The 61,867-nt window shown below is 41.6% G+C and overlaps 4 protein-coding genes across 4 annotated transcripts in view; all 4 read left to right on the top strand.

Annotated features, from left to right (window-relative positions):
- pnp6 (purine nucleoside phosphorylase 6) overlaps nucleotides 1-8,588 on the top strand; it is a gene marked incomplete at both ends in the record, with an annotated part of 9,173 nt that extends 585 nt beyond the window's left edge. The window contains 5 exons of the mRNA XM_079283875.1: nucleotides 1,806-1,975; nucleotides 2,079-2,182; nucleotides 6,743-6,918; nucleotides 7,028-7,218; nucleotides 8,353-8,588. Coding sequence (XP_079140001.1) covers nucleotides 1,806-1,975; nucleotides 2,079-2,182; nucleotides 6,743-6,918; nucleotides 7,028-7,218; nucleotides 8,353-8,588 — 877 coding nt within the window. The remainder of the gene's footprint in view (nucleotides 1-1,805; nucleotides 1,976-2,078; nucleotides 2,183-6,742; nucleotides 6,919-7,027; nucleotides 7,219-8,352) is intronic.
- Nucleotides 8,589-14,915: 6,327 nt separating this feature from the next.
- Nucleotides 14,916-33,539, top strand: calb2a (calbindin 2a). The gene is made up of 11 exons (XM_079277610.1): nucleotides 14,916-15,089; nucleotides 19,169-19,245; nucleotides 19,329-19,418; nucleotides 20,182-20,262; nucleotides 23,740-23,796; nucleotides 26,216-26,293; nucleotides 28,173-28,228; nucleotides 28,368-28,407; nucleotides 28,542-28,595; nucleotides 31,777-31,848; nucleotides 32,825-33,539. Exons 1-11 carry the CDS (start codon nucleotides 14,996-14,998, stop codon nucleotides 32,939-32,941), a joined length of 816 nt encoding a protein of 271 aa, XP_079133736.1. The 5' UTR covers nucleotides 14,916-14,995; the 3' UTR covers nucleotides 32,942-33,539.
- Nucleotides 33,540-41,012: 7,473 nt separating this feature from the next.
- LOC306776442 (C-signal) lies at nucleotides 41,013-47,575 on the top strand (the record flags this gene model as incomplete). Its single annotated transcript, XM_079267138.1, is given in 7 exon segments — nucleotides 41,013-41,142; nucleotides 42,850-42,878; nucleotides 42,881-42,908; nucleotides 43,323-43,510; nucleotides 44,482-44,655; nucleotides 45,938-46,048; nucleotides 46,807-47,575. Coding segments are annotated over 7 exon segments (747 nt in total). The 3' UTR covers nucleotides 46,894-47,575.
- A 669-nt stretch (nucleotides 47,576-48,244) lies between these two features.
- Nucleotides 48,245-59,207, top strand: syt19 (synaptotagmin XIX). Its single transcript, XM_079276137.1, has 9 exons — nucleotides 48,245-48,383; nucleotides 53,950-54,184; nucleotides 54,297-54,370; nucleotides 56,005-56,124; nucleotides 56,946-57,131; nucleotides 57,277-57,426; nucleotides 57,583-57,702; nucleotides 58,383-58,494; nucleotides 58,589-59,207. Exons 2-9 carry the CDS (start codon nucleotides 53,995-53,997, stop codon nucleotides 58,894-58,896), a joined length of 1,260 nt encoding a protein of 419 aa, XP_079132263.1. The 5' UTR covers nucleotides 48,245-48,383; nucleotides 53,950-53,994; the 3' UTR covers nucleotides 58,897-59,207.
- The last annotated feature ends 2,660 nt before the right edge of the window (nucleotides 59,208-61,867 follow it).

The following is a 61,867-nucleotide window of genomic DNA, read 5'->3' on the forward strand; positions in this document are numbered from 1 at the left end:
GATATACAAGAGTAACAAGCATTAAAATAGCTTTTGGCAAATAATAAAAATGATGTATATATTCCGCAAAAATCGTAATTAATTAAATAGAGTAAAACTAACCCGTTACTCTTTCCATATTCTTGTTATTTAATTATTGTAAAATTGTCCCGATACCTATTTATTGGAAAGTATGACTATTTCGGTGAAATGTGTCATTTAAGTGATCATTTATTTATTTTTAGGGTAAAGTTAGGGCAAGGTTTTTAAATAAATGAAATTCACACAGCTTTGCCATAGGTGTAGTAAAATGTATTTAGCTTCAGTAAGCTAAAACACAGTTGTGGAGATAATAGAAGCAATAAAAAGTTAGCATCAGTTTTGTGTAAACTGTTTTAAACAGCAGGAGATTCCCGCCACTAACTGTCATTAGGACGCAAATAACAAGATGCTGCTGCAGACTGAATCTTTAAAGATGTGAGAGGTTTGTTCTTTAATGAAAGGGGTTTACGATTATGTTGGAGGTTCAGTCATTGTCAGAATGTTTGTTGTGTGAAGTCGTTAGCTGTTAGTTTAGTCAGTTTAGTTTGCTATTTGTAAATTCAGCAGCTGGACACATTTACAACATCATTTGGTTTTCCTCTTCTTCAACCTCCTTGTTTATAGGAACATGTCAGTGACCCTCATATAAAACATCACCGCAGAATGACAGACACATGACATGTCATCATGTTTTTGTAGGATACGAGATTTCTATGGCAGGTTTACACACTGGACACTGGTTTCAGTTTCTCGGGCTTATGATAAGAAAATATTACGTTCAGTTGTTGCGTTACACAAACATGAATTGCTCTCATCCCTTCCCCGCCTTATGTTGGCACCCACAGTGATTCTGTGTCTGAATCACAACAGAACGGCAGAAGTTACAGTAGCTGGAAGTATGTCTGATTGTGAGTGTGGTTGTGTGTTTGTGTGTAAAGCTGCCATTACCATCTGAAGAAGTATGTGAAAGGCGACCTCTGCAACTGACAAGCCGGTAATGGCAGCCATGCAACAATTGTGTCACAGTATATAAATCGATCATGTGTTATGATAATTCTTCCACAGATTTGAATACAGGAATACACATCCGCTTTATTTTTGTCTTGACAAAGTTTTAATGCCAGTCACAACTCAGATATTTAGTTGCAGCATTATTCACATTCATCACTTTGACTTCACCCTGTCTCTCTGGTGCCAACATACCTACCGATATAAAAGATTTCCCAGTTCCGGTTGGAGCTGAGGAAAAAAAAGAAAAAGGGCAACAAGGGGAAAATGTGGCAAGATTGAACATCCGTCTCCACTGCAGATTGGTTCGGTGAAGGCTGAAGCCTAAAGTGTCATTGTGTTTTAATGACAAAGCTTGAGGCACAGAGGGCTCATTGGCAATGTTATAGCTTCACAACCAGATTTAGAACCAGAATTACAGACTGTTTCAGACTTTGTATAATGTTCTACCTCGAGGCCTTTCCAATGTAATCAGCATCCCTGATAAATAATTTGGCCGGTACATGGCAAAGTAAAAACCAATAAGTGCTTTGCCCAATGTTGTATTTATTCTTATTTTTTCCACAATGTTCCTTTCCATGCACTTTCACTCCTGCATTTCCAAGTGTCTTCCCCTCCTATTATCAGAACAAAAATCGCCAGTATGCTAAATGAAACTGACTTGTTTTGCTTTTTGCCTGGAAGTTAGAAAAAAAGCAATTACGTTGAATAGTATTTCTATGATTTATGGTTTGGTAATATTTACCATGAATCAATATTCCTCCGATTGTCTCCAGTTATGAAGAGTATAAGGAGACAGCAGACTGGCTGCTGGCCCACACAGAGCAGCGTCCTAAAGTAGCCATCATCTGTGGTTCAGGCCTGGGCGGACTGGCTGACCTGCTGGATGACAAGACCACGTTCCCGTATGGGGATATCCCAGGTTTTCCCACCAGAGCCAGCACCGGTAAGTTGTCTCTCACAAATTGCATATTATCTTAAACGCGTGTGTTTTGGAAACTGTACATAAGCATGCTAGCAGCCGCTCATACTGAATGTGTGCCGTGCAGTGCCGGGCCATGCCGGGCAGCTGGTGTTCGGGAGGCTGCAGGGCCGTGACTGTGTCTGCATGCAGGGGAGATTCCACTTCTACGAGGGTTATAACATGCACAAGGTACGCTACAGTACATACTGCTTTGGGTACTTTTTTTATTGGTAAGACCAGCACAGCGTTATCGCTAATTTGAGCTGTAAACAACCAGAATTAACTGGTTTTATCAAAATTGTATAAAAAAAAAAAATACAAGATGAAAGGTCCACAGCCATACTATTGGCTGTGTGATGTTGTAATTGACAGTTAAATGCTGAGGTAAGCATGCTCACAGTAAACATACTAAGATGACGAGGAGTCAGGTTCGCCCGTTTTAGTTTAGTTTAGCATGTTAGCATGCTACCATTTGCTAATCAGCCCTACTACAGCTGAGGCTGATGGGAATGTCATTAGTTTTGCATGCATTTTGTCCAACGTATTGTAAAACATTGAAATGATGACCTGATGATGATGCCTGAGGGAATAAAAGGGGTCAGCAATTATTGTTAATAATATTACTACAGTTCAATCCTGAGGGTGAAGGAGGTGAATGTGTGCATCAGATTTCAAGGCAACCCATGTCATATATGTTGTTACATCACACTCAAAGTCACAAATGTGAAACTTCCGGTTGTGTTTGAGGAATATTCAGATATCATCAAATCTCAATGCAATCCATGTAAAGTTATCGAGATATGCAGTCTGGACTAAAGTGGTGGACCCACTATTGCCATCCATGTCGGCTAGCATGGCTAAAACATGATGTGTTGTATCTTAGAATGATATTGTTTGTATACTGGATTTATCTATGTTAGTATTCATTAAGCTGGAAGTAAATTCATTTATTGACTTAAAATTAAATTGGAATGAACACCGTTTTGTTTGCAGTAATGCAGACATATCCATTTGTTACTCTAAGTTTCCTTATGAGCAACTTTCTGTGTCACTTTATGTCACAAGCCATTTTGGAAACTTGCTGATGTGAATGATATACGACACAGGATAACCGAGTCAAAGCCGACAGTTTCAACTCTGACTTTATCAATCACTTTGAGATAAACATTCACAGCTTTTGTTCGGCGTAGGCCAAATCTTTAAATCATGGACATGAGCAAACACTAACTTTGTCATTTGTGTTACAGAGGGAGGCTCTTTACAAGACACGCCATTCATCTTGCACCACATGATCTCTTCATTTTAAGTTCCAATTAGAACATTGACCTAGTGATAATTGTATACAGTATTTGTAACTAGTACTAATATCAAATTGTCTGTAAAACCTATTATTTTGGTTCTGAAAATTTTATTCAACAGCTCAAACCGTCTTTACAAACCCTTTCTAAGAAAACGACTCTCAGAGACGCTTAAGCTTTTATCTCATCCTCAATCATGATTTTGTCATTTGACAATATAAAGTTGTGTAAATTGATATGTGACCATATTATGGCTCACAACTGGCTAACAATTTACTGTGTGTGTTGAATGATCAGCTGCAGAATCATGATGGCAGTAAGGAAACCACCCAGTGTGTCATAGTGTGGATACGGGACTGGCCTTTGGCCTCTGGAGACACTGTATCCTGGTTTTATTTCTTATTACCAGCTGTGATGTGCCATCATATAAAATGATCCATATAACTCCACTGAATCATAAAATCCAATTTCATATATACAGCAATAGAAAGCCAGATGCATTATGACCCTCCTGTGTCCGGTTGGGACTTTAGACAGAGATATAATGGATGAAATTCCTCCAGTTCAATCATCACATGAGTTGAACTTTAGAAGATGTGTTTCTGTCCAAGCCAACTACGGTGAATCTTCCCAAGACAATATTACCGAGATACTTTCTCGGCCAACTGAACAAAATCCTAAACTGAACAGAAGATCAGGCGAGAATCAGTTTTTATAAGCAACACTAGCAAACCTTTTTTTTTTTCTTTTTACAAAGTGAACTTAAACACTGACAATGAGGAAGATCTTGGCTAGATAATGATAATACATATTAGACAAAATACAAATCATACCCTCTAAACTAAAAAGAAATCAGGTTTTAATTGCAATCAAACACCATGACCAAGCTTGTTTACAAGATATTAAGTCAATGCTGATCTACAGACGAAACCATAAAGTGCACCTCTGGATGGATGGGAAAAACAACAGTGAATGGGAGATATTGACTCTTCTAGGCCATAAATAATTCATGAACAGTTACTGATTGGTTTCGGTTAAACTCCAAAAACAAACTGCTCGCAAATTGAAACTGTCGACTGGACTGAAAACAAATACAACATGAAGCAAAATCAAATCATATAACTAAAAAGATATCAAATAATAATAAAAGCATTCAAGACAAACTTCCACTCAAGGCACATTTCAACACACATGGCAGTTGGAGCTTATCGCGCTTTTTTCAAGTAAAAAAAAACACACATTATTTACCTCCAATGATGATGATCTCGTTTTAAATTAATGAAAAACTTTGCTTTACGGTCAAATTGTCACGGTTAGGCTTTGCCTCATGTGTCTGTGTGTGTGTGTGTGTGTCTCCTGATTGTTCTCATTCACTTCACCTGTGTTCAATCACCTGCCCCTGGCTTTTCCCGCTGACAACCCCACACACATATACTCTCCTGCTTTCCCTCTTCTGGTTGTCAGATTGTATTTGTCCTTCCCCGAGTGTGCTTCATGTTCTGGTATTTTTTCCTCGTGTTTGTTTCCATGATTAGTGACTTTGCCTTTCTACAGTTTTTGGATTTTTGGTTCGCTCCCTGTTGGAGTCGTTTTGAGTTCTTGCTTATTACTTTTTGGTAAAAGAACCTTGCCTTCCAGCTCGTCTCCAGTGCCTTGTCTCTGCACTGACATAAATACCCTGAAAAAATAATGGCAAACCCATCAGCCTCAGCTCCACTTTGTGGTTAGTGCTAGTTAGCGTGTGTTAGCATGCTGACAAACATGTTTAATATCGTAAACATTACACCGAAATGTCAATGCTACAAATGAGCATTAAAATGCTAAACATGAAAACAGCATTGTCATAGTAGGCATGTGGGCATGCTGCTGTTAACATTAAGCTCAAAGCATCAAACCACAGGAGCGTATCTAATTTCCCAGGGTCCCCAGTTCAATCTCCTCTTAATTTTACTCCTTCAGGAGACCTTTCAAAGGGTTTTATGTTGTCAGCAATGTTTTTCCCTGTAGCCACAATGTTTCATGTACGTTTCTCTGGGTCAGTTATGTCGTTAATCGCCCATGCTAATAGCCTGCTAATGTTTAACTACACTGCAAGAAAAGTACACCCTCAGATTTTCTTGATTGATATATCCACAGTGTCTGATGATTGTTTTCGATTCAAACTACATTTCCCTTTGTTTATTTGCAATTTGAACTACGATGACAGCCCTCACCCATCTTACACAAGGACCTCAATCGATCGCTAGCATGGCTGTGCCCTCTTAATCTTGTTCTCTTTAAAGTCCTTTTTGTTTCTGTGTTGCTCTTTGTCTTCTTCCTAGTCCGGTGACATTAGAAATCATCGACTGAAAACTTACATGAGTGAATATATATTGCCACCCAGGAGCCTTTTGGCAAACAATTGAATGAAGTCAACTATTTTATTAACGGCTCCCTGCTACAGTGTAACTACAGACAGTCCTGCTGTCACGGGGTGTGGTGGAGGACTCAAGTGCAGACCAAACCAGAAGTAGAGTGAAGCAGGTATTCAATGAAACAGAACACAACAGGGAATCCACGGACGAGACACGAAGCAGGGCAGGCAGCCGGGGCAACCCGGGAACAGGACCAGCCTAACGGGCGGGTAGACAAGGAAATGATCTGGCAAAGAGTGACTGAGAGGCAAGGTGTTTTATAGTGGCTTGAACAGGTGAGGGGAGTTGTGCTGATGAGGAGGGAGCGCTTGATTAGTGATCAGATGCAGGTGAAGGGAGTTAGGCCGATGCTGAGGGAGTGGCTGACAGGTAGAGTGAGGAGGGTGTGGAGCTACACAAAGACACACACAGAACACAGAAGGCAAACACAGGCCTGCCATTACATATGCAGCTAACTGTGCTTGCATTTCATCCCTGACAAGGCCGAAAGTACACTGACAGCACATCAGTCCACTGCTACAATATGCAAAACGCATATCCAAACAGGCCAATCATCCAAAATGACAGCGCTGACCTTATGGAGAAACCGGGGTACCTGGAAACATTTCTGCACAAACTAGTAAATCACTTTTGGAGGCAATTCAAGCGACAGACAAATGTGAAATAGAAACAGCAATTTCAAAATGTGACTGCAGTGAAAAGGAGCATTAGTAGTCATTGCCGGGCCATCAGCTGCCCTATGAAGTTTAGTGCAGAAGCACGATTGTTTCAGTCATGCACAGTTCAACAAGGACCTGCAGTAATCACAATGATCTACTGTCTACTGATCAGTCTATGCGGAAGTTGTCCCTTTTAAAATATTGGCTTTCTGATGTGATGTATTTTCTCCACTGTTGTTCCCAGGTGACCCCCATCTTGTAACTCCCATTTGTAAAAAAAATAGAATAAATAAATGATCAAATAAAAACGGACATGCGTCAGAGCAATAGAAGAACAACCGTATCTGTCTCTGAAGCATAGCGCGTTTGTCATTCCAGGTGACGTACCCGGTGCGAGTCTTCTACCTCCTGGGCGTGAAAACTGTGATCGTGACAAACGCAGCGGGGGGAATCAATGGCAGCTACGAAGTGGGAGACATCATGCTCATCAAGGATCACATCAACATGCCGGGCTTCGCGAGCCAGAACCCGCTCTATGGGCACAATGACGTCAGGTACAGTACAAAAACGCCAATGCAGGACTCTGAAAGTGAAACACTTTGAGCATCGGCCACATCTTTGTCTTATTGCCATGTCCCATTCCTTTATTTGACATGTCTCCAGGTTTGGAGAGCGTTTCCCTTGCATGTCGGACGCGTACGACCGTGAGCTGAGGGCTTTGGTCAAGCAAACAGCAGAGGAGCAGGGCTGCGGCAGCTTCCTGCAGGAAGGGGTTTACTGCATGGTGGCTGGACCGACATACGAGACCATTGGAGAGAGCAAACTCCTGCAGATGCTGGGGGCTGATTGTGTGGGTTAGTACGGCTCTCTCGTGCTCACTTAAAGGGATACTGATGTGTCTCGAAAGTGCATCTACAACCGCTTGGGGATATTTAAATGAATAGGAATTCATAGTTTGGATAAGGAGAGATATAACGCTCTGAACAAATACAAACAGCATTTTAATTTTGCAGCGGTAGCCCCTTCTGGAATTGGAAACAAAATATAAACAAATAGGCCAAGGTCTAGATAATATTGGCTTCGGTATTGAGATAGCGAGATTCGTCATGAATAACATTCGTGGTTTTCAGCGTATTTGTTGGGCAGTGCAGGATAGAGCTTGACTGATGTTGCACAGATGTTATTTTTACACTATGATCTGATATTGTACCCTGGCGCCTTGCACAAAAAGAGCTATCTGAAATGTGTCAATAGCTTTCTCATTTTTATTTCACAGACAATCCAGAACAGCTTCAATCCCCTCTAGACCTCCCATTTCATTCACAACTTTTTAATTTCATTTTGCAATATGACCCGATAGCTATTATGGCGGATATTCGTACCCCTCATTTAATAGAAGAATCATGCAGTATGGCCCAATGCAAGTCTGACTTGTGTTTGTCCACTGTTAAAACCTCCTGTTCTATTTCTATTACTTTTCTATTTTATTGAAGGTGGGGTTCAAATACAAATCATGTTTTATTATTTGACCAATTTAGGTAAGTTTGAAATATTTTCACGGTGCAGGGAGCAGGACAGACAGACAGGAAGGATGCAGAATGCAGAGACTGGCAGATTCAGTGCTGATCATTTAATAACACAAAAAGCTTACTGATTCCAGTGGGCGGGACGAAAACAAGGGAAGGGGGAGCAGGGGAGCAGGCCTAATGAGGGACAGGTGAAACTAATCAAGGTGGGAAAACTCACAAAAATAGAGAATATTACACATGAGGAGTGAACTTCAAAATAAAACAGGAAACAGACGAAACAAAAAGAACATGAAAATGATTTGTATTGTATATGAATACATTTATATATCTAAAAACTTTTTAAATGAAGTATAACACTCTTACAATTCTAAATCACATAATTGATTATTGTTATTATTGTCATTATTATGCTCATGATTAAGTCAGTGCACCTGAGACGGACTTCTCCCCTCTGTCTAGGTATGAGCACAGTGCCAGAGGTGGTGGTGGCTCGTCACTGTGGCCTGAGTGTCTTGGGTCTGTCCCTCGTCACCAACAAGGTCGTGATGGATTACGACAGCGTTGAGAAGGCCAACCACGAGCAGGTGCTGAGGACCACCCAGCGCAGAACCCAGGACTTCCAGAGGCTCGTCAGCCACCTCATCCCCAAGATCGAGCACCTTCATCTGAAATCTGCAGACAAAATACATTTCTAGCCTCAGAACAAAGTTGTTGGTGACTGACTTTGAACAAAGGGTAAAAATGAGGTGCAGGTATGTGTGGATATAAGTTGTTATTTGGGTATAACTGGGGGAGTGAGTGAGAGGTTTTTGAGGTCGGGAGCAGAGTAAAGATAAAAATGTTGAGAATGTCAATAGCTAGAAATGTCCACGCCATTTGATGGATGTTGGCATTTTTGTATGCGTCTAGTTTGCGATTCAGTGCTATCACAACAGGACTTTACAACCCTGGATCCAGTCCCCATGAATCAATTTCACGGAGACACCATAGCATATATTACTCACAGCTAGCTCAAGTTGTTATTCAGCGGTGTAATATCTATAAATTGAAAGAGAAACTACAAAAAGCAGTTCCTGCTGAAAATGCGTTGGAATGCTGAAAACTGAAATGAATCGCAAAACATTGCTGAAAATAGATATCCAATTCAAAAACAAATTGAAAAAAGTTTAAAGATTACAAATATGAAAAGTCATATCACCCCTCTCCTGAAAGAGCTGAACATTTTGATATTTGAACAGTTTCTGTGGCTTAAAAAAATTCATCAGTAGTGATATTTGTAGTAGCAGTATAAGTTGTAGTAGAAGTATTATTAGTTGTAGAAGTATTAGTAATTAGAAGAAGTAGTAGAAGACGTAGTATCGTCATAGTAATAGCTGTAGTATTGGTCGTAGTATTTCATATCACATTGGTCGTAGTATTTAATATCACATTGGTCGTAGTATTTCATATCACATTGGTCGTAGTATTTAATATCACATTGGTCGTAGTATTTCACATCACATTGGTCGTAGTATTTCATATCACATTGGTCGTAGTATTTAATATCACATTGGTCGTAGTATTTCATATCACATTGGTCGTAGTATTTAATATCACATTGGTCGTAGTATTTAATATCACATTGGTCGTAGTATTTCATATCACATTGGTCGTAGTATTTAATATCACATTGGTCGTAGTATTTCATATCACATTGGTCGTAGTATTTAATATCACATTGGTCGTAGTATTTCATATCACATTGGTCGTAGTATTTAATATCACATTGGTCGTAGTATTTCATATCACATTGGTCGTAGTATTTAATATCACATTGGTCGTAGTATTTCATATCACATTGGTCGTAGTATTTAATATCACATTGGTCGTAGTATTTCATATCACATTGGTCGTAGTATTTAATATCACATTGGTCGTAGTATTTAATATCACATTGGTCGTAGTATTTAATATCACATTGGTCGTAGTATTTCATATCACATTGGTCGTAGTATTTCATATCACATTGGTCGTAGTATTTAATATCACATTGGTCGTAGTATTTCATATCACATTGGTCGTAGTATTTAATATCACATTGGTCGTAGTATTTCATATCACATTGGTCGTAGTATTTAATATCACATTGGTCGTAGTATTTCATATCACATTGGTCGTAGTATTTCATATCACAGTCGTAGTATTTAATATCACATTGGTCGTAGTATTTCATATCACAGTCGTAGTATTTCATATCACATTGGTCGTAGTATTTCATATCACAGTCGTAGTTGGATTAACAGCATTCCAACAATAATTAAGTTGGCTATTAATCGTAAAAGTTTTAATAGAAGACAAGGATTGGCTTTCATTTTCATTTTTGACTGTTTTTGGTTTAGCACTGTCCAATCCTTTTGGGGCAAATCATTAAAAGAACTAGGGGATTACCAGAACCCTCGAAACACATAAAGAGTGACTTATCACCCAGTTGAGAAGCAGTGTTTCACCTTCCCTCGCTGGTTGGAAGATTCAAGTATATTTCCCTGACAGACTACTGTTGCCTGTGGTTGGTGTGGTTAGAAGCGTACACCTGTAACCACACCCCGCAGTGATGTCACCGTGTATACCGACACACCCCGGAGTACACTTTGCATCATTGCAGCAAGTTGCTCTCTCACAAAAAGTGATGCAAGTGTATCATGAGAGCTGGAAACCAGGTTTGGGAAATGGTGAGGAAGTAGAATTAGATTTGAAAATGACAAACTGACTTTTGTTTTTGCGTTTGAGTCCAAATCCAGAGTACTGTGGTGGCTACTTGTGATAATAGTACGCCATTCCCTTGGTCATGTTCTCATATATCCCAGATCATGTATCAGTAAATGTGATAGGAATAGGAGCAGCGGTGGCTGTTGTACAACCCCCACCGGTATGTATTTCTATCCAGCGTTTGTACTGCCGGGTCCATTGGGTTTCCTCTCTACTACGTGTTAAAAAGACTGGGAGCTCTCTGACAGCTGAACCTGTATCTTTAATTGCGTATAAACTATTTAATGAATGTGAGATAATTCTGTGATCAGCTCACTACTTATGACGAATAATAGACACACAACACTTTTAACCTACTGGGACGATGAGCACTGGCTAGCATCCTGCTCTTGTAGATGGAGAATCAGCAACATGTTTTTTGTTTTATTCTTTAAAATTACATTTGTTATACGGGTACATGCTGTATGTCTTATTTACCTTTAGCAAAGTATGCAACCAGCACCTATGAAAGCATCGTTCGTAGTTTAAGTTGTATTCACCGTGCACTTATGCGTTGGCCTTGAGATGTTGGTGCTTGGATGGAGAAAAAACAGCCTGTTACTTCTCCAGCAGGGTATAAGACGTGAATCCACATAATAACAGTTGCTAATTATAGAGAAAAATAGAATTATTCTTGTGATCAAACAGGATTGTTGGGACCAACTGGCACCTGCTTTCCTTCATTCGGTGATTGCTTGTTATTAACAATGTATAATAAATACTTATTTTAGCTATGAATCATAGTGACTATATTTTGCAGATCAAATCAGAGTTGCTTATTTTTGAAGTAGACAAATTAGTTATTTTAAATATTCAATGTATTTGATAATGAAGTGTTGTCAATGCCAATCCTGGAAGGATCTCCATTTTCAAAAGGCAATGGAGTTTTAGCTGAAAAAGCCTGTCCACAATCAAATCTGATCTGAAAGAAATGCCTAAAGTCAGAGGCTAATCTGGTCAAGCATGTGATGTATGAAGGTTTTTCTGGGGGGGGGGGGATTGCCTTTAGATCCCTTTTATTTGTACACCACGAGACCACAGCACTGTAATGTCAGGGAGGGCTGTAATATCTGGGTCTGCAGTGTTCAATCTTCTACAGGACGATGTGGAACCTCCTGCCAGGTCCCCTCGACCGTCTCATTCATTACAGCTGAAAGGACCAGAGAAATCCTAAATCAGCAGTCCAACATCTTCGACCACTTGTATCAGGCTCAACATCAGGAGGCTTAAAGAGGAAGCCTGCCATCATCGAAGTGTAAAATCTGAATTTCAACTGCTCCATAATAAACATGAATCTTGTTATTTACATGCAAGTTATTAATTTGAAGATGCACTTTCCATGCGCAGTATTTTCCTGCTATGGGCACAAGTCCATGTTGCATTTTATTTCCTTGTTAGTTGTTTGTGGCTGCAATCTGCGGTCCCTCCAGGACTTTGCATTGTTGATTGTTGTTGATTGTTGTTAAATGTTACGCACCTCCCGTCATGTCAAATTCCTTGTATGTTCAACATACAATGGCAATAAACGGTTTCTGATTCTGATTCTGATTGTGAAGTCTTCCACACGATTACATTTACTAGACTGAACAACTGAAGGATGTTATGTGTTAATATGTACTGTGTCCAGGTCTCAGGTTAGAATCGAATTCACGAACAAACAATAAACCCCGCTATGGATCTATTGGCGTACAAATACTTTATTTTATGTCAAATAAAATCTTGCAGATGACATGTGGATGCTGGTATTTTCTGTCATGGGTGACAGCACGCGTTTATGTGTGTGTGTTTGTGTGCGTGTGTGTCTGTGTGTGCGCGCGAGTGACTGAGTGTGTACTGAAGGGTTATGTCACCTGAATGAATCAACATGGCTGCTTTCAAGGAGAACCCGAGTTTCTTCCAACGATAATGATGATCAGTGAACGAGCCGATATCCGCGAAGAGCAGGGAGATAAAGGAGAAGCGCACACTCACACACACACACACACACACACACACACACACACACACACACACACACACACACACACACACACACACACACACACGCACACACACACCAACGCATCCACTCGCTCTGTCCTCAGCTTCCCTCTTATCCTTCACTTGAAACACACCTCAAATAGACGCCGTGAGATTGAGATGAAGTGGAAACGGCTGTTCCGCGCCCGCGCCCGCGCTCCTTTCCGTTCCATAATTCACCCACATAACGGCGCGCAGAGGTGCAGCCCACTGCGGAGCTGAAATATTCATACAAGTGAACGAGGGAGGCGCAAACACAACACCTCCAACTTGGGCTGAAATTGCACGTGCGCACGTTCACGCGACTCGGCTTCGTGGCGACAAAAGTGAGACGCACTACGAAATACGTGCGTGTATAGGATGCAAAAATAGCGGGCTCCCCCTGCTACGAATGGAGGGACGCGGTAGACAGGCACACTGATAAAGACGAGACGATAGGTGAGACTACAGAGCATTAGAGAGGGGAATGAAGTGGGTTTTTTACGTGGCAGTCCCCGCAGGATGGCGACAGGCCCCGTCTGTCATGTTGATCGATCTATTGTCGCCGTGCCAAGCGAGCCCAAAGCCAGCTATTGATTATTACAGGGTGAAAAGAGCAGCTGATGAAATGCAGCGGGACAGCTCTGCTGAGTCCACGCTCTTAAACACTGGTGTCACAAACACACGCGTACACACACACGTGCTGCGCTCGTGCACTGTCATGAACCTGAGCTCGCGCTGAGTCTATGAGTACAGCACCGCTGACGTGACTTCTGACAAGCGTAAGAAACCAGCGTCAGTTAGGGGGGGGGGAGCTCTCCGGTGACTTTCACGCGCGCGCGCTGCCTGCAAGAGGAGTCGGCTGCCAGCGAGTGTGTCATTACTGCATACTGTACCGGCATGCAGAGCGGGGGAAGTGACTGCTCCTCGACCTCGGGAGGAGACGTGCCGAGGTCGAGTTCGACAACGCATCTTTATGCATAAATAATTCAGACAAACCAAGCCGGGTTTGTCTGAATCATCTTTATTCTGTGGCCCATGGTCAGACCACCTCACGTGAAGCCTGGAGCCGGAGTTGTCGCTGTAGCTTCCGGGCCAACCTCGTTGACTCTAACCAGCAGGTGGCTTTATATCTAAAACAAGGACTTGGCCTGGGGTGTTGAGGAGCTGCAGTATTTATTTCACAACTAATTCTGCTAATTGTCACCAGCTAGTGTGCATTAAACTGCTGACGAGACATATATTTCCCTCTGGAGTTGTTGAAATAAAAAAAAGGCTGATTCACCTTAGTGGGAGAAAAAAACGTGACTTTTTGTTGCAATGAAGTTGATCGATGACACAATTTTAATGACACAGTTGATTGTGTCGAATGTTGCACTTTCAAAACAGGCATTTCGACATCTAGTAGAAAAAACACAGGAGTTAGTACAAAAATTAACCACTAAAAACACCCAGTTCTTTTAAGACCTGCGAGTCAGTTGAAAAAAGCATTGATTCTCTTTTTCTTCTCTGTTTAACCAGATGTATTTTTGCAGATTCCATCCAACAGCAGGAATATGCTTCTAGGGATCATTACAGTCTTATTACTTCATCCTGAATAGTATCACCTCTTGGAGTAAATGAGTTGAAGAAATACATATGAGCACTTCTTTTTTTTTTAATCCTCATTCTCCTAATAGGATCCTGTGGCTTTTTTCTTCTAGAATTTACATTTATTATGTGGGCTAATCACTGCTGGCTGGAGGCAGTGTGGGAAATGTGATTAGTGTGTGAGTTCTAATTAAGTCTCACACACCGGCAGACCGGCTCGGGGAGCTGCACGCTTATACACACACAGATGTAAGGGAGGAACACACTCAGTCAGCTCACACACACACACACACTCTCTCTCACACACACAGATACACGCTCACATTCTGTCCACTGCAGTACCCAACACGTCCTATCACACACAGCCACATCAAGCTTGAACGCACAGAGAGAGAGAGAGAGAGAGAGAGAGAGAGAGAGAGAGAGAGAGAGAGAGAGAGAGAGAGAGAGAGAGAGAGAGAGAGAGAGAGAGAGAGAGAGAGAGAGAGAGAGAGAGAGAGAGAGAGGATGGGAGGAGGCTGACTCAGATGGATGTCCTGTCGGTCGGTGTGCGCCCCCAGCGGCAGTGCAGCGCCGCTGCCGCTTCTTCGCGGGGTTAAAAAGCGGCGGGCGGCGCACTGGGGCCACAGTGTGGGGGTGTGTTTGAACGGGGGTGTTGAGAGACAGAAAAGTTAGCGGAGGATTTTTTTCTGGCTTCTGACCCACAAGCAGCATCCGTTCGAGAAGCATCATGGCCAACAAAGCACAACAGCCTCCTCACCTGCACCTGGCCGAGGTCACCGCGTCCCAGTTCCTCGACATTTGGAAACATTTCGACGCTGACGGTAGGACACTTTTTTTTCTTCTTCTTCCTCCTCCTTTCCTAAAAGTTATTCCAAACTGCGAACTCACGAGAGAAGCTGGATTGTAGACCGTATCACTGCTGCCAAATGCAGCCTATTGAAGGTAGGTTATTGATAATCATATGGAGATGCATGGAAAAGGATTGAAACGCTTGTTAGATAGATAGATCGTTATAAAGCCTAGAATAAACAGACTATAATAAAACAACAAATGTTTGTCGTTTTGGATTATTAAAGCGACTATTTAGGAAGAGAAAAAACATCCATAATGTAAAATAGCATTCTGAATATTACAGCGTATATTTTGTCTTTTAATTAATGAGAATATTCTTTGTCGTCTTAAGCTTCCTGGGTGGTAGAAGAATGCCAATCGCGGCATTTTCATGTTTAACAGTTGTGTTTGTGAGCTGATATCAGACTTGATATTCTGGATATATCGAAGCACTGCATCCCTCAAAAAAGTTCGACGTCTTCCAAATTATTCTCTGATGCGGACCACTCCCGACACCACGTGGTATGAGTTAATTTTATTACATTTTTTAAATTGAACTGCACATGCGGATGCATGATTTCTCATGACAAGCCTTCAAATTCAATTTTTAATTTAGTTATTTAAAGACCATACTTAAAATATTCAATGAGCCTTACAAGGCTGTTAATTCATCTTTATTTGGCAATCATTTCGTCATTTAATTCGGGTCTCTCTGAGGGTTAACCTATACTCCCTGACAGTTTGGAATCTTACTTTTACATGTAAGTAATTGTCTCTGTCGGATGCTCCTGTTGGAATCCGTTTACAATCAAAAACTGGCTTATTTAAGCTTCAACAATAAGGTCAGTCTGTCAGGTGGTGATGCTCTTTATGCAGTGGAAGTAGCCCGGTATGAATATGGATTTATGTGATGCAGATACGATACCTGTCACCGTGAAATTGTCCCATGTCCTACTAATTTATTCAGCGTCTCCCTCCCCACCACACACACGCACACACACACACACAGACACACACACACGCACGCACTGTTTCTTCCCTCTGTCTCAGTCATGATCTTTTCTTCAATCCTCTGTTTGTCTCTGTACAGATTTGACAGTTCAGTCTTTCTTTCTGGCTCTGCGAATATCTCTGTGTGCATGTGTCTGTGTTGCAGAGTGACACTTTTGTTTTTTTCCTAAACAAAGTCATCATTCGTCTTTGCTGAATGCCTCATAAGTCTGATTATAGAAATCCTTTTCTGTGGATCAAGGGCATTTTGTGAACTGGTGAAATTGGCTGAAGAAAGGAGATCTCTTTTGTGGTTTCCTTTAAAAAGTCAGACTGGGACAGTCTGAACCCCGGCTGCTACCGGTCTTATTAAACAGAAAGTCCTCTCTTGGAACATCTCAAGAACGTTGATCGAGTCGTCAAGGCGAGTGTGTCGCACCTATGTGTTTTACACACACGCTCCCGGGATTTCATTGTGAATGCGATCTGTTTTGACGCCTGCACACATGCTGAAATGCACTCCGCGGGGAAATCAGGGCGGAATGAGGAGTCTGTCTGGGGCTCAGCAGCTGGGCTCCTCCACATGAGCCAATGTGCAGACAAAGTTGACATACGCTTTGTTGTTTTTGCTCTTTCGTCCTGCTTCGAGCCCCAGGATGTCAGTCCTATACCACCCGGTGCCTCAGTCCCGAGGTGCTTTACATATTGTGCTTTGCAACGAGCCGCTTTGCAAATCAAATTTCAGATTTGGCTACAGCGTTTGATTCCTGCTCTCATTACTGGGAGTGTCATCTGGCTCGGCAGAAAGAGATGAGAGCTAATTTGCTTGCTCAGATTGAGTAAACATCTCCTGAGTTGCAGATAAAAATACACAGGAGGCGATGCCCCAGAGATGATGAAACCACATATTCCCCTGCTGGCCCATGGATCAAGTCTCATCTGGATTGCGTCTCTCGCAGCTCCTCCGCTCTGCGTCCCTCTCATCTCTCTCTGCTGTCTCAGTCAGGCCTCCTCAATTCAATCACTTCAAAGCTGAAAGAGGAAACAACTGCAGTTCCTTTCTGCTAATTATAGAGCATTTGCTGTCAGTGGTTTTTTTCATTAACCTGCATATGGAAATTTGGCAGCATCGATCAAAATCCACTTCCTGCAGTGACCCAGCCGTGGTCTCAACACAAAATATTTGAATAGACAGGGCTGCCCACTCCTTTGAAAGGCAAATGCACTTTATATTGGCTTTACATATGCACTTAGTTGGCACAGCTGCCCACTTTGAGAGTTTCCCTGTGTTGGGGTTGAATTTTAGAATCAGAACCGGAGGACTGAAGCGCCTTCACCGGCGTCTCCTAATGACGCAGCATCCAAAAGAGTGTGTATTTGGGCCAGAAAGTGGTTTTGTGAACCTTTAATCTTGCTCGTTGGTGCGAGCTTTAAGGGCTTGTACAGAGGGACCAAAGTGTATGAGAGCAAGTCGGTGGGAGCACCCTCATTACGACATATAAAACAAGTTATTCATCATTTAAGTTGAGTGATGGGGAAGTGCGTTGAAGTCAGCCATGAAATGTATCTGCTGGAAGTGATGCTTTTTTTGTGCTTGGGACAGTTTACTGCAACATTTCATAGAAAAAAATACCAAAGGGTACCTCAAGCACATTGGTGTGTCTTAGAGACCGAGTGAGAAAGTAAGCACTTATCCTACTGATATGAAAAAGCACAGTACAAACAGATGCTGCCTTTACGCACAAAACACATTGGGATGTATGGCTCTGTGGCTGCATTTGTTGAAGGTGTGACGGCGCTCTGGCACAATCTGTTCATAAATCTATTTTTATTGTCATTTTATGCCGTTTGCCTTGTAGTTAATCACATCTTACTCTGTTTAATTATCAAGCATGCCATTCCTCTCCAGAGCGCTAAATGTCAATAAGACCCACAGGAGGGAGGCTCGATAGCAGCGAGGCATTTTACCGTCCCACTTATTGAAACAGCAGAGCCTGTATTCATGAGTTTTGATAACATCGCTGAGGAACGCCTCCCCCCCCCCCCCCACACACACACACACACACACACGCACACACACACACACACACACACACACACACACACACACACATTTCCATGGATAAAACTAAGAGGCTAAGATGCTGGTTGGATGGGGAGAGGGCGCTAGAAAGAAGATGACAGAGAGTTAGAGGGAGAGGAGAGGGAGTGGATGGCATAATAATCTTTGTTAGCGTTTAATGAGGCAGCTCTGCCTTCCAGGGTTTTATTGAAGAAGCTAGTCACATCGTTTGGAGCCATCTGTCCAGCCATTCGTGCTTGTTGATGGGATGTTGGCACGGGCTCACAGACTACCTGGGTGAAGCGGGCACACTCATTTGTCCTCTGAATAGGTTCTGTCAGGGCAGCAGAGCACCGGGAGTAAGCATGAAATGAGATAATCAACTTTGTTTGCCCCTAGCTAAATCTGTCATGACGGAATCCAAGAAAATGTGATGGACGTCTCCGTAGGGTGAACCCCAATTCGACAAAAGTGACACTTTGTGTGTCGAATTGATTGACAGCATTCAGTGAAACAGGTTTGAAACATTTTAAAACTTCAGTTCCTTGTGGCAAAATATCATCGCTTTCACAAGTCTAGATGAAAAAAAAAAAAGAACCGGGTAGAAAGTACACGGTTATCTATATTGATTCGTCCCATTTGCCGAACTCCCCGCTGACAGCGGTATTGATCTCCGTGGAATAAAAGAAGCTGCCCGTGGATCATCACCTTCAAAAACCAAGAAAAGCAGCTTTCCATATGTAGCCTCTTCTCGCGTACAACACAGTCTCTGAGGAGTGATCACTTTGCACCGTGTCAGTCAATAGTCTAATCTATTGAGCCAGAGGGGGAAGGAAGAGAGTCACTGGTGAAGGCTCATGTTTGGATCAATACCGAGCCATGCTGGGATCTGTTTGACACTGTGACCCCATCTGTGCAGATGTTTTTTGGGTTTCTTTTGCATGTCAGCGATACTGAAATGCTGCCCTTTGTGGTATGTTGCGATGACATAGGTGTATGGCTCTGTATGTCTCCCAGGTAATGGCTACATAGAGGGGAAGGAGCTGGAGAGCTTCTTCAGGGAGTTGGAGATGGCCCGGAAAGGAGCAGGGGTGGTGAGTTCAAGGAGTAGAGATTAATTAAACACACACATGCACGCATACAGGTTTCACTTGTACTGAATGCAAATGTTTTCCAGGACCCTTCAAACCCCACATTCAGAGAAAAGATGAAGGAGTTCATGCAGAAGTTCGACAAGAACAAAGACGGACGAATTGAGATGTCAGAGGTAAGGCCTGGAAGGTGCTTTCTTTTTTATGCTTTGAAATCTGTAGGTTTCATTGAAGGAGTAGGTTGACATTTTGGGAAAAATGTCCTTTTTGCAGAGAATTTTATTTTTTTGTCAGTGTGTCATAGTACATTATTAGAACAGACGAAAGTACTTATTATTGATGTCAATTAGATTTGATGCCACTTCCATTTGTGTGGCCAGCAGCAGGCTAGCTTAGCTTAGCATAAGGACTGAAAACAGGGGAAACCTGCTTTCTGTCTGCTTTCTATGGAGGGAGAGGAAAAGTTGGAAAAAGCTCAGATAATTCACAGAGCCGGAGCAATACAGTGCAAGGCTTGATCAATACCCCGATCGATTGCATAAATACAGTCTTTATGATGGTCTCAACGGAACGTCAGTTTGGCATATTGCTTTCCTTCGATTTTACCATTTTCGGATGGTGATTCGAAAGAGATGCAAGAAGAAGGCCCTTCTACAATATCAATAATTCACCGGCAGCATGGAAAATATGAGAATGAGTTTAAGGTTCAGTTGTTGGGGTAAAAATCAGAGGCAAAGGCTTTGTCTGAACCCACAACTTGATTCCTAAATCAATTCTTACTTTGGCACAGCCTGGCTTCTGTATTATTTATGTCCAAGTTGGCCATTTGAGGCTTTGCAGACAAAAAGCTCCCCGGTCTCCGTCTCTTCTCTCCCAGCACATCAACCCCACCATCTTGTGTTCTCACCACTCCCATTTTCCTGTCATTTCTCTCTCTAGCTGGCCCAGATTCTCCCAACAGAAGAGAACTTCCTGCTCTGCTTCAGAGAGTTTGTCAGCTCCAGTGCTGAGTTTATGGTGGTAAGTGAGTGTCTCTGAGTGTGTGTGTGAACGGGCTGGTATATATTTTTTTGTTCCCTCTCGCCGAACTCTGTCATTTGAACGGTTCTTTGCAATGCTTTTTTTTACAAAGGCTTTTTGTTCACTTAGAAATGCCATTAGTCAGAACACGCTTACTTTAACCAACTATACATTATAGACCAGAGTCAGTCAGCCACGGAGGGGAGACAGCCTGTTCTCACTCCTGCCTACCAGCTAATTTCACGGATTAATTCCCCGTGTATGGTTGAAGGTGTACTAATTAGTGAAATATACCGGTGTAGTCTGGAAAGAAAACCGCAGACTTTCTGCCGTTGCACATGGTTGCCCGTTTCTGCTGTTGAGATTTAGCAGTTGAATCACAAATTGAGAAACTGCACATGACGGTCCATCATCTTGAACATTGGCTTTAAAGGAAAGAGCTAATTTAATGTGAACCGTTGGCTTTGGTGTTTTATGCACGGCAACTGAACAGTGTTAATTACTTTGGTTGTATTTGTTTCACCAAAGATTGATGTGAATGTCCCTGCTGGTGTATGCAGAGGAGCTTTGGGTTGTTATGGGTAGCCGTAGAGGTTTTGCAGAGGAGCTGATGTTCACAACTCCCACATCTCAACGTGCAGTGAGAACAGCAATCATGATTGATTTAATCCATGTCAGGAGAAACAGAAAGGAACCAAAAACATGTCAACTTCATTCCTTAAATCTGTAAATGTAGACGATAAACAGCTACGGGAATGTTTCTGAATGACCGCGAGGCATATTTGCCTGGAGATCAAGGCCTAAAATCAACACTGGTGATCACCAATCGCTTTCGGTGCCCATTCAGGGCACGGCCGTTCAGATTGCTTGGCACCCAGAAGGGCTGCTTTCCACATTCTCCACATTCTCAAGAACCGCTCATTGCTTGTTGACTCCACAGAACTGAAGAAGAGTTATATTGTAACATTTGTATATCCAGCATCCGGTAGCAACTGTGAACTGTAGTCAATGAGTTGCGGACGACATGCCTGACTCAGTCCGTAGAGCCCTGAAGCCCCGCCCCTGCTGCTGCAAATAGCACTGTTTATTTGTTTATTCAAAATATAATAGCTCATATTGAATGTTTCCCGTGTCCAAATTGCACCAAATTTGGCACCAGCCACCGGTCACGTGTGCAGCGGATCAGATGAGTGGTTCTTAAGATATTCGAAGGACACACACATACATAAACACATATGGACAGAAATTCCTTGCTTTTATAGTTGAGATGTGATACTAGATACGTTGTATACTTTGTAACATAGGAAACACTAGATACCAGATACTTATTAACATAGAAAATACTAGATACTTAATAACATAGAAAACACTAGATACTTAATAACATAGGAAACACTAGCTAGATACTTAATAACATAGAAAACACGAGATACTAGATACTCAATAACTTAGAAAACACTAGATAGTAGATAGTTAGTAACATAGAAAACACTAGATAACATAGGAAACACTAGCTAGATACTTAATAACATAGAAAACACGAGATACTAGATACTCAATAACTTAGAAAACACTAGATAGTAGATAGTTAGTAACATAGAAAACACTAGATACCAGATACTTATTAACATAGAAAATACTAGATACTAGATACTTAATAACATAGAAAACACTAGATACTAGATACCTAATAACATAGAAAAGACTAGATACGAGATACTTAGTAACATAGAAAACACGAGATACGAGATACTTAGTAACATAGAAAACGCTAGATACTTAATAACATAGAAAACGCTAGATACTTAATAACATAGAAAACACTAGATACTAGATACCTAATAACATAGAAAAGACTAGATACGAGATACTTAGTAACATAGAAAACGCTAGATACTTAATAACATAGAAAAGACTAGATAGATACTTAGTAACATAGAGAACAATGGATACTTAATAACATAGAAAACGCTAGATACTTACTTTATAACATAGAAAATACTAGATACTTAGTAACATAGAAAACACTAGATAGATACTTAGTAACATAGAGAACAATATATACTAGATACTTAGCAACATAGAGAACAATGGATACTAGATACTTAATAACATAGAAGACACGAGATACTTAATAACAAGAAAACAATAAAGACCACTGGGAACTAGCCCAGTAGAACGTTTTCAAGTGGTTTATACAGACACATTTTAACATTTGTTGATAACAAGTGGTCGTATGACGTCTTCGTCAACTTGAAATGTGTCACCAACAAAACATTGAGAGTAAGAAAAGTCAGCTAACGAGCATTCAGACATTAGCTTCACATAAAGCTAATCGTATGTGACGAGTTACCAGCAAAACATCACAGAAAACAAGACTTTTCAGTGCTGTTAGTATATTACAGCCAAGTTGTGTGTTTAAGAAACCATTTATATATGAAGAGTTCAAAGTACAGTTCAAACAAGTTTGGTGCAGCTGAATTATGAATAATGAATGATTGCTGGAGTAACAAAAAGCCCTCAGCAGAGCAAGGCGTGTGTTAAAATGTACTGAAATAAGGAAATCGTTTATTTGACAAAAATACCTATAGAAGATAAGAAAATGGCAGATTTCATGTACGATATGCCGCAATGAAAGAACAGAGCCAATTAGAAACCAATTACATGTCAGGAAGAGGCTGTCCCTGTCTCCTGGGTCATACTGAAAAGGAATAATGAAAGGAGAGAAGGAGGATGAATGAAGGGGAAGGTGTGGAGAGAGAAGGATACAAAGGGCGAACAAGAGAACGCAGGAACAGAGAGGATGTAAATGAAATGTCGATTGGGAAGTTGAGAGCCAGAGTTTGAGAGCATAAAACAAGAGATGGGGATTAATCAGTCTTTGCTGAAGGGTGCAGGGAGGAGGAAGTGGGCAGAGAGGTTTTTAAAGGGTTAGAATGAGGAAGCAGAGACTTCTATTTTCAGAGTCATATATAATGGATCACACCACTGTAACTCCTCTTTGCCGAGCCCAGAGGAGGAGCAGAGGGGCGGGAGGAGGAGAAGGAGAAGGGAGGGAGGCCATCCATCTTTGATAAGGAGCCCTTCTTTGGACAGGGACAGCTGCTAGATTAAAACATTCATTAAAATGACTTTCTCTCCCTCCCTCATTTCTCCCTCTGTCTCTGGCCGCCCTCTGCTCTGTATGCGGGCGAATTGGGATTGTATCGCAGACCGTGTGATTACAGTGATGGCCCGGGCTTCTGCGGTCGTCCCCCATGGAACCGTTTCTGCTCTGCACCAGAGAACAATCAAACTCTTAGCGCAGTTAAAGAGCAAGCCAGGGGTCCGACCAGAGGGAGGATTTATGTGTGTGTGCGTGTGTGTGTGTGTGGGGGGGGGGGGGGGAAGACTTGTAAATGTCTTTGCGCTTTGAACATCAGTGCTGAAAAAGTGCTTTCAATTCAATATGTATTTTGCTTTGGTGGTTTCTTGCAGGCATGGCGGCGATATGATACAGATCGCAGCGGCTACATTGAAGCAAATGAATTGAAGGTTTGTTATGACTCAGTGTGACATAATGACCTGATTATACATATATATACATATATATATCTTCATCTGCATCCCAAGCCACTATACCTGTTATCTATTCATCTTTTTACTTTGTCATACTCATTTCTCATTTTATTGTTCTTTTTTTTACCCCCCTCCCCGTTCCACACACACATTCAAATGCTTACTAGCAGAGCACCCAGCCTAAACTGTAGCTACTTAAAGCATATTCCCTGCATTTTCTTGTGTCTTTTACTTATTTTATTTACATATCTACATATATTAATACCACTGTAATAGTCATGTAATAGTCATATTTTCTGTTTTTGTGTTTACCTGGATGTATTGCCCACAATTAAATTCATTTTGAGTGTCAAAGTGTAGATGCAATGTTTTCTATTTATCCCCTCCTAGATGCTATATTGTTGTGCAGCAATAAAAGAAAGAAAAGAAAGAGACAAAGATAATCCTGTTATGATTAGTAAATGCCCGATTATAAAAATGATTCTGAACCTGCTTGCTGAAAGGAATAGTTGCGTAAAGAACAGCAGGAAATGTGCTTATCCGCTCTCTTCTAAAACGTCCACAGTTAATCAACATTTTAAAATATTCGTTGCTGATTTTCAGTGTTGAATTCACATTTCTCTTTTAAAAATCATATGAGCACACGGGTCAGTAAAGCCAGACAGCAGATTTGATCCAGGAGAGTTAAGTGGCTGCTCAACAGGAAATCCCCCAATGACCATGAGTGTTTATTCCAGGTGAGGATTCACATTCAAAAAAAGCTTTTCAGGTAGCAAAAAAATCCCCAACATGTTATTCACTTCAACAGCTCTACTGAAACGTGTCAAATTATATAACGAGAGAGAGAACGTTAATGGGGTCAGCGATTACTCGTCAAGTACAGATGAGGCTGCTCGGGTTGTTAGGGGATCACATTTCTTCCAGCTGGCCAGGTGCAAGGCAAGGCAAGGCAAGTTTATTTGTACAGCACATTTCAACAACAAGGTAATTCAAAGTGCTTCACATAAAACCATTAAAAGCATCAAAACATAAGGCAAAAGAAAAGGAGATTTAAAAACAATTAAGAACATTCATTAAAACATTAAAAAACAGTGTAAGAAATAAAATGCAGTAGTAAAATGCAGAAATGCAGGAAATTGATTAATATATGAATTGAATGTGGTTCAATTAAAGGCAGCAGCAAACAGAAAAGTCTTCAATCTTGATTTAAATGAGCTGAGGGTCTCAGCAGACCTGCAGCTTTCTGGGACTTTGTTCCAGATATGTGGAGCAGAAAAACTGAACGCTGCTTCTCCATGTTTAGTTCTGACTCTGGGAACAGAAAGTAGATGTGATCCACCCTCCTGGTCTTAGTGAGGACTCGAGCTGCAGCTTTCTGACGGACTTTTTACAGAGACCTGTAAACACACCGTTACAGTAGTCCAGTCTGCTGAAGATAAATGCGTGGACAAATTTTTCCAAATCCTGTTGAGACATAAATCCTCTAATCCTTGATATATTCTTCAGGTGATAGTAGGCTGATTTTGTAATTGTCTTGATATGGCTGTTCAGGTTGAGGTCTGAATCCATAACTACACCTAGATTTCTGGCTTGGTTTGTGGGTTTTAACATCAGTGACTGAAGCTGAGCGGTGATTTTCAATTGTTCGTCCTTGGTACCGAAAACAATTACTTCTGTTTTATCTTTGTTTAATTGAAGAAAATTCTGGCACATCCAGTTGTTGATTTGTTCAATGCAGTTACCCAGCCCTTGTATGGGATTATAGTCCCCTGGTGACATAGTTATGTAGATTTGTGTGTCGTCTGCATAATTATAACACACTTTGTTGTTTTCCATAATCTGAGCTAGTGGAAGCATGTAGATGTTGAACAGAAGAGGCCCCAGTGTTGAACATGTGCAGATGAGTTACTCAGGTGTGGCCTTTTGAAAGCTTTGGAAATGTTGCAGATGAGATCGCAGGCAGGAGACATTGGTCTCAACTCATGACTGAGCGGACCAGGAAAATATCCAACTCAAATACTGAACAAGTGATGTGAGACAATGGCTGCTACATGTACTGTACCTAAAGGCTGTAGTTACTATTTCCTTTGTAGATTAGGATGTTTAATAGAAAACACAAGATCGGTTCATAAAAATGATATCTTTTTTTTCTGTCTCCATCCTTTTCTTCTTCTTTCCGTTTCCATGTTCTCTCCTACCCTCCTCCTGTCCTCGTTACTTTTTATCTTTCCTCTACGCTGTCTTTCGTTGTCTTTGTATTTTCCTCCTTCGTTCGTTCCTTTTCGTCCTTCAACTAATTCTTCTTTTTCAACGGGGACCCTGTAATGCCATACTTCTGCATGTTCTTCCACATTTCTCTTTTTATTCTTTAATCTACGTGTGTCTCTGTCCTCAGGGCTTTCTGTCAGACCTGCTGGAGAAGGCTAACAGACACTACGATGACAAGAAGCTCCAGGAGTACACACAGACCATCGTAAGACTCACACTCTCACGCACACACAGTCACACACACACGAGGAATCTCAGATGCAGAAGTGTAATTGTCCAGTTATCCCCATTCTGTTGGGCTAAACTTAATGCTCAGTCAACTGTTCAACTTTAAACCTAAAAAGTTGCACTGATTTCTCCGCTGAGGAAGCTTTGAAAGGATTCTAGAGGGATAAAGAATAAGAAAGAGGACAAAATGAATCTAAAAGTTGTCTTACCAGCAGGGTTATTGTCCAGCTCACATCGGTCCCCCATCGGCAGCTGCTCCTCCTTGACCAACTGAGGGCCATTTTCAGGCTCCTCGGTTTCCAACAATAGCTGAGTTATGCTTATTTGTTTTCCAACAAGTTGTCAAGTAGATTTTCTCCAGAGGTTAAAACCTCACACAGTTCACTTTCCACAGTTTGGCTTTACAAGGTTTCCAACTCGTGTCCAAGTCCAATTGCATAGTCTGTTTCCATGGCATTTACTTTACTTTACTGATTGAGTGAGATACAAAATTAGATTTTTTTCCAAATTTGTCATATATATTTGCTTTTATTTAGACTTTTTATTTTTCTGTGATTACATTTTTTGTAGCTGCAATCATGCAACCCAATAGTTGTCTTGTTTTCTGAGCTGTTAACCTCAGTAAACATAACGTACTCGAATACAATAAATGTGAAAATGCAGGAGAGATTAAGTAGACAGACGATGTCGACTGTCCAACTTTTTCGTCTCCATGTCGATTCAAAATTGTACTTTGCAGTTATTTATGAGGTGTGTCATACAGTACCATGTAATAACAAAACAGATATCCAGTAGAATGAATTCCTTTGACGTTCCCACATTGTTACCCTCCTATTCACTAATGTTACGTCTTATTCCCTTGCACCTACATGGATGTATCAGTTTGCACTATAGTGGTTCATATATTGTATATAAGAGGTGGACATATCACCGGGACGTCACTTATTGGTTTATGGTCATTTTGAAGCCTCGAGTTGGCCATTTTTGGCCGTTGCCATCTTAAATTTCGGACCACTCCAGCTTGACTTTTTTTGCAACCAGAAATGACATGAGAGGGTGGAGCCAAGTACAACTAGAATGCTGAATAACAATTACTAAAACACAAAATCTAGTGAGAAGTAGAGTCATTTTCTCAAAGAGTTCTGTAAAACTGGACTTCTTCAAGTCGCCCCTGATGGCCATTAGAAAGAATGCATGTTTACGGCACTTTCACAATCGCTTCACTTTCCAGAACCGGAGGTTGGCGCCTGGCAAAAATCACAAGTGAGGTACTGATTTTGCATCAGTGCCTCTCAAAGTAGTAAAGAATAACTATAAATGGCTAAACTTAAATAAAAAGTAAACATCTGGGAAACAGCAATAAACACTGTGAGCCATAAGCAGTCTTTATGAAATGTATATCTCAATTGTCCATCTGTCCGGAGGACCTATCAGGCCTGTCGTGTTGGTGGCGGCGGCGCTGTGCGGCTGAGCGGCCGTGACCATCATGTCCTGCAGGTTATGGGTTTACAGCACAGATGTGCGAACATCTGCTTCTTCCTGGAAGCCCCAGAGCTGACCTGACCTGATTTTCCGAAGCGGTTTCCACAGCACACTCCTAGATACACTTGGTCATTGTTGTTTTCTATTTGCCTCTATTATAGCCGCAGATGGAGAAAGATACCATCAAGGGAAAACAGCAAGTTGATAGATTTTTGCCAAATGATATTAGATACTAAATAATAAACGGTAGATTCACACCAATTTCATTCAGGTCCTGCGGTAGTGAAATCATGGTAGGGATATCCTCTGCTAAATAGAAATCCTGACGTGAAAACCTGCAGCAAATCTATCTCTGTCCTGCTTCCATTTTGTAGCTCAGGATGTTTGATCTGAATGGCGATGGGAAGTTGGGCCTGTCAGAGATGGCAAGGTAATGTACGATTTGACCTGCCTCTGTTCGCTATATAAATGTTAAGACACATTGCCCGCTAATGTGCATTCACCGTCGATGGATTTGAATAATTTAACAAACTATCGTGTCCGCTAATGCAGTTCTTCTCTCCCCACAGGCTTCTCCCCGTTCAGGAGAATTTCTTACTCAAATTCCAGGTATGGAACAAACATGGGGCAGAAAGAAATGTTCATGCAAAACGAAATGGCCATACCCAATGAACATCCCTGGATAACTTGCTTTAGTGTAGCAGTGATTGAGTTTTTGTCTTGTCTTGTTTTTTTGTTTGCAGGGTGTCAAGTTGACCACTGAGCAGTTCAATGCTATCTTCACATTCTATGACAAGGTAGGTGACATCTTTTGTCAAGGGAGCAATAAATACACACCCACCAAACACCAGAGGTGCGATTGGCTCTGAAAGGCTAAATTACAGCCACATAAGGCGGCTGTTTCAAAATCAAAGAATACATTTATTAATCGGAGCACTTTTTAAACATCTGTGGATCGATACAACGGGGGAGAGAGGAAATTAGGGCCAGAGGTTGATTTAACAACCACGAAAACCAAGCAGGCTAAATCATAAAGCTCTCTTTTCTCTCTTTTTCTCCTTAATAATTTGAGGCACAGAAGCCTCTCCTCATCATTCAACCCTGTATCCTAAAAATTACGTTCTCCCGAAACTAAAATGCATTCTCAATTACGTTTGAACATAAACGTATTTGTAATACGTCAAACACAAACGTAATCAGGGAGAAAGTATGTTTATGGTCAAACGTAATTGAGAATGCATTTTAGTTTCGGGGAACGTAATTTTTAGGCGATAGGGCTCCATCATTCAACACTTCCGTAATTGTTTTTTTCCAGCCATGGAGTTAATTAAGTTGGGCCAAACTGATATGGAACTAACTAAATTCGGGTCCAAATCACAAAGAAATGACATGCCTGCACCATTCAGCACAGCACGTATAGATGCACAGCCGCAGAAGTATAAATCAGGCGTAAGAAACCGTGTTCTGTCTGCAGTACTACCTTCAACAGAGGGGGCAAGAAATACAACTGAGCAGAACAGAGCCCACTTAAAAGCCCTTGTGATGCCGGACCCGAGCAGAGGTTCTCTGGTTGAAAATGGTTTGTTGATGGCAGAGGTCAGAGAAGACTGGTGCATTGTTTAAACGTCCAACCTGATTCTTGTTGCTGACCTTTGCCATCCCTTTATGACCACAGTGCACCCATCTTCTCGTGGCTTATTTCCTCACACTCTTCTCATACACACAGCTGAATTCTGGTCCCACTTCTGTGTTAGTTTGTCTTTCACGAGCATTTTGGCATAGATGGTTTTAATCATCTGTCGTCATTAAAACTGGGAAATTCTGTCGCTGTATTCTGAGCGAAATGAGTTTGAATCGACAGGGATAAGAGCTAGCTTGAAGAAGGGTGGTAGGTTTGTGTCTGCATAATAATGTGCTGTATCAGAAAGCTAATATGCTAACATGGTGAGAGGATGTTGGGAGTCTACCGTATATTTACACTGTAAAAGCAGAGCTAGAAATAAAATAGCCAGGACTCCTGAGTCAAGCTGTCTGGATGACTCAGCACTGTTTGTTTTGGAGTTTCCTCTTTTGGTATAGTCATGAATAGGCAAATTCATTGTTTCGTACCTAGGGCGCTCCCGAATCACCCAGGGAATGGTAAACAGCTCCGGGTGGTGGAGCAGTGGTTCATTTAAATGTCTCATTTTCCACATTAGCAGTGGATCGGTGGGGAGGGACCGCAGGGAGCAACATGAGACAAGAAAGACGGGAACAGAGCAGAACTACAGGGGCGAGTTGATCATCTGCTCAGTCATTTGTTCTTGTTTAGGATATCTTGTGAGTTTTTGTCAGCGTGCGCGACCTGCCATAATCTAGGTAGCTGTGAGAAGACTGACTACATGTTTGAGGAAATAAACAACTCAGCTTGGTGTGGCACAGTACTAGCGGCCCAGTTTACTTTGCTGTTAGCTCAGTTTTTACGTTCTAAAAGCTAGTTAGGGATATACAACATCAAATTATTTTTTACATAAATCTACTCATGCAGCCACTTCAGGACATATTTATTGTCTTAAACATTCATTGTGTTCGGCAAATATGCATAATACAACCATCTGAGTATGTTCACAGTCAAGTAAAAGTGAGAGGTTTGTGAGTGGGAACATGTCAAAATTGTTTTGAATAAAAAACTATTAGAGGAGAAAAATTTACTGTAACAATCCTAATAATTGGCACTTGTATATTTTACTTTTGGCTCTAACAATAAAACAATCTGACACTATAGTTCCATGGCGTCACATTACTGGCACAAGGTGCTAATTTTCCAGAGCCACACTCTATTTTCTCCTGCCAATAAAGTCCATGCGATATGGCTGAAAGCTCCAGAAAGTCAGATGCGCAAATGTTTTTTCTTCTTTTTATCAAAGTAGTATTTCCAAGGTCAACAACGAACCTTTTATTTCTTGCAACTGTGTAGGCCTCAGTTAAGAGGCCCGGCCAAATCATAGCAGTGGGTGGGTGGTTGCGTGCATGTCCGTGTCTCGGGTTGGACTGAAGGCGAGCACTCTCTCTAGCTAGCTCACTTCCAGAGGTTAAATGTTCAATTATAGACGAGCAACCCCGATTCATTCATGTAGACTATCTGTGGGAATGGAGCACTACCATTTGTTAGCGTAATTAGTTTCATCATTTTCTTATGAGCTCAGCCCCTGCAGCTGAAACACAGGCGGCCGCTGTCACTGAGAGATCGTCGGCCGGGCGGAGAGTGGCCGGTCAGCTGAACGCTAACATGGCTCATGGTTGCCACCGCCCCCGAACTCTGCCAGGTCTTGAAAATGTCTGAAAATGTCAAGATGGCACGCAACTCGGGCAGACCAGCAGATACCGGATGTTGCTTTCCTTTCCCATAACTCTGCAGAGTTGCGGGTCTTTCATACTTAAAGTGAAAGTAAATATAATACACACTTTATTTCTGGGATCTTTAGATCTGGGACACTTCAGTCTAGCTTTGCAAACATCAAAGAGCATCTCCCAAAGTAAAAAATAAGACTGGCAAGCCACTCAGCGCTGAAGTTATCTTGAGACCGAGCCTAGATGAACAGAACATGGTTTTGTTCCGCTTGCCAAGGGAAGATTTCCAACCATTTGGACGTATTTCTTTGCCCCCAAACTCGAAGCTCTACTGTGAGACACAACTCATTAATGAGCAAAGTGGCTCCGTGTTGACTTTGCTGCTAACCCCCTTTACAGGGTTGTGAATGGGGAAGTCTTTTTTTAACTCATCATTCATGAATGGTCATTTGGCTGGTGCATTCGTGATGGCTGCCATGCCATATTGAATGAGCGGCAGAGCAGAGCAGGGCACACAAATCAGGAAGCTCAGAATCTAAATATAGCTGCTTCACACAGTTTAGGAAAGAACATTTTCCTTCCAGTCTTTTCTAAATGTTTGGAGATGAAAATAACATTTGTGTTGTGTTTCTGTCAACGTTTTTTCAGGATGGGAATGGCTACATTGATGAGCAGGAGTTAGATGCTCTGCTACGAGACCTTTACCAGAACAACAAGAAGGTGAGATGGGGGCTTTAGTGAGGGTTCACAGGCACCCGAAAAAATGCATTTTAAACATCTTTGATACTACATGCTATACCTTGTATGGTAGACTTACAATACTAGAAGATCAAAACTTTACCGATACCTCTAAATAATTTAAGCTTACCAACTGTTTCATTATGAGCATTCAGGATGTGTATATTGGTGTGAGCCCTGACTGAAAAGTAGTACAGCACAGGAGTCTGCTTGTTCATGTCTGCCAGGTCCACTTCACAAAAGGTATTGCACTCATTATATTAGAGCACAAACATGCACATAGATGTTTGCAGCTGAGTGCAATCAGCCCTTGTTTGGAAAGGGAGAGTGAATACGTTATTTGTTTACATGTATTTTCATGTGGGGGAGCTTCATTCATTTATTTTTTCATGACATGACTGTTATTGCATCCTGTGCGTTCGCCTGGCTACAACCTCTGCCTCTGAAGACGCTCATAATTTCACTGTAGCTGCTGTCTGGTTATTAACACTGAGCTTTGTTAATTGGACCTGTTCTTGCAATTAGGCTAATTTGCATTGAAAGGGGCCAATTTTGCGCCACATGTAAGCATATTAGCTCATTTAGATATGTGCAAATAGCACACGAGCACCACTTGGCAGTGCAGATCGTGATGCATTCAACCTTTGTGGGTGCTTTAAGAGTTACATGTCTTTTGTTTGTTTTTTGGTCTTATTTTTTGCATTATATTATAAATATAGCCAACTAGTGCATATTTAAGACCCTTTTACATGGCTCTAAAAAAAAAACTAGAGGGGCAGCTCACAATTAGCATAGCAAGCTGGCTAAAGCTCATGAAATCTGCCCGCGAAAGTTTTCACTTCTGACGTCAAAATCAATAGTGCTCAACTAAAAAAGAAAGTCCTTCTTCTGTCGACGTCTGTCTGAAATCAAGCACCCATTGTTTCCCCCCCAAAAAAACCCTCTCTCTGTCGTTCAGGATGTGGATGTGAATAACCTGACGGGCTACAAGCAGAGCATCATGACCCTGTCTGACGGAGGGAAGCTCTACCGCAGCGAGCTGGAAATTGTCCTCTGCAGGGAGCCCATTGTGTGACTCTTCCTCCTCTCTCTTGTTGTGCATCATCCTTTTCTCTGCCTGCCCCGCCCCGCTCTCCCGAGACCACACCCCCAGCTGCCTGGCAAAATATACCAGGTTGCATGTGCCAGACACCCCTCCCCGCTATCATTTCCCCCGACCCGCCCAAAAGTTCCAACATCAGAACGAATAAGTGCACCGTCGGCACGCAAAACAGCTCTTCCTCCTCAAACCCTCATTCTTTTGCCACCTGACCTGTCTGAAACCTCGACAGTAGCTTTTCACCTTCTCAGCTCTTCACCCATTTCCTTTACTATTTCTGACCTCATACACGTCCCTGCCCTCCATGCTGTGCCTGACTTGCAACTCCTGACCAAAAGCCCAAACCCAGTTTTTCCACAGAAACAACCTTTTGACCCGTTGATAACCCTTCAACCTTGACCCCGGCTTCGTCGACCCCTCCATCCCCTCGCTCTTACAACTTTGCATTAGATACGATATATATATATATATTGTCAGACAAAACTGCAGACAGCTGTGTTTGAATTTATCTAATTTATAGTCTGTGATGGATCTGGTGTTGATTTTTCCCGCCTGTTTGCCCTGAAGCCCTCTTGATCCATTGCCATATGATATGATTTTTAATTTTCAAAGTTTGTTTTTGGCTGATACTGTCGATTAAAAATATGAATAAAATGTCTTAAGATAAATAAAAAAAAATCTGTTTTGACACTTTATGAACATGATTTTGTCAAAGAGTAACTGCCAGTGTTGGTCCCGCTTTGAAGGGGAGGATTACCTCCTGGACTTCCTCGTGGCAGTCTGAATATTTTACAGCCATGCATCATTCTCTCAAAGTTATGTCTGCTCGTGCTGACCTTCTGCATATACCAACTTGATTGTTTTATCAAGGCCTCCCAGCTTTAACCTGCTCCCACATCGTCAACTCACTAGCGTAAACATGAAAAAAGAGTGAACGACGGATGCAGTCACAACAACAGCAAGATGGTGTACAATTTATAACTGTCGTAAGTGTGGAAAACCACGAGACATTGGCTCTGGCGTTGATGCCGGTTGTCTGTGTTGAGCAACTTAACACGAGCAACTACAACATCTAATGCTGTCCCCTGAAAATGTATCGCATTGGAATCAAGAAGACGGTAGAAATACTGGCTGCTTCGCTGCGGCACTGACTCAGTCAGACAGCTTTATTTGCAGCATGATGTCCGTCTCCCAGTTGCATAATGAAAAGGACCGAAGAAACAAGTAGAGTGACATTGCTGAGTCTGCACTCAGGCATTTGCCTGTGTTTTCCCCCTTGTGTGAACGAAATGAGGCAGCATAACAAAACACTTCCCTTCCTTTTGAGTTGCCGAAGCAAACCCGAAACTGAAGCGAAAGCTGACCTGAAGTTCTTACATTTGAAATCGGTTTTCGAACGGATTTACAATTTAGCTCCTGTCATTAAGTTGGGAAGTGAATTTATTTCAAGAGCATCGGGCTTAAAAACGTTTAATTGTCCGTAAGATGAAGGACTCAAACTCAAATGGGCCCAAATATGGAAAAGCGTTCAAAAGCAAATTGGGAAACCCTTTAGAACTAACTGAGGTTTGATTTTTGAAACTCATAAAGACTGTGTGACTTTTGCTGAACACACGTGGACACAGGAGACAATTGCAGAAAAACCTTAAATTTTGCACAATTGGAGAAGTCAGAAAGTCTGAAGCTGACTGAATAGTGTCGGTTACTCAGAAATAGATGTTTTTTGTTTGCCAACGTTGGCCACCTTCAAGAGCTAGTGTTTAGCATTTAGGGGGATCTATTTGCAGACATGGAATATAATATTCACAACTATGTTTTCATTAGTGTATAATACCCTGAAACAAAGAAAGTTGTCTTTTCCTTAGAAAGAGACATCTATATCTTCGTAGAGCGTGGGTCCTCTTCCACGGAGTCCGCCATCTTGCATCGCCATATTTCTACGGTAGCTCAGAACTGTTAAACCAAACACTGCTCTAGATTAGAGCCTTCATTGTTTGCTTTACCTGCAGGTCGCCATAGTTCTCTGACACTCTTGTGAAACTGTGGTTAAGACTATGGTAACTGGTTGCAGAGATCAGAAGCGTGGCGTCGCCACCGTTTTGCACTCGCCAGCTCACATTCGCCGAAGGAGTGAGTCGGGTATTCGGTTGGTTGTAATCTGCGACCACAAAAATCCTAAACACTGTGCTTTTAAGCTCAAATATGAAAAGAAAACACAACGTTAGTGGCCGAGATACATATGACGATCGCTTAGCTGTTGTTTCGGAACCATGGAAAGCGCTGCTTCTTGTGTGTAGGTGCAGCAACATACAGACAGAGAGAGAAAGAGAGGGGGGGGAGGGTGGTTAACTCAGGCTAAAATTAGCCACCATGAGCTACTGCTGGTGCTGTAAGAGCTAAACTCCTAAGTGTATTGAGCTGAGCAAGAGAGCGTTGTTTTACATAAGACTGTAGCCCAAGAATGCGATTTCTGTAAAAACTCACATAGTCCCACTTAAAAGCACAATTAATACGCAAAAGAGTTAGGCGCTACTGTCTCGGATGCCATTCAAATCCAGAGCTATAAGAATGACATCATAATCATGCATTGTTTTCTTCTGTAGTTCATGAAATGATGTTGAATGTCATGGAGTTTCAGCCTGAATAAACCTTAAACTATTTCAATGCATTTGTAACAATCAGTCCAGTAGCCACGGTGCACATCCCTCACCCTGTGCTCTCACACACTTGCAGCTGCTCGGTGAGAAAGTCTCCAACCGAGCAGGTGGGTTCCCTGCATCCCCGACGAAAGCCAACAGCAGCACGTTTCTCCTGCACGACTATCTCACCGTGAAACAAAGTGAGATCTTTACTCGCAGTCTGGAAGGCCCAGTGAACTAAGCGGTATAGAGGTGACTCAGATGTTGTCGTCAGACTTTCAAACAGTGGAGAGCGCTTTGAAAAAATGTAATGAAATGCACAAGGGAGTGCATTGGTGTGGGAATAATTTCTTGCAACACCACATCATTAAAAAAAAGGGAGCTGCTGATAAAGCTTGGAAACGAGGCGCATCTAATTAAACATGTAGCTGAAGATGCACTCGTTGAGAGATTGGCCAACCGTAGATACCGATAAGCTCGATAAGTCTCTTCGCTAACAATGTGTCTGTCATCCACAAGAAAACCATCTCCGCATGTTCTGCATCATCTGCATCAGCAGGAAAAGGTACACTTTCTTCTGAAGATACTCCATCGCTAGACCATCACCAATGAGGGGTAACCTGCATGGGATTGCAGGAAGAGTCTGAATAAAAAGGCACCGCAGAAGGCCAACAGCGTCGACAATCCCTGAATGCCGTCTTACTAAGCGCTGCCGTCTGCTCCCATCTGGGAGTCGATTTTACATTTTGAATCAGACTGATCTCAAACAGCTGCAGGATGAACTCTGTTGTTTAGCTATAAATCTGCTCAAAATGGAGAAATGACTAATTAAAACGCATACTATTATATGACAAAAATAAATACGTATTTATTATTAAATACTTATTTGCCAAAAAAAGGTCAATCTCAAGTCAGTTTATTTGCTGAAGATTTATTCATTGGTAATGTTTTTTTTTGTCACAAATGTTATTTTTAATAATGTCCTGTATATACAGCATGTTATACTGACAATAGGCAAAAAGATCAATAATAATTGCAGAGACAATATTAAAGGGACAGTTCACCCCCAAATCAAAAATACATATTTTACCTCTTACCTGTAGCGCTATTTATCAACATAGATTGTTTTGGTGTGAGTTATTTATGGATATATATCGTCAGTAGAGCTGTCTAGATTGATAAATAGCACTACAGGTTGCATTATACTGTAGAGGTTATGGTAAAAACAAAAACCACTTTTCTACATGTGGTTTCTAGCCCACATTAGTGCCGTGGCAGTCATGTCAGTGGGTCGGTCCACCTCTTTGATCAAGGCTGAAATATTTCAACAACTTTTGGATGGATTGTCACGAAAGTAGGTGCATACATTCATGGTTCCCAGAGGAAGAATCCAAATGACTAAAGTGATCTGTGACTTTTCCTTTATAAAGTCACTAGCAGATGGAATTTTATGGTTTTGAGTAAAATGTTTCGACAAATGTAAAGAAGCCTGTTCTCCTCTTTTCATTTGCTCGTAACAAGTACAATTGTTGATGAATGTTTTGTTGAGCTCAACAGTAGGGGCACTAAATCTGAACTCCGGATGCTGTCTAGCTATGTAAGACAGCAAACAAAAATTCTTCATCATCAGATGGGGTTTGTGGTGATGAAGTTTGCAGTGCAACCTCGTCTGATGTTGAAAGCGCTGAGAAAAAGAGTTCACAGCACTCAGTGGGATATAGATGTGGTGCAGCATCGCTGCTGACCCAGATGTTTTTTTGAAAATGAGGGTCTGTTTACAAATTACAAATTCAAGAGCAAATTCTTTAGATTCTCAGCTGGGGAAAGAGAATAAAAACACTGCATCTGGTGCACATATGTGACATGAATTCTCGAAATGGAGGCCATTCTCCTTCAGCAGTTCAGTGTTGGAGGGTGATTTCCTTTTCTGCTGATGTGGGTTTTACTGATTTGCACTATTTTCTGTTCTGTTCTGGTAGAGTGGATTTTTTTCCTCGGGACATTAAATAGTATTGAATCTTAAATTGTGTTCAGGGTTCCATGTGATGTTTTTTTTGGAAACAGTATTTACGCCAGCAAACTCAATAGGTGAATAGCTGAGTAGACAGAACAACCGAAGGGTATACTGTTGTGCATGTAAACACATCATCGTACATCACACATCTAGCCCACTGTGATAAACCAATGTGATAAAGACTGGAGGCAGAGTACTACACTGTGTGCAGGGGGACAAGAGAGAAGAGAATGCGAATGCAAGAGGATAACGGCCATGATTTATGCATTGATGAAAGGAACCCTGGTATTTTATTTATGGTCTCCTTAAATATAGCTCATGTGAATTAAATAAGTGATTGAAAAATGGATGTTACAACCTAGATTCTTGTGTATGCCACACAACCGGGCACACACACACTGCACACGGGCATGTGCACACACAGACGAACATACATCACAGCACTATACAAGCACACATCCAACACAAACAAATACAAGTTAATAAAGGCACGCTGCTCTTCAGTGTAACTCCTGACTGACAACTTGACTCACCCTTGGCTTTAGCACTGAAACACAAAAAGCAAAGTCATGCTGCAGCTGGATTGACTGCTACTGAAAAGAAGTTCTGAATGATACTCATCAGTTCACTGTGGTTAAAAAGCAGAATTATCTATTTGTTTTATGGATGAGTCAAGCAAAAATGATTCAAAGAAATATGTTTGCCATTTGGGGAAATATCCTAATTTGCGTTCTCTCTGGGAATTCGATGACAATATCAACATCACTCATATGTATCTGTTTTTAAATAAAGCTATAGCCTGGAGATGCTTAGCTTAGCTTAGCTTAGCTTAAAGACTGGAAATAGGGAGAAACAGCTGGCATGGCTCCGTTCAACGGTAAAATAAATCAGCCGAGCAACACTTGTGCAAGAGTGCAAACAACAAGTTGAGGTTGTGCAGAGGGTTATGACTATTTCCTGGCCGGGTGCCACTGCCTGCCTCTAGCCTTTATGCAAAGCTAAGCTGTAAACCTGCAATAACTCATTTTGGCCACTTGGGGGCAGTGGGAAACAACATCGATGAATCACCTTTTAAATTGATCGGGCTAATTTGTCAGCTAACAGTTGCTTATTTGCACATCCAGCAGTTACAGAGCAACATGATCATTGATTTGGAGTCTTTAGCCTACTTGGTGAATGAACGGTGCTGAGAGTGAACCAAAACAGTAAAGTTGAGCTGAAACTTGTTGTGAAGCATTGTTTTCACATTGACATTTGATACATTGTTACTCTGAAAATAAAATAAATGTAGACAGACGGAAACTGTGGAAGTATTCCTTTAAAAAAAAGAAAAAGAAACACCTGTATACCTGAATTAAATCTAAAATGAACGCATAAACTTAAAGTTGACGTAGTCGTATTAGCTTGGAAGCTAATACGTAGTTGGAGTAGTTGGAGAAATTAATACCGTTTACTTGGTTTGCCTGCAGATTGTCAATGGTATTATGCTTTATCCTTTCATCTTGAAGGAGTCCCAGAGGCCCATTAAGTGTTTATTCCTTACCACCAAGCCAATGATTGAGGAAGAACATTTGACGGAGGATCCTTCAGGGATGCAGTGAGAGGAAGTACGATATAAAATGATCAATACAGAAAATCCACCATCACTGACTCGACCAGTCTTTTGGTTCTTGGTTGAATGTTACATAGCCACATGGGGACTTGTAATACATCATGAATTCTATCTTTAATCTGCTAAATTCACTTGACCTCTCGGTTAGGGTTTCAGCAGAAAGGCACACATGGAAAACTTTGAGCTCAACTCAATTTCGTTGAGTCTGGCTTTTTTTGCTTAAAGTAGCAGCGAAACTGCCAAATATCAGACACATCCCATTCTGTATGTCCACTCTGCACTGCTTACTGGACAGACCATCTCTTATCTAAACCATTAACTGGTTGCTGTTTTTTCTGTAGAGACAATACCTCACTATTGTGTATGCTCAGTTAACACCCTCCAGCTCTGCACCACACATTGTGCCACTAACCCATCATCTGCAATGTGTGCTCTGTGCCAAAGTAATGTGTCTGTAAATGGAGGCATATAGGAGCCAAAATCCAAATTAACTGACCTGAAGCAGACCAGGGATATCGGCTGCTACCAAGAACCAGAAGCTTTAAGAAAATCTGGACTCAGGAGGCTGCCAGAGAAACCATCTGTGTGCTGTGACTGCATAAGCTCCATCAGCTGTGTTGTCACCCTTATCTCTGCACCCCAATCTTAGCTTCAATATTTGAAAACTAACCGAATGCAAAAGAAAACAGCGGATGCCTCTCTCCTTTGCAAAAAAATGAAAGCCAGACTAACTAATCATAAATAACGGATGGATCAGGAAAATCAAATAATTTGATTCGATTATGCATTTGCTTCTTGGAAAGTGCCCCTTTCATTTTGTCAAGTAATCTTTTGAAGACGAAAATTGGAAGCAAACTAATTCTGCAAGCCATGTGAAAATAACAGCTATTGATTTTACTACTTTAATAAGCATTGTCACTTATTAAAGGCAATATTTTGCATGGGTAATTTAGAGCAGTGCACGCTATGTCACTGACAAAATGGCTGTTTCCTATATTCCATTTTATGAATGTCATGAGTACAACATATAACAAGTGTACACAGGTAACTCCCCACAAAACTCAAAATCTAAAATATTTAAAAGACTGATGCAATAATTTGATTTGATATGTGTCTGCATTCGCTCATTAGGCAGAGCTGTAATCCAATTTAAATATTTATTCATGAAATTGCATGATTTAAATATAATATAATTTAGCTTTACTTCATGTCATTACATAATTTAAACAATGTGAATATTGTTCCAAGCATCATACTCAATCAGATCTGCTTTTTTTCAAGCCCCTTCACCAGGATTTCCGTTTTCAATTGTGTCGAACCTCAATTTATATAACCCAAGTTTAGATAAATATTTGCTTTCATTCAATCGCTCTAACCATAGACGTATGGTCCAACCACTGAGATTTATGAATCAGATTAGAAACTGTGTGAGGGATTTTATGCGCAATGCCTTGTGGGTCCTGGACATGAATATCGAGATTCTCCACTGCTCTGTGTGACGGTTTAAGTTCAGCTCCTGCCTCCTTATCGTACGCAACTGTCGTTTTAACAACTTTATTTCAGTGTCACCATCTGTTTCAAGACTCAGTTGTCGAAGATAAACTATATTGAAGTGTCCTCCTCGTGAAGCGACTCTCGCTCAGTTTGGTCAAGTGGAGCAACCCTCCCACCTACTGGAGGAGTCGCGCGACAGCTGCAGTTTTTAGCAAAGTCCCATGTGACGAGCGATATATAATACCTGGAGTCCACTCAGTCCAGCGTTTGTTACGGGTGGCGTTAGCAATGAGTGGTGCTGTGAACTTTAAAAAGTGCGGCTCTGTGCTGGTAACGGGAGCCAGCCGTCGACAGCTTGGCGCGTGGAGGTTTCTCACCCGGCAAGATAGCCACGACCAGGAACCTCGCGAGCACGCAAGTAAACAAATGCACTTACAGATAGTTTAGTAGCTTTAAAGCTAACCACCCTGTCACCACACCGCATGTACTGCACAATCTCGCTTAATCACCTAAATTAGTTCTCCTGGAAGCCCGGGCCACTGTGACGGGTGGAGGCACATCAGACGAGTCACGTAACTAGCTAAAGAAATAAAGTTCATCCTCCTTTTACCTTCAAATGTACGAACATCTTGGGCTCAATTTGACCCCAGCAATATAAATCTGCAGAAAATTATTATAATTCAAATTGTTACCCAAGTTTATGTGTCAGGTACTTTATCTTTGTTTGTTGACTACCTAAATAGCCCTTTAAATAATCCCCCACCCCTCTTATGCATCCAGAATACCTGTTACGCAACTATGGAGTAATATGCAGATCACCATAAAATCTCACTGATTGACCTACAATTGGAAAGAGATATATTTTAGGTGTTTTAATGGCTTTATATTATTTCTAAGTACATCTTTTTCGTCACGCTCTCGTTGGCCCTGCCTTGTTTCTCTGTCATCAAAGTGACACGGGAGAAAACATGGAAGGTGTTTCGAGACATGGTGGCTGGAAATATTGCCCTTCCAGTGTCAGCAGCCCAAAGGCGTGCTGTTGCTTCGCCTTTTGACTTGTACACTCGTGCCAAAATGAGCAACCCAATGCAGGCCTGCAAGTGGGTCACATCCAAGTCTTTCCAACTGTCCCCATACACGCACCTCCCCTCTAAATTTGTCATCTCAAGTATATCCGTTTCGATTGATGGTGTTATGAAGAGCTCAAATGCTGATTGTATGTCTTGGACATGGCTGACAGCGTATCTGGTGGGGCCTGGAACCACTTCGATGACATTAGCAGCACTAAGTCTACCCTGTTGTTCAAGTGGGGAGACGGACCATAATAAGTTTTCATTTTTGGAAGGTAGTGTGTTTGCTGGTGGTTGAGAGACAACAGGAGGGTCAACACTGAGGGTCTCATCAGAGGAGGATGCCTCATAATCAGGGTCCTCCTCAACAGCATGCTCTGTCTCAGACACATTCTCCTCTATATCACTTTCATGGTCAAAGAGATGAGACAACACCTCATTGACAGAAAACCTTTCTTTAGAATTAATTTCCAGTTGAGAGAGAGCAGAAAGAGAAACACACAGAGCACCAAGAGAAATGGTTTCGAAGGCTGCTGTGCAAGTGTTTGCTCCGCTCCCATGTCGTGTGAACTATCAGTGGTTCTCGCACTACTACAGTTATGCTTATGTTAGGTTAGGGCCCTAAAGCTTTTTGAAGATTATACAATTGCATGTTGTAGTGACCTCAATATCATCCAAAACAACCAAAACAAATGTGTGTAAAATGTTGATATTTCGTATGTGTTTTATACAGCTAAAACAGCCTGCGGTCAAATAGACCCCAAAGAACACCGATGTGTACAGCATGTGTACGGGACATTGAAAACATATTATCATGTTCATTTTATGTTTACCCAGTTGTCCCCATTAAATTAGGAAAAGTCATTAAATATGAAGCAAAAAAAAAAATGATGTCAATCATTTATTTGGAGTCGTTAAACATTGAATGGGGTCAAATTGACCCCAAAAGTACCAGGAGGGTTAAACGACACGATGTCCCTCATTGTCGTCGTCCCCCCCCCCCCACACTGGATATTTACTAATGAACAATGAGGTAGTGTTGTTTTGACCCACAGCAACTTCAGGAACTGGCAGAGAAACGAGAAACATCCCAACATCCACATCATCACTTTGGGTGAGGCAGAGAAGAACCATGGTTGGTGTGCATAAACAAAGAACGATACAATGTACATAAAAACACCATAACAGCTTTTGTTGTATGTGGACGACTGACCTAAACACAACCCTAACTTAAAAGCACTAGGTCTGTTTATTTATGATGTGAATGAATCATGTGAAATACATGGCTGCTTGTCATCCCTCGTGGGATTATTTAGACATTAACCAAGAAACCAAAATAGTTCCTAAATGTACACCGACCAACCTCTTCTAACACATCTACTTGTTGGCCTCATGCATGTGTAAAATATATAAATCAGGTACACACTGGAGATATGAAGTGAAACTGAAAACATTACTTATTAATTCATCTTTTTTTTTTTTCATTCAACTGTCGGTGATTTGATGTGTTGATGATTCTCTGTGCTAGACGTAGTGAACCAGGAGAGCATAGAGAAGTCTGTGGAGGAGGTGGGCCAGCTCGTACAGGAAGAGGGTCTCAACTGCCTGATCAACAATGCGGGCGTCAACGTGGTGGCCGGCTTTCAAACCGTTACTGCAGAGATGATGATCGAAAACTTCCACACCAATGCTGTGGCTCCTCTAATGATCACCAAGGTAATGTTCATTATACTCTCATTATTATTATCATGGATTTTGTGCTTCCTGTCGGCTTGGATTTTGGATATATATATATTGGTTATAGCCCTAATTCACATTAAAAATATCCAGAAACTACTTAACCAGCTTTCCTGCTTTGCAGAGGAGCATTGTGGGTCCTCCTGACTGCCCATTCAGCTGTGACAGATTCAGACTACTAATAGTAAAAGCCTGATGGCATCATACACAGTTTTACAACATTAACAAGAAAATGAATAAAAGAACGAGGCTCTGGATTGAATCACTATGTATTTGAATCATTATGGATTTAGTATCATTAAGGAGTGTTGATCAAATGCATCTGCTAAAAGACAGCGTCTTAAAGTCCATCTCGATCGTTGCAATAGTAAGTCATCACTGCATTAACACTGTAATGTGGTCTGATATACTTGTACACCTAGCTCAAGCTAATGCAGTCTAATACACACATACACACAGTTTCTGAACTGCTCTTGAGCTGTCTTGCATTAAACTGACGTGTGTTTCTTTCATTGATACAAACGGTATCAATGATACCATTTGTCATGGAAACACACTACATTGTGTATATATGTCATGCTGCCGTGCTGCCACCAGAGGGCACTATTGTTCTTCCTCCCCACACACTGGACAGTGTGAAATGTGTTTCACTCTGACTGGAAAGGCTCTGGAGTTTGCCAAAAATTCAAGATTTGACAGTGAAATAATTTGTGAAATGTTCATCTCTAGATTTCGACATGTTCCACACAGATGACGTTTTGTTGTTAATATTATACATTTGCAATGTGGATTGTGGTATTAAAAATCACCATACAATGTAAGCCTCCTGTAATCCTCATGGTCACAAGCTTTTGGATCTCTAAGAATCTCTCCGTCTCATGAAAACCCTGTGCAGTCGGTTTGATTCCAGCTTCAGCTGTGATGTGTTTTTTTATTTCTGCTCCTGCCAGGCCTTCCAGCCTCTGTTGAAACGAGCTGCGTCTAGAGGAGGAGCCGGTGGAACAGGCAGCATGGGCATCCAGAGGGCAGCGGTCATCAACGTGACGTCTCTGCTGGGTTCTGTGGAGCTCAACTGGGGCGAACGGGCCAACAACTTCAACTGGTACCCCTACAGGACGTCCAAGGTATTGTTACCTTTGGTAACATATAGCTTGATAGCAATTCATATGAAAAAAGTACAAGTCTGTTACAGTTTTTCTCAATTGCTAAAACACTAAAACCCATTGGCTGAACAAAGTTCTCAGTTGCCTGAACTCATTGAGCTAATTGTGCAGTCTGTTGTCAATACCTTAAACTGTTTCACATGGTAAAACACAATTTGCAGATCTCACTTAGACTTTTCAGCAAAACTCTAAACACATTCTCAGTCTCAAAACACATTCTGCACTCTAATGCACATGTCATCCATACTGGTGAACACAAGTGGCAACAATCAAATACAAATAGAGAACACATGTCATTGATTAAACACAATCACTCAAAATTGATTTCACTTGTATCAAATGATGTGACACAACCAATATTAGCCAGTTTAGAGAGCAAACAGGTGGTTGAAGGTGGGAAGGAGAAAGTCTGAGAATGGATAGAAGAAACAATGTGAGAGGACATCATGCTTTCTATTTGTTCCAGTAACAGTACTGACTGCTCAATAGATTTTGACTGGTTGCAGGTTCATATCAACAAAGAACAAGAATTACAGTATCACAGAGACAAAGGACACGTTTGTGAGATGCAGGGTACAGTACTGTAAAATTAGGGGTACAAGGAGGAGGAAGAACAAAATAAATTTCAAAGAGCAAAGCACAGTTGTGATTTCTGATCAATTTTGAGCTACTGTAATAGAACGTGTTTTCGTTCATATGAAATTAGTTTTGAGATTAAAAATCTACTTCTCCCTGAGAACTATATGTTTTGAACAATGTGCTTTCTATTCATTGGTGTATTGTTTACTGACTGCTTGATGGTGTATATTATTTTGATCACTTTGTTTATGATTTGAGAGCAGTGTTTGATTTTGAGCACAGGTAAAACTGCTTTGAGGCGAAAGTTTCATTTTGCAAGAGGATTCAGAGGTTTTGTAAATAGTGCTTGAAGATGAGGTTTTGTGTTTACAGTTTTGAGAGAATGGGGGACCGTTTCAAGAAATGTGTCTTAGCAATCGAGAAAAACTGTAATGCATATAAGGCAGGTCAAGTGTTTCATTTCTGACCTGGTGAATGACAGAAAGTCATAAGCACTCTTCTGTTTGAACATTTTGCAGCCATAGATTTTCGGATAAATATGAGATATGAGCCGCACCTTCCACCATCTCCAAACGGATCAACGTCTGTGCTGTTGGGCCAAACTGTGCTGTAGTGGGTTTCAGGTTTGTGTTGCATAGTAACTTGTTTCTGCTTCCCTTCTCAGAGCGCCCTGAACATGGTGAGTCGCTGTATGGCTGTGGACCTGGAGCCTGATGGGATTCTCTGTATGGCGATACATCCCGGCTGGGTCCGCACTGACATGGGGGGCTCTGAGGTAAGGGCCTCCTCTGTCCACCTCCATCACAGTCTTTGTGGGTATATATATATATATATATATACACCCACCCCTAATAAAAAATATATATATATATATATATATATATATATATATATATTAGGGGTGTAACGATACGCGTATTTGTATTGAACCGTTCGGTACGAGGCTCACGGTTCAGTACGAATGACGAACCGAATACGTTTGAATAAAAAAAATTTAAATAAAATATTTTTTTTCTTTTTAAAAACCTTTATTTAACCAGGTATATATATATATATATATATATATATATATATACATATATATATACATATATATACACATATATATACACATATATATATGTATATATATACATATATACACATATATATATGTATATATATACATATATATATATATATATATATATATATATGTATATATGTGTGTATATATATATGTATATATATATGTATATATGTGTGTATATATATATATATGTGTGTATATATATATATGTGTGTATATATATATGTGTATATATATATATATGTATATATATATATATATGTGTATATATATATATGTATATATATATATATATGTGTATATATATATATGTATGTATATATATATATGTATATATATATATATATGTATGTATGTATATATATATATATATATATATATATATGTATATATATATATATATATATATATATATAAATAAATAAATAAATAAATAAAATAACGTTTTCTGTGTCTCTTTCCAGGCTCCACTGAGTCCAGAGGAGAGCGTTTCATCCCTCCTGTCTGTGATTGGTGGACTGACTGAAAAAGATCACGGGTCATTTTGTTGAGGAGAATACTCGGATGAACAGACTGAGTTCTAGGTGTTTAGCTCAATTCAAGCAATCAGGTTTATTTGTAATATAAGTATTATGTCCAGCAGTTAAACGTGCACGGGCCTAAGAAAATCTGCTCTGTAGGAGCAAATGAAACTAAAAAAGGCGCTTAGACAGAGTGCGCATGCGTTTGTATAGGTTCTCCTTATGGAAGCCTATTGGTCAAAGCAAAGTTGCAGGCAGAGCGGTGTTTAGCTGATCAGCGGCCGGTTGGAGCACTGGGCATTACCGCCACACTGGCTCAGTGAATTGTCTACAGTAGCACTTCAACATTGTAATATATGATCTCCATGCTGTACGGTAAAGACACCACAATAGTTCAGGCTGCTAATCAAATATGTTAATATGGAAATGTGTGACCTGTGTTTGAGATCTTTACCGTTTAGAGTTGTTAGCACATTGTTGTAAAACAGTGTTAAAAGAGGTCACATGTTTATTCCTGTTGTTGCTTTTGTCCTGAACTGCATGATTATAAGACGATCTTGTTGTCAGTGTTCGGGGACATTCTTCTTTGTAGGATTTAAGTCAAACAAGGAAGTTTAGTCAAAATGTTTTTCTTCCTCATTCTTGGAGCGGAAAGTTTGGGCTATCCATGATACCTCGGTGTTCTAGCTGACTTGACATATTGTTCTTTTTGTTAAACGGACATTTTTTGGTACAGTTCCTGTCTCCCATTGTGCGCCTCTCTTCAAGCAGGCAGTCCTGCAAAATAATAGGTGACGAGTCTGCGAGATAATGACAACAATGAAGGCGTATAAGGTAAATGTCATTTGACCTCATGAGCCCGTCTTAGTGGCACTTACGCTGTACAATTGTCAGACAGTTGAGTGTTTCTTATCATTGTCAGTTTACAGCACCTGTGGCCACTGCTGGTTTGGGTACCGTGCGAGATAAAGCAGAGCGCTTTAAGTTGAAACTGCAACTTAGAAAATGAGTGGAATGTATCAAACCTCGAATGAGTTGAACTCATTGGATAAGATCATTACGTAAAAGTGCAATATAAATGTTGACTGGTATATAGTAGAGGAACACGACGGCTTAGGCAGGATTCAGTGGCAGTTCTCTGGCTACCTGGCCGCAGGTGCATGTCTGACCTCATCAATTGGTAAGTACGGCCTGCAGAAGGATCTGCGAGAGGAACAGGGTTGAAGATAAGGGCCTGCCAAGCCTCCCTGACATGTCATCCAAATCTAATCAAACCAGTTTGCCCAGGCTGCTGTGCAGGAAGTCATGTGCTGTGTGTCTGTGGAGAGCCAGAGGAGAGAGGGAGTGTGCTATAGAGCGCCAGACCCGGGAGGAACAGATATGTGTTAAGGTGCTGCTGTGGATTTCTCTTGCTCACGAGTTATTTTATGTTTAATACATTTGAAGCGCTCTGCATTCGTTGCACGAGAAGATGCTCGCATTCCTGAAGGAAAAGAATAACTTCTCATTACTTGCTACAGGTAAATGTGTTTGTTTGTCCTTAATGTTTTGTTTTTCTTAAGTTCTGAGCTCATTGTAGCTGAATTGTTGTGTGTTATGCCAACCTCTTTTGTGTGAATACTAATACTAACAACTTTGTAGGTTCTTCCCTGCAACGTTGGTGTTGTTTTGCATGCCGTGTGAGCAGGACAAGTGCTATTTGACTAAACCGTTTCTGATAGCAGATACTCATGTCTTGTGACCACGCCACAGTTGTACCAGTTTTATTTACCTCGAAGAATAATCCGACCACTAAAGTCAAACTATTTGTTTCAGTGTCAAGGCCCTAAATTGACATCTGTACAAGTTGATCAACTTACTGGCTGACCTCAAATTTAAGTCAATCCAGGGCTCCATCTTGTGCAGTTAGGCCTGCAGGCCTAAAAAACAGTTTTTAATACCAGCATTAAAGAAAGCGCCGTTCTTTTGCAAGTGTCCCAGTAAACCATCACAGTTCGAAGGGAACGCAGCATGACCAGGAACCTGACACTGAAGCAGCTAAATGGAATTCACTCATCGTTCATTTTATTATTTACACCTGTGCTTTTCCTACTATGATGTTAAATGATTTACCAACATATTCAAGACTTTGGCTGTGATCTTGATCCACTTTGGCTTCTTCACAGTGTGCCGTGCTGTCTGTCAAACGAGTATCTTCTAGAATCTAGAAGATACTCTAGATGTTTTTGTCTTTCTATCTATACTACCACTCTAATCTCATGGGAACTGAGAAAGGGTCACACGAATAGGAAAAAAAATCCTGCAAGGGCTGCAACTAATTATTTTTAATAATTAAGTGAATTGATTAGTCACAAAAAAAAGTCAGAATATGGTAACTTGCACAGAGCCCAAGTTTACATTTTTGAATAATTAGCTGTTCAGTCTGAAACCCAAAGATATTAATTTTACGGGTATGAAAAACCAGCAAGTCCTCACGTCAGAGAAACCCGTTTTGTTTTTCATAAACGTAATTTTATGTCGTTCGCATCAACATTCCAGATTTGTTCTGACCAGTGGCGGCTGGTCAATAGAGGGCCATGGGGCATGGCCCCACCATGAGCCACACAAAAACAAAAAAATTATAATAATCATAAATTATACAAATTGTCAATATTTGTGTTTTTGAACTGTGGAATGTACCCAGTAATGTGTGTAAAATATGATATCTGCGCAAAATATATGCTTTTCCTGTTCGTCCTCTGCGCCTGTGTGCTCTCTGCTCGTGCTCTCTGTCTGTGTGCACGACACTCTGAGAACGCGCAGCTTGGGGGGCCTGATCGTTTTGGCCCAAAAGAGGCGGGTCTATGAAGCAGTTTAGCCAATTGCTGATTCAAGATATAAATGAGTGACATACAATTTAGCCAATCAGCGCCCTCAAATAGATTCAGCTTGGGGCCAGAACGATCAGGCCCTCCTCGCTGCGCGTTCTCGTCAGGAGAAGTCTCTACAGGCGAGCACTCCTCCTCCAAGACCCGTTTGAGAGGAGAACTTTGAGGAGATTCTGCAGCCAAAGAGCTGATATCAGATCAGCCTGACCTCACAATCAGACAGCAGACTCGCGGGAAAGGGAAGCAGTAAATGCAAAGGTTCTGTACTAGCTGAACACCAGACAGGTTTGGCGAGCTGGATGACGTCATGCAAATTATTTATTTAGCTTTTTAAAACAACGGGGACGGATCCAGCACGGACAGTTACAGGAGTGAGGGATGAGGAGGTAAGGAAACATGAGAACACCAGGGTAGGGAGTGAGGGATGAGGAGGTAAGGAAACATGAGAACACCAGGGTAGGGAGTGAGGGATGAGGAGGTAAGGAAACATGAGAACACCAGGGTAGGGAGTGAGGGATGAGGAGGTAAGGAAACATGAGAACACCAGGACACACATGAGAACTCTGTCAAGCTACATATTAGACAAAGTGAACATCTTTTCTTCTACATAGCTGTCCTCAGTCTCATCTGCTTAACTTGGTCATGGAGTCATCAACATGTAATAGAGATGTTAAATTAACAGTGAAAACTCAACATAGCTTAATTTAACATCAGTATTCATAATTACACTTCATGTTTACTTCTCCTGATCTTTACATCCTATAACAAGGTCCATAGGGGCATCTCAATAAATAAACATATTATATTATATAAGTGTTATTTACTGATTGTTTTCGTGTTGGAATACATGTTAAATATTTAACTGCCAAGTAATAATGCGTGTTTGATACTTACATTTTATTTGCATTAAATCATACTGGGATGTTTGCTGAAATTGATAAGATGGCCCTACCTAGAACATGTTACACCAGCCGCCACTGCTTCTGACATTGCGTCACTGCAGGACTTTGTGTGACTGTCCTGTATCAGGGCTGGATGCAAAGTTGTCACATGCAGCCGTAATGCCAACATGTGACAGCTAGCGTGAATGCCGTAGTTGCCATTCACTTCTGCTACTTGAAGTGATGAAATCTAACAGGAATCCTCTATTGTTTATAATGGTGCGCCACAGCTATTATCCGTTTCTAGGACTGTGACTATATACGTATTCGTATTACTCCGCTCGGTACGAGTCTTACTAACTGCACAATGCGTTTGAATAATACTAGTGCATTAGGAAAATGCAGAAACATAAATTGAAGGAAATATAATGTTTTCAGCGCTCAGGTACGACAGAGGTTCTCGACTGGTTTGGCTGCGCGACCCACGATCATCACTTCTACTCTTCGGAACACCGTCTTATGATTTGACTTTCACAGCTGACTTAATGCACAAACTGCTCTGCTATTTGTTCCCTCGTCTCAGCCCTCTGTGTCACGGTGTGTGTACATCTCACTCAAGTCAGGAACGTTAACGGCTGACACGCCCCCTCAATGTTCATCAGTGATGTGATTGGACGCTGCAGCTGATCGGACTGACCATACCAGAGTGAAGACAGATCACAGAATAAACTAGTTTTATATTTGATTAGGTTTCTGATTCACTGTCTGGTTTGAATAAATGCTCATTGTAGTCTGAACAACAAAACGACCACAAACAACGTTCATTTATTAGAAAGATGTGTGTTTTCATGATCTGATATTTCCTTCAATACATTTTATTATGGAAACAATTAAAGTCAGAGAGAGCTGGGGAGACGAAACACTTTTTACATCATTGCTGAGTGTTTGTTGAGTTTTATAATTTAAGAGAAACAATAATCATATTCTGGGTTATTTAATAATTACGCCACAGTCACAATTTCAAAACGTACAGACGCAAATAATTCATAAATAAGACGATCGCATTCCGCCGGTAGAAGTCGATCCTGCGCTTATAAACAGAACACAGGACACAGTTTGTTAACAGACTACAGAGATAAAACACCTATACAGTGGTGATTACTGTGCGTCTTTATTAGTATTAAGTACAGTGATCATGTGAACAGACACAAACTTATCAAAGTCTCGCCAGCTGCTAAAGCGGACTGACAGCTGATCCAGCTGTGGTCAGCGGATTCTCCGTCATCAGTAACAGACGTCGCTTCACGTGACGCAACTGAGGAAAGGACGTCTCATGTATTTTAAAACATATTTCCTCGTTCCTTTCTCTTTGCATGGTTTCCTCCATGCATCCCTGGTGGGAGGGACTAAGACACAAGGAAAGGACGCAAGTGAGGGAAACTGGATGCAATTAAGAGACTTGAGAAGTACCCCTGGTCGGTGTTTTTCCTGCACGGTTGAACAAGTGCCGTAAAAGCTGGAATAAGTCCACTGCATAAAAAATATATTCCACGGTAGAAACTCAAGATTTTTTTTATTTATTTTTTGTCAGGCAAAGGCCCGCGACCCACCAGACACTGATGTAGGCCTCTGAACCGGAACAAAATAAACCACAACAAAAAACAGCTGGGCCAAAAACAACAGCAGCAACATGCATTTTGCTACACACTCTAGGGCCATTCAGATAATATATGTAAAAAAACAAACGCAGTTGATTTACCAAACTCCATGCTCCTTTCTTTGTTGACAAAGAGTTTAATCCCACGGTTAAATCCCAACTCACAAATCCGTTTCTCCTCCTCCTTCAGCCATTGAGTGATACAAAAACAAAGCAATGATAATCTACACCAAGCAACATGCAAACAATGCCATCATTTCCTCCATATCTTTCAATTTGAACTCTCACTACTCCGACTAAGCCTCTGCTGTTAAATGTCGTTTCACGATAGTCACGTGCTCGCCCACTGACCAATCACAGCACATGCTGCACCTCACTGCACAGTAGGGCTGGGCAGTATGACCAAAAATGCATATCACGGTATTTTGTAAGACTCTGGAGGTTTCACGGTGTATCACAGTATTTTTTCTTCTTCGTGTTAAAGCATTAATTAATTAACACCAAAAAGAACCAGCCGGCCAACCGCCAGCGGTGAACAGCTGTTTGTGTGGGGTGTCTTCAGTTCCATCACTTCCTGTTTCCTTCACCTACATTCCCCTGGGTCATAAGCCCCTCCAAGTACAGCTTCTTATGTACATTTATAACAAATACCACACATATTACACGGTAATCAGCATTGCATATGTGTCTGACAAAAATACCTTTTGTTGTTCATCCTGCATAGCTCTTTTCTGTTCTTTAATTAATGTAACATTACTGGCGCCACAGAGCCTCTCCCAGCTGTTAGCAGACTGTTGTTAGTGAGCTGTACCCAGCATGCAGTTCGGCGGGGAAATTTTATAAATGTACAATTATTAGTGTTATAAATTGTTTATGTGTCACAAACTGTTGTGTCGTGGTGTTTTGCCCTGTTAAATAGCGTTAGTTGTGGGTTGTTAATTGTTATTATAAAGTTATAACCATGACTAGGGTTCCCTCTCAATACAGATAATACAACTAGCTCCAACTGTAACATACCTGGTAGTGAACATTATATTCTGCTGCCTGTTGAAGAGCCATTTACCAGTATCACAGTAAATTGAAAATTCATATAAGGGAAATTAAAACCAACATACCTCCCAGCCCTACTGCAGAGCAACATGTAATGCTGATGTAGTTGTAGGCCAGCTAGCAGGCTCTGGCAGGTCAAAGAATACGCCCAACATGTCAAACGAAAGATCTGATTGGTTGAACACTATGACAATCAACAATATTGTCCCCGTTCACTTAAACTACACATGAATGCACTTGAGAGTCTGCAGGCCTCTGCCTCTCTTCTTACCTAGAGACACAGAGGTGAGATCTGATTGGTTAAAAGCTCTACTTAAAACCAAGCTGCACTGGAAGGAGAGCAACTGAGCAAGACAGTAGCTGTGCAATGAGAAAATAAGATAGTGGGAAAAATATTTTTATAAATTACAATACATGTAGTCTATTTAAGAAAAAATATAAAATTATAAAATAGCTATAACTTTGTGATTCTGTTCAGGCCAGCAGAGAAGGCTTTGCAGGCCCTGACGGCCCACCACTGCTCCAATGGCTGAACCTCCATTATGGCTGCCAACGGGCCCATTTGGTGGTCACAGAGTTCTGTAATCTACATTATAGTGCCCTCACATGGTCCGTCGTTATTGTGTTGCAGAGGTACGCTTTGGCCACATGGAGCTGGAGAGTTAGGGTTAGGCTGATGGACTATCCAGCCCCCGAGTGGCTGCTGTCGACTGCTGGAGAGCTGAGAATGCCGTTCTCGGATATGGCCAAGTACTCCATCCTGGGCATCTCCGTCGCTCTTCTTCTGCTGGCGCTGGGCATCTTGGCATGGCAGGCCTTCAGATGCTGCATAGAGACGCACACTACGATCACCCGGCAAGATGCTGGTGAGTAGATCAGGTTACAGTGCCAAACGGCTACAGCACATACTGCTGATGCCGGGTGTCTGGCCAAGAAAGTAATTACCAAATGCATTCTTGTGTCTGATTTTTATCGTAGTGAACCGTGATCCGCTGTACTTGGTCGAAAAGTCAAGAACAGTTGGAAACTACTCAGGAGCTCCAAGTACTAGGGTAAGACAAAATGGATTCGAGGGGTTGTGGATGTAAACAGATTTTTTTTTATAACCATAATGCCATCTGTCATCTGTGGCCACCCTATTGTATCAGGTGGCCCAGAGTTCAAAGCCGCCCCCTATAGTGTACAACACAAGTCATGACTCCTTCCCTACTTCCTATCTTTTTCTTCCAGCGCCCTTATCTCGTAAACACATACAGACAAAACAATACCATTCACATGCTCTCGTAGAGAAAAGATCTATGGAAGAGCGCTGAGAGAAATGCAGGATATTTCAGACTTGACAGCTGCAAAAAAAAACTTAAAATCAAGGAACTCTTCCTGGAAAATGTAGATATACTCGGGGTGTGATCTGCCAATTCAAGACTAAGTTCATTTTGAGTCCGGAATAAGCACAACAGAACTTAAAACACCATGCACCAAGGCATTGTTGACTATTTTTGATATGTTACTAGTTCAATCAGAAGAGACAAGTCAATGATTAGTGAACATTTATTATGACAGATGAAGCGTTCGTGAGTTACACGGAAATTGTTTGCCGCTTGAACTCGAGAGGAGATTTGTGATCGCGTTGTGATTGCCCTGAACGGCAACAATATATCTAAATCCCCCCGAGGAGTCCAGACACTGGTGGTGGTGGCTGGAGGTTCTGCTGGAGTTGGCTGGAGCTGCTGATGGAGTACTGCATCTGCGAAGATGGATGGTGGTGGGGAGGAGGAGGGTCGCATGAAACAGCAACAGGAATCCGGAGCCGGGATACAGCATGTTTAAGAGGAGACAGCGGCAAGCTGATCGGCTAACGAAGAGGGTGTGACTCTATGGGAACGCTCAGCTGTTGAACAGCTGATAGAGTCTATGACGCCTCTGACAGTGACAGCCGGAATAGAGAATGTGCTGAGGGAGCAGTATGAGAGAAAAGCCTACGCGCATAAGCGCGCAGGGATAGTCTTCCTGTCTGAACTTGCGCTAGAGCTTCATTTCATGTTGGAAAAAAAGGTAACTTAGCCTCTTGCACAGACTGCAGGAAGTCTTTACTATAGATATTTCTATCCTGACATTGACGTGTTTAGCTGCACTATATCAACAAGAGGAATCAGTGTTGATCTAGTACATGCGAGCTGTGTTTCATACCTCTCTCACATTTTATTTGGATAGTCAACTGTTTCCTTCCTATCACCTGACTCGTGTTGATTAAAGGTCCTGCTGCACGTACATTTGTTTTGTTTTTTACTGTGTTCTTATATACAGTCTATGGTTGGAACAGGGTCATTAAAATAGTTGGATGAAAAACGGGCACAAGGACTATACTTCCTTGAGGGTGAGGTTTAGGGCTGCACTGATGTTGTGCAGAATAACAGGAGCACTTTTCCCATAATACAACCACAAACCACAGCCTAACAAAACACCACGAGCACCTCTTTGACGAAGCGTTAATGACCTTTTAGTATTAAAAGTTATTTTGTCCAGACAGTCTGTGGAGATGTTCTAAATGGAAACATTGTCTCTGTAAATAAAGATTATTAAGATGAACTTCTTCAAACAAAGGAGAGTTGAGGCTTGTCACAAGTCAAATAAAAGCTGGAGGCGCTGTAGTTAATAACAACACGCGGATGTCATGCATGCTCCCCAGATGGAGACTGTCTGCACAGAGGTCCGCAGGCTGAGTCGCTGTCTGTCTCCGGCCTCGTTTCCCTCCTCGGGATCCAGCCAAGCGGACGGAGACACACAGGAGCAGGCCAACATTACAAAGGTAGTACGTTACTGTACAACCCTGTCGTCACGTCACAATCAATCAACAATGTTCTGTTAGTAGACCTGTTTCCTACTCATTGTGTTTTAAGGGAGGCTCGTGTAGCTTTTGGACGTATACTGTGCCACAGTGATAAGTAACACACTATCCTGAACCATCACACTGTATTGGTGATGTGTTTTTTCTGTTAAGAGCTAGGAGCTCTGTGAGGTCATACTTAGGAGCAGTGGGGATTTGATCTAAATTCTGACATTAGCATGCTCTTATGCTCAAAGTGACAACACAAAGATGCTGGTGTTCATCAGATAATATGAAGTTCTTAAACATGCTAACATTTACTGATTAGTACCAAACAAAAAAGTAAACCTGAGGCTGCTGGAATGTCATCAGTTGTATTAGTATTTGGTCAGAAAGTCTAAATGAAGAAGAAGAAGAAACATTCCTTTATTAGCAGTGGGTTGCCAATGACAGGCGCCCAGGGAAATGTTGGACGATGGCGCAAGAGGAACCGTAAGGGGATTATCCCAAAGTATTTCTTAAGAGACCATGAATATTTGTAGCAAATTGCACTGCAATCTAACCAATAGTTGTCAATATATTTTACTCAAAACCAAAGATGTCGACCTCATGGTGGCGCTACAAGAGCAGTCAGGAGGTAGATGCATCGATTGTCTTTATTGTCTCTGAAGGAAATTTGTTTTCACAGGTTCCACACAGAAGCACACAAACACTGAGTTCTTTAGTTCTCCATCGTCTGGCTGCTGGCACCAAACAACATCAACAGCAGCCTTAGGTCACATGTGTGTCTTTCCTATAAACAGGTCCATGGATCGCTCCGTTATTCCATCTATTATGACCAACTGCAGTCCCAGCTGGTGGTCACCGTCCTGCAGGTGGAGGGGCTTCTGGGGCCCAGCCCGACGTGCAGCCTCCAGCCATTTGTTAAGCTGAGACTCATGTGGGCGGGTTCAGAGGGAGTGGAAGTGGACGACTGTATGGACAAGGAGGTAATTTTGTCTTCATTAGTTACCACATGCAGTATGTCAGTCAACAAGTGACTTCATTAAATGAATTGTCGGGCACAGAAACTCCAGCAGGTAGTGTCTCTGTACTGTGTAAAGCTGTTGTGGATTACTGCTGTGACCCGCTTAGGGCGGAGGGAGTGCACCCGTCTTGTGGACGGTGCTGCAGGAGTGGCAGACTCGCATTGTGAAAGGCAGCTGTAACCCTTTATTTGGAGACCAGTTCAGCTGCATCATGCAAGAGGACAAGAAGCTTAATCACATCAACCTCAGAATGGAGGTAGTACACTAACCCATCTCTCACCCTCTGTATCTCTCAAATCATTGGAAATGGTTTTGTCAGTTGAAATAAGCTCTGAGTAGAGAAAAGGAATGTTTTTGTGTGTGATTCTGTAAGTAAACTTGTCTGTCTGCCATGTGTCTGTGTGCATCTCAGGTGAGGCACTTTGATAAATTCTCCAGACACACAGTGTTGGGAGAGGTGAGGGTTCCTCTAGGGCAGCTTAACATCTCCTACCCTCTGGAGCTACAAGAAGATCTGAAGGCACCCCAGAAGGTACAGTAAGACATCATGTATGCAAACACACACATGTTCTCCAATAGGAAGGGTTTTTTCTCTCTCTTCTTTCAGTTGAGGTGAATTAAAGAATTCCATTTTTACTGTTGAATATTGAACGCTTAAAGGGAAAGAAATCACTGAACATGTGACGGTGTAGCGTTCTTGTCTAATTGTGAATATTAATGAAATAAGTGACAGAGCATTTGCAGAGTTAATAGAAGGAAGACAACCTGGTCCTTGGAGTAGAAAAAGCACACATTTGAAAAGTGAATTATCATTATGTTATGTTAATCACTTGCAAACCTAATCGATGCGCAAGAATATTTTCAATTTGGGATTGAGTTTGGTAAATTTTTTTACAATTGTGTTTAATTTCTGAAACATATTGCCCCATTATTATTATTTATTTTTTTACATTTGATTGAAAAGATCTTTATTTATAATGTGTCAACACTGTTTACTTCTATTTCCTGTAAATCCCACTACCACCACTCAATCAAAGAAATTCTAGATTGTATGAAATCTTTTTAATTACATGTTTACTGTGGCAATTAGTGTTTAAAGTTGAGTTCCATATTTCACATCTATTTGTTGTGCTCATGTAGTATTAGTTGCTGTTATTTATGGGCCTGCTACAAAGAAACCACATTGTGTTTCTCCTTCTACTTTCCGGACAGGATCTCGTAGGAGAGGTGCTCCTGACTTTAAAGTTTTTTCCCACCTCTCAGAGGCTTGAGGTTGGACTGCTTAAGGTCAGAGCGGTCCTCACTGAAATGTGGTCAGATGCAGGTAAATAACTAACAACGTCATTAAAAATCAAGCCATGACCATACAGCTGTCTTACACGTACAGTTCCTGATTTTGTCTCCTCTGTGTTGTACAGCCCTGTACGCCAGGATCAGTGTGCAGTGCAACCAGCACAAGTTGAGGTACCAAAAAACCTCCACCGTGGCCCACTCCCTGGTCACTGTCTTCAACAAGGTCCTGATGTTCTCCCTGCCAGAGCTTCCTCTGGAGCAGTGTAAAATTTCAGTTTCTGTTTATGAGACTCACACGACCAGGAAATCCCCCAAACATCTGATTGGACAGTTGACTTTGGGGAAGGAGAAAAGTTCAGAAGACGAGCATTGGAGCTTAATGATGCGCTCAGTTCGCCAGCCAATAGCAAAGTGGCATGGCCTACTGAGCTGACTTGCAATACTCTCCTGCACTTCCTGGATGTCCGCACCTGCTTGTATATGACTGAAAGCTGTAGTGCTTGTGTGTCGGCCCTGAGGGATCTGCCCACCTGCTTAGCTGTAAGGCCAAACATGGACCCCTCTCCCTCCTGACACCTCAGCGGTAGAAAGACCTTTCTGTTCCAATCAGGGCAGAGGAGGGACTGCCTAACTGAAACCTTTGTTTGTTGTTAATCACTCTTTTTAGCTCCAAATCTCATGATATGGAAGGCCTTTAAAGATCTGACATTTGCACTCCTTATCGCTGATGAAGATTACTTTAGTTTTGCACTCACTCGGTGCATAACTGTGTTGTTTGTGTAACTGTTATTGTTCATATCTGCAGTTCTTTTGCGCTTGTTTTCAAATCCCGTCATTCTGCATTCATAAATCTCTGTTTTGCTGCTCTGAATATTCTGTCAATATGGTAATTCACTGTTAATAAGAGTGCTAATTAAGGGCTTATCAGTAAGGGAAAGTATAAAATGTCTAGTTTCAACCAACAATCTCACCAGGGATAAGTTGCCTCACTGTGGATTGAAACAAAAGACAATATTCATTGACATAGTGAGCAAGTTTAATATCGCCCTCTTTTTCAGGATCAACATGCTCACAAATACTCAGTTAAACACATTATTACCTCATGATAGGTGTTTTCGTTGTTTTGCCTTTAGAGACACTCCACTAGGTGGACCACAGTGATTTCCTGCGTTGACTTTAGGTCTTTGCCTCCATCTGTTGGTTTAACATTGTTGTTTGTTTGTAAAAGCAGCACTGTACTTTTGAACTGACTCTTGTCAGTGGTGGAGGAAGTCCTGAGATAAATACCACAGAGTAGAAATCCTCTGTTAAATAAAAGTCCTGTATTCACAATTGTACTCAAGTAAAAGTACACAAGTTTTAGCATCAAAGTATACTTAAAATACCCAAAGGTAAAAGTATGCATCATGCGAAATCGCCCATTTTGAAATAATGTATATTATATTGTATCATAATTATTGATACATTTGTGTGTTTATCACTTTGATGTTTCAGAGGTGACGATGGAGCTAATTTTAACTACTTAATGCAGGCAACTGCTGGGTAGCTCGTGAATTTCCCCCCAGAAATTAATCAATGATAATAATTATGATACATTATAGTTATGTTTCATATTCCAAATTTGACTCTTTGAAGTAACTAGCAACTAACGTTGTCGGTTAATAGGTCCATTTACTAAAATTGTCTCTTTGCAAAGGTCCGACAGTGTCTAAACTACATCCTACAGCCAATAATGTGCATTTCCATATAATTTCGACAACATCGACCTCCAGTCCCAGCCGCCGCCGTCTCCGAACTGCGGCGACCTCCAGTCCCAGCCACCACCGTCTCCGAACTGCGGCGACCTCCAGTCCCAGCCACCACCGTCTCCGAACTGCGGCGACCTCCAGTCCCAGCCACCGCCGTCTCCGAACTGCGGCGACCTCCAGTCCCAGCCACCGCCGTCACCGAACTGCGGCGACCTCCTGTCCCAGCCACCGCCGTCTCCGATTTGCGGCGACCTCCAGTCCCAGCCGTCTCCGATTTGCAGCGACCTCCAGTCCCAGCCGTCGCTGTGCCGCAGCGACCTCCAGCCTCCGTGCCGCAGCATCCTCCAGTCCATGCCGGTGCCGCCTCCCCGCTGCAACAACCTCCAGCCCCTTACACCGCTAGGTCATCAGTCTATCCCCCTGAGCCCCAGTCTATGGACTCCGGTTACCCGGAGCCCCGTCTCCGAGAGTCAGAGACCCGTTTCCCGTCTGATCTCCAGCCTCTAGAGACCCGTTCCCGGTCTGATCTCCAGCCTCTCGAGACCCGTTCCCCGTCTGATCTCCAGCCTCTAGAGACCCGTTCCCCGTCTGATCTCCAGCCTCTAGAGACCCGTTCCCCGTCTGATCTCCAGCCTCTAGAGACCCGGTCCCCGTCTGATCTCCAGCCTCTAGAGACCCGGTCCCCTCTTGGTCCCCAACCTCTAGAGTCCAGTTCCCCTCTTGGTCCCCAGCCTCTAGAGTCCAGTTCCCCTCTTGGTCCCCAGCCTCTAGAGTGCTGTTCCCCTCTTGATCCCCAGCCTCTAGAGTGCTGTTCCCCTCTTGATCCCCAGCCTCTAGAGTGCTGTTCCCCTCTTGATCCCCAGCCTCTAGAGTGCAGTCCTCCTGACTCCGGACCCTCAGTCTCCCCAGTCTGGCAGTCCTGCCTCGTCCTGCTGGATTTGCCCCCTCGTGTCTTGTCTCGTCCCTGCATTCCCTGTGTGTTCTTGTAGTGTTCACGTTCTCATTTAAGTGTTTATTAAATTCCTTTTCACTCTACTTCTGGTCTGCGTTTGAGTCCACCATCATGCCTTGTGACAAAGACAGAATCTTCTGAAAAAAATAAAAAGGCAAACAGAGCTTTGAGCAGCCCTGTCTTCATTTGTGTATTTATTTACATTTCTTTCTTCTTTCTCTCCTAGAGATAAAAATGGTCCCATAGTTTAAATGTAGGCTTGAATTTAATAAAGTGACATTCTCAAGCACAGTTGTAGGTGCTCATTGGTGACCATGAAATGGTTTTAGGTTTTAATAGCAGAGAAAGCTGATTCACAGCTGAGTCAATCCAAACATCCGTCCTCAGGAAGGTTAGACCAGGGAAAAGAGTAAGACAGAGTCTCATGCTTAAATGTGCAGGGTCAGTTACTCCATGCATAACTAGCTCAATTGACTGTTGTATGGACTTGGAGTCTGGACTCCCAAGTCCAGAGAATGCAATAAGGACAATTGGAACAGCAGCTTACTTGATGACATCACCACCTCAGCTGGTCTTGCTAATGAGTTTAATCCATTTTTTTTACTGTAAAGTATTTTTACTATCAAACTAAATATGACAAACCCTGCTTTTTTTGTTTTCATTTAAAATAAAAAAACATATATTATATAAGTATTTTATATACA

Source organism: Melanostigma gelatinosum (genome assembly GCF_949748355.1).
Source record: "Melanostigma gelatinosum genome assembly, chromosome: 1".
Taxonomy (NCBI): Eukaryota; Metazoa; Chordata; class Actinopteri; order Perciformes; family Zoarcidae; genus Melanostigma; species Melanostigma gelatinosum.

What these genes read in the sequence shown, in the direction of transcription:
- syt19 (XM_079276137.1), top strand. Translation starts at nt 53,995, where the DNA reads ATGGACTATCCAGCCCCCGAGTGGCTGCTGTCGACTGCTGGAGAGCTG. An exon ending in CAGGAGCTCCAAGTACTAGG is followed by an intron (nt 54,371 to 56,004) that starts GTAAGACAAAAT and finishes CATGCTCCCCAG; the next exon opens with ATGGAGACTGTCTGCACAGA. An exon ending in AGCAGGCCAACATTACAAAG is followed by an intron (nt 56,125 to 56,945) that starts GTAGTACGTTAC and finishes TCCTATAAACAG; the next exon opens with GTCCATGGATCGCTCCGTTA.
- calb2a (XM_079277610.1), top strand. Translation starts at nt 14,996, where the DNA reads ATGGCCAACAAAGCACAACAGCCTCCTCACCTGCACCTGGCCGAGGTC. An exon ending in CCAGTGCTGAGTTTATGGTG is followed by an intron (nt 20,263 to 23,739) that starts GTAAGTGAGTGT and finishes GGTTTCTTGCAG; the next exon opens with GCATGGCGGCGATATGATAC. An exon ending in AGGAGTACACACAGACCATC is followed by an intron (nt 26,294 to 28,172) that starts GTAAGACTCACA and finishes TCCATTTTGTAG; the next exon opens with CTCAGGATGTTTGATCTGAA.